A 72,089-nucleotide genomic window follows, 5' to 3' on the forward strand; every position below is an offset into this window, starting at 1 on the left:
GGAGTCAAGATAGTACAGTGTTTTGGAGACTTGCCTGGAAAATCCTAATAAAATCCCAATTGAGCATAATTTAGACTGAATTCCTGTTGTGCCATGCCTGGAAATTAGTCAAATAAAAATCAAAACTTAATTCATAATAGAGTCTTGTTCAAGAATGCCCTGACAGAGTAGTTGTGTAGTGATAAATCATAAATCTCTGTCTCTCAAGAGGAGGAAAGATGAACAAGTTATGATATACTCAAAAAAGAAAATACTACTCAAAAGGGAAATATATTGAATAATTAACACAGATAAGGTTGATGAATTTTAAAAAATATCCTGAATGATGTTGTTCACAAAAATAATACATTCTATATTATATTGTTGTGTAATTGAAACCCAAGCACAAAAATTTGTAAGTTTACAACTGTACCTCATGGTGTTTCACTAATAAAAATTTTTAAAAAAAGATTTATATAGGTAGAAGGAGCAAATAATGTATTCTGAACATAAAGTACAAATATGTGAAAAATGTTTTTTTACAAAAAAAACCCTTTTGAAATAGAAAAATGTATATAGAAGTTGCAAAAAGAGGCACAGAAAAAATTTTATAACCATTTTGTGTGGCAGTTAAGTTGAATGAAACACAAAAAAGCTCTACCTTTTATTTATTTTGTTTTTTTATTTTTATTAGTGAGACACTATGAGGTACAGTTGCAGACTTAAAAATTTTTGCTTGGATTTCAATTATACAATGATCAAATACCCATCCCTCCACCAGTGCCCATTTCCCACCACCACGGATCCTAGTATCCCTCCCAACCCCCATCCCCCCATCCCACCCTGACTCTGTGGTAGGGCATTCCCCTCTGTTCTCTCTCTTCTTTTGGGTGTTGTGGTTTGCAAAAGAGGCATTGAGTGGCAACCATGTTTGGTCTATAGTCTACTTTCAGCATGCTTCTCCCATCCTGGGAGGATCCTCCCAACACCCTTTATTTGGTGCTCCCTTCTCTATCTGAGCTCCCTTTTCCCCTAACATGCGTGGCTGGCCTCCAAGCCATGGAACAAAATTCCTGGTACTAATCTGGGTCACGCTTGGTTGTTAGTCTCCTATTTTGTTACTTTATGTTCCCCAGATGAATGCAATCTTTCTATGTCTATCCCTCTCTTTCTGACTCATTTCACTTAACAAGATACTTTCCATGTAGTACTACTTGTATGTAAATTTCATGACTTCATCTTTTCTAACAGCTACATAGTACTCCATTGTGTAGATGTACCAAAGTTTCTTTAACGAGTCATCTGTTCTCAGGCCCTCAGGTTTTTTCCAGATTCTGTCTATTGTAAAGAGTGCTGCAACGAACAAACCAGTGCAGATGTCACTTCGACTATATTTTTTTGCCTCTCTGCGATATATTCCTAGGAGTGGTATTGCTGGGTCACATAGGAGCTCAAATTCTAATTTTTTGAGAATCATCCATCCTGTTTTCCAAAAGGGTTGGACCAGTCGGCATTCCCACCAGCAGTGAAGGAGGGTTCCTTTCTCACTACATCTGGGCCAGCACTGGTTGCTTTTGTTCTTGTGGATATGGGCCAGTCTCTGTGGTGTGAAATGATATCTCATTGTGGTTTTGATCTGCAAAAGCTCTACCTTTTAAATGTACAAATGACTTTTCAATAAAAGTTTTGATTATAGAATCTGATGGAATATTTAAAAATAAAAGGATACATACAAAATAAATAATCAAATGTATATTTTAAGGAAAATACAATAACTTAAGCTTCAGTAAAAATAACAGCAATATCAGTTAATTAAATTTTATTTTCTTAAGGACAAAATAAGTAAAAGGTCATCATTTCTCATTTACATAACTGAGATCATAAATCGTAAAACTAGAAAACTTCAATACTCTTTAATATTCAATGGTTTCTTTCAGAGTTAGAAAATACCTATTTAACTTGCAATTAATAGTCCACATGATAAAAATATAATTATACATAAATATAAATTACAAAAATTAATTGTATAAAGGGCTGGAGCGATAGCACAGCAGGTAAGGCTATCTTGCATGCGGCCAACATGGCCGACCCGGTTTCTATTCCTCCACTCCTCTTGGAGAGCCCGGCAAGCTACCAAGAGTATCTTGCCCGCACGGCAAAACCTGGCAAGCTACCCATGACACATTCAATATGCCAAACACAGTAACAAGAGTCACAATGGAGACGTTACTGGGCCTGCTCGAGCAAATCGAGGAACAATGGCAGGACAGTGACAGTGACAATTGTATAAAAGTATTAAAATTAACAATAATGTTATTTGTATTTAGATACATTGGAATCCTATATAAGTACAGTGGAAATATATTTTTAGATATGTTTGACTCAGAATATACTCCATTCAGTGCTTTAATAAAACCCTCTGAAAATTTTGTTCAAGAAGAAAATAGGCCATCTTTGAAGCGTTCAACATAAGAGAAGGAACACATGGAGGGTGCGGGATCCCGGAGGAAAAAAAAAAAGAAAAAACAGGTTCCAAAAAGAGCCGAGATCACCGGCAAGTTCCAGATGGAGTAGGCGCCGCATCCCGCCTCCCCCAGATGGAACCCCGGTGACCAGAAGCCTCTACAAAAACAGCTCGAGTATGCGGGAACGAGGACTTTTTCTCAAAACCGCGCGGCCGCTTATGCAGCCGCTTACATCTCTCTATATACAAAGTGATCAATGAAAAGTAAACCACCCAATCTTTCTCCCTGAAAATCAGAGTTAAGTTTGGAGCACGGCCACAGCCCCAGAAACACAAGGACTTAATGCAGAACCCAGCAGCTTAGAGCAGAAAAGTGAACGGACGATGAGTTAACCCAGGCCATCATCTCTGCCCAGAGGGGAAAAGGTGTTGCCCCATTTGCCCTCTCTGATCTGGAAAGAAGGATGGCGGCCGCAGGGGAGCCTTGTGGACAGCAGGTATGAGCCGGGGGTGTGGGGGGCGACTAAAACCTCACGAGAAGGGGGGCGTTCCGGTCCGTCCTTCACGCCCTACCGAGGTCAACAGTTGCCCCCCACGAGCGGCTCTCCAGCACGGCCACAGTCCCAGAAGCACAAGGACTTAATGCAGAACCCGGCAGCTTGGAGAAGAAAAGTGAAAGGACTATGCGTTAATCCAGGCCATCAAGTCTGCCGGAGGGGAAAGGGTGTTGCCCCATTCGCCCTCTCTTCTCTGGAAAGAAGGATGGCGGCCGCATGGGGGCCTTGTGGACACAGGTATGAGCCGGGGGTGTGGGGGCGACTAAAACCTCATGGGAAGGGGGGCGTTCCGGTCCGTCCTTCACGCCCTACCGAGGTCACCAGTTGCCCCCCATGAGCGGCTCTCCAGCACGGCCACAGCCCCAGAAGCACAAGGACTTAATGCAGAACCCAGCAGCTTAGAGCAGAAAAGTGAACGGACGATGAGTTAACCCAGGCCATCATCTCTGCCCAGAGGGGAAAAGGTGTTGCCCCATTTGCCCTCTCTGATCTGGAAAGAAGGATGGCGGCCGCAGGGGAGCCTTGTGGACAGCAGGTATGAGCCGGGGGTGTGGGGGGCGACTAAAACCTCACGAGAAGGGGGGCGTTCCGGTCCGTCCTTCATGCCCTACCGAGGTCAACAGTTACCCCCCACGAGCGGCTCTCCAGCACGGCCACAGTCCCAGAAGCACAAGGACTTAATGCAGAACCCGGCAGCTTGGAGAAGAAAAGTGAAAGGACTATGCGTTAATCCAGGCCATCAAGTCTGCCGGAGGGGAAAGGGTGTTGCCCCATTCGCCCTCTCTTCTCTGGAAAGAAGGATGGCGGCCGCATGGGGGCCTTGTGGACACAGGTATGAGCCGGGGGTGTGGGGGCGACTAAAACCTCATGGGAAGGGGGGCGTTCCGGTCCGTCCTTCACGCCCTACGGAGGTCACCAGTTGCCCCCCATGAGCGGCTCTCCAGCACGGCCACAGCCCCAGAAGCACAAGGACTTAATGCAGAACCCAGCAGCTTGGAGCAGAAAAGTGAACGGACTATGCGTTGATCCAGGCCATCAAGTCTGCCGGAAGGGAAAGGGTGTTGCCCCATTTGCCCTCTCCTCTCTGGAAAGAAAGATGGCAGCCACATGGGAGCCTTGTGGACAACAGGTATGAGCCGGGAGTGTGGGGGCGACTAAAACCTCATGGGAAGGGGGGCGTTCCGGTCCGTCCTTCACGCCCTACCGAGGTCACCAGTTGCCCCCCACGAGCGGCTCTCCAACACAGCCACAGCCCCAGAAGCACAAGGGCTTAATGCAGAACCCAGCAGCTTGGAGCAGAAAAGTGAAAGGACTATGCCTTAATCCAGGCAATCATTTCTGCCCAGAGGGGAAAGGGTGTTGCTCCCTTCCGCCCTCCTCCCTCTGGAAAGAAAGATGGCGGCCACATGGGAGCCTTGTGGACAGCAGGTATGAGCCGGGGGTGTGGGGGCGACTAAAACCTCATGGGAAGGGGGGCGTTCCGGTCCGTCCTTCACGCCCTACCGAGGTCACCAGTTGCCCCCCACGAGCGGCTCTCCAGCACGGCCACAGCCCCAGAAGCACAAGGACTTAATGCAGAACCCAGCAGCTTGGAGCAGAAAAGTGAACGGACTATGCATTGACTCAGGCCATCAAGTCTGCCGGAGGGGAAAGGGTGTTGCCCCATTCGCCCTCTCCTCTCTGGAAAGAAAGATGGCGGCCACATGGGAGCCTTGTGGACAGCAGGTATGAGCCGGGAGTGTGGGGGCGACTAAAACCTCATGAGAAGGGGGGCGTTCCGGTCCACCCTTCATGCCCTACCGAGGCCTCCAGTTGCCCCCACGAGCGGCTCTCCAGCACGGCCACAGCCCCAGAAGCACAATGACCTAATGCAGAACCCAGCAGCTTGGAGCAGAAAAGTGAAAGGACTATGCGTTAATCCAGGCAATCATTTCTGCCCAGAGGGGAAAGGGTGTTGCTCCCTTCGCCCTCCTCCCTCTGGAAAGAAAGATGGCGGCCACATGGGAGCCTTGTGGACAGCAGGTATGAGCCGGGAGAGTGGGGGCGACTAAAACCTCATGGGAAGGGGGGCGTTTCGCTCCGCCCTTCACGCCCTACCGAGGGCACCGGTTGCCCCCCACGAGCGGCTCTCCAGCACGGCCACGACTCCAGAACACAGAAACCAATTTCTAAACTATCTGACTTTCAGTAGAAATACTTCCAGGGTCAATAGGTAAAATAGCAGAAATCCAAAACCAACATTTAATTCTTGAACCCAGCTGTAGAAAGCAAATCACTTCACAATGCTTTGTCAGCATGTCTGATTTGGGGGGGGGGGGTAAACTCTAAATAATAGTGGTGAATCTTTTAATGAAACAATGAATCTAATCAAAGCAGATAGAGTGTTAACTAGAATTCATCTGCCTCACAGGGACGGGGAGGGGTGGGGGATGGGGTTTTATTGGGGTTCTTCAGGGTAAAAAATAAGTATTGGTAAAGGGAAATGTGTTTGATATTTGCATGACTGAGACATAAAGCTGAAAGCTTTGTAACCTTTCCCACAGTGATTCAATAAATAAATAAATAAAAAATAAATAAATAAAGAAGAAAATAATAGCAGAAACTTATTGAAACTTATTTCCAAGTTGAATGACTGAAGATAACACTAAGCAGAAGTGGAAGTGAGGGATAAAAAAAGCAACAATTTTGGAAGTGGGTTAATTTGTTTATTGCAATTTTTTCCATTTTTTGGTTTATCTATGTTTCTTTAATTTTTTGGTCCATAGTCAGTGTGTTCAAGGCTTACCCCTGACTCTGAACTTGGGAATCACTCCTTGCAGTGTTCAGAGAATCATATGGAATGCTAGGGGTTGAATTTGGGTTGACCATGTACAACGCAAGCACCTTACCTACTGTTTTTTAATTATTTTTAAAATAAGTGAAATATCCAATTAATCATTATCCAACAGACAGAAAAAAATGTTCTTTTAAAAATAATTTTAATAATAATGGAGCTTCATGCAAATATTCCATAGCAAATATAAAAAATAATATACAAGATTATAATTGTTTAAAATCAATTGTTTCAGCAATATCTTGCTACTTAAATAGAAAATATTCAATAGATATGTGATGCATATAATTATTTACTTTTGTGTTGTTGGGGGGAACTATACCTATCAGTGTTTAGGGGCATCTCCTATCTCTGTGCTCAGAGATCACTTCTGGTGATGCCTGCAGGAAAATATGTGATGCAGGGATCAAACCCAGGTCAACTGAATGCCACGTAGCACCTTAAGCTCTGTACTGGCTTTCAAGTCTTACCCATAGTGCATTCTAAAAAAATCGGTGGTAATATTTTAATAATCTCAATAAGATAAAGTTTCCTAAAGAAAATAATAAATCAGCAAAAACAATTTAATAACGACTTGAAAGTAGCAAAAAAGGTTTCTAAAATCAAAACTATCGGGTAACAGTAACAATATAGAACTAACAGAAATCTCCAAGGATGGACATTGCTATAACCTGACTTACTCTTTTTTTATGTCACAAATAATTTATGTGCTAAAAAAGTTACTCAAGACATAGATTGAAAAAAAGTAAAGTTGCCAAATTCATTCTATAATACAAGAACTATTCTGATAATAAAAGTTGACAAAGATAACACTGAAAAGAAATCCGTATACTCAATTCTTTATGGCTGTAGACATGTAAAATCCTAAACAGACTGCAACAAAATGGTTGTTAGTTCGAGAACCAAACTATCCATCATTATAAAAACTATTAATAAACTTTATTACATAGACAAGATAAATGAGAAAATAATCTTTTTCAGTTGACTATCCGAAACAGCTACAACAAAATCCAAGAACCGTTAGCTAGTATAACTTTTTTAATGCATAGAAATAAAAATGCTTCCTCAGGATGATGAAGATTTTCAAACTTGGACCAGAAAACAATGTTGGTTTTAATCCAAAACTTAGGGGAGACACTGTAACTATTGAACATTGATCTAAGCTGAGCTAGGGAAATTTGGAAAGAAGCAAGAAAAACAATCATTTGACGTTAGATGATAGGATGTTAAATTTGGAAAATGCAAATGTAGAGAAGATGTAAAAAGTTACATTTAAACCTCACAATCAAATGCACATAGAAGTCAAGCAAACAAAAAATAATCTTTAGATACTACAATTAAATTACCTACCCTTCTTTCCCATCCTTTGGTGATTTCCAGATTTTCTTCATGCATATGTACTTTCTCAGCATATAAACAAAGTAATAATTATCTACAGACACTGTACACAAAAACATCGAATCAATTGGTAAAAGAGGGGAAATTCATTCCCATGATGCTGAAATAGCAAATAGACTTATAAACATATCACACACACACAAAAATATACAAGCATATTTCAAAATATGTCCATGCAAATTTATGCTTTACATAATATGTTTCAACTTGAAATGTTGACTTCATACACTATGGATAGCATTTTATATAAATGCAAATATTTATCTCAGTCATTTTACAACCTGATTTATACTTTTTGTAGGTTTGCTAAAAATTTTAGTGTCTTATTAATGAAACTTTAATTGCTCTGAAATTTTATTTTTACAGATAAAACTTCAATGAAAATATGTCTTTCAGTGTTTATGTGTATAATTGAAATGCATATTAATTATTTTTAATGACCACAGAAATTAACAGGCTCAAAGATATGATTTTATTATATCTCAAAATTTTGTGTACCAAGAATACATGATGTAATTTACCTTTTTCCAAGAGATAAACAAAGGCACTCATTTGCTTTGAGGGGTGAAATATACTGGTCTGGAACACAACGTTCCTTTCCGCTTGTGGCTGGTATCTTGACATGAATGGAAAGCTAGGCTCAACTGAGTCTGTTAGCAGACACTTATTAGAATTGGTAGCTCTATGCGGTTGGCAGTCTCGTCTAGAAGAGGCCAATAAAGTGCTCTAAGTACCACCTAGAGGCTGCAAGGACTTCTATGACCTAACTTTAGAAATTCTGTAACATTAACACTAGTAAAAAATTGAACACTTCAATATAATTGTACATTCCAAAGAAATGTAATATTTAGATAGTTTTCTAATGATCTTATTTTTATCTTTTTGAAGAGCTACCAGACATTGAATGAAAGCTCCATGATCTGTGTTCACTTTATGTATTTGTAAGCACTCCACACAAACAGGCATGGCAATAGTACCCAAGTATAACCATTTACCAGGTTGCCTAGATGTTAAGGATGAGTAAGTCAGACTAGGTCTTCTGGGTGTGATCACTGGGTCGCTGTAGATTGGTGGAAGCAGGCAGAAGATCTTTGTTTCTGGGTCCCATTGAGTGTGGAATCCAAGGTCACAAGGTTCTGCTTTATCTGGTACTGTGGGGCTTCACTCGTGTATGAGGCTCGGCACAAGTGGTCCATCAGGGATATCCTGATGGATCTTCAGGGATATCCTGATGGATCTATCACATCTTCCAGACAGGCAATGGAGAATATTATCCATGACTTCTACTCGGATCTTTTCGATAGCCACGTCCACCTGCCCACATGCCAAATTCCACAGGATAGATATGTCGTTCCCAACATTCTCCCTTCCAAAATCTGACATGCCATTTCATCAGAAAAGAAACGAACAGCACACGGCCCAGGTAAGGTCAGACCCGAACACCTGAAGAATCTACTGTCAGTACTCATCAATACACTGACTCTTCACACACTGTCTGAATGCAAGTTTCCCTCAGAATGGAAAACCAGCAGGACTGTTCTACTGTACAAGAATAGAGACATCCACAAGATTGGCAACTATCGCCTGATCTGCCTGTTGTCTGTCATCTACAACAGTTCACTCGAGTCATCCTGAATAGGATTTGCAGAATACTAGATGAAGGAAAACCATGTGAGCAAGCCGGTTTCGGTAAAGAATTTAGCACAATCGACCATATCCACATGGTAACCAAGTTCATTGAGATTTCTCGGAAATTCAAGATGCTGCTCTGTCTAACGTTCATTAATTTAAAGAAGGCCTTTGATTCTGTTGAGATTGAAGCGGTCATTGAAGCCCTAGCCAAACAGGGAGTTCAAAGTCAATACATCAGGATCATCCGTGAGATGAATTATGGATTCATTACCAGAATCTCACCATTCTATATGGAAGTGATCATCTACATCAAGAGAGGGGTTCAGCAGGGTGATAACATTTCACTGAAACTCTTCAGTGACACCCTTGAGAACATCATGCAAAGACTGGAATGGGAAGGAATGGGAGTGAAGATAGATGGTTGGCAACTACACCACCTCTGCTTTACTGATGACATCGTTCTAATAATGCCAAATATTAGCCAAGTGGCACAAATGTGGCTAATTTCAAAGTGAGTATGGAAAGGTCAGACTGCAGCTGAATCTCACGAGGACAATGTTCATGAGAAATGGACTCGTTCCTGATGTTCCATTTGCTCTCAATGGAACAAACATCTCCAAATGCAGCAGTTATGTATACCTAGGTCAAGAACTCAACAGGACGAACGACCTGGCATCTGAGTTGCACAGGAAGAAGAGAATGGCATGGAGTGCCTTCAAGATCATTGAAGAAATAGCTAAGAGGACTAAGAACCTCCGGGTCTGGACACATCTCTTACATTCCACCATTCTTCCTGCATTAACATATGCCTCAGAGACTTGGGCCCTACAGAAACAGGATGAGAACACTATTTGAATCTCCCAAAGAGGAATCAAAAGAGCTATGCTTGGAGTATCATGCTTCACTCAAGTGAGAGAAGGAATCCAGAGTTCCGAACTCCATTGATGATCAAGAATTAGGGACGCTGTCTCGCTTGCCAAGGTGTCAAAAATCAGATGGGCTGGACACGTAATGCTATTTGGAGACGATGGCTGGACTAGAGCCGTTACTGAATGGATTCAACAGGACATCAAAAGATCAAGTGGCCGCCCACCTATGAGATGGTCAGACTTCTGCATCAAGACCCTGAACGAATGGTTTGAGGTTCTTCATGTTCCTGGAGCGAGTAGATGCCATTGGGCTACACTATCACACAACAGGGATGAATTAAGACATTACTGGCGCCCGCTCGAGCAAATTGATGTGTAATGGAATGTCAAGTGATCAAGTGATCAAGTCAGATTGATCATTTTATAGTTTTCTAACTAATGAACTTCCCAGCAGAACTGCTCCGATAAGGTAGTTGCATAAATTTTTATATTCTCCCTATATGCTAACTTGTTTAAAAGGTGTCTCTAAGCGAGAGAATGAGAGGCAACAATTTCAACAGAACAAATACAGCAGGAAGTGTGTAGTAGCCTGAGACTGGGGAAAGTAGCAAATCCTTTGCCAAAGTCAACTCCTGCCAATACTACTTCTACACAAGATGGGTTGGCAGTCAGCCTTCAGCATGTGCTATTTGGGGCCAGATTCCCGTGAAGGGACAGTGTGTAACTGCTACTTACATGGTCAGAAAGTGAAAAAGGTAAGTCTGGTTGTGGTGTTTTTTCTCCTTTTACTTTTGTTCCTATTACTGGATAGGAAAATATTTTTATTTTCTGCACAAGAAGTGGAATACTGCTCCAGACATCTGTGTGGAGACATTTGCACCTGAACAAAACAGAAATCAATCCCAAAGAGGGACAGAGAGCCAAAGTGAATAAAAATCCACCCCCTGTTTAATGGCAATTTGTTGAAAAAAATCTGTTTTCTGCAATAGGCCCTTGTGAAGAGCTTATAAACCAGCTGTGCCTCAAAGTTTACACCAGAAGCCTAACAAGCAAAATAGGATGTGTAGCAATTTGTGAATAAAGGTTTTTCTTTCCTGTTTAAAGTTCAATTGGAAAATACATTTATTTTAAGTAGATATCTATTTTGGACAATATTTATGAACATAGAATTGTAAATTTAAAAGTCAATTAAACTGTTGTACAAAAAAGTAAATTTTTTTTACAGTTGGAGTGACACATCATTACCATGTTTGAATTAGAAGAGAGAAAGCAAGAATAGAATAAAAACAGTATTGCCTTTGGAATAACACAACTGTAAGTCTGCCAATGCTCACAATTTAGAGGTATATCTATAGAGTGGCTTTGTTTGTCAAAGGTTTAGCAGTAGCGGATGTTGGAGATTTTGACTCAAGTAGCAATAAGATAAGACTTGAAGGGTCAGGATAGGAAATGGAAAATGGGAGGAACATATCCAATAAGGATGGTAATGAATAATTTTCCTGAACGTTAACTGTTTTGTGTAAGCTTGCTTGGAATTCTCTTGTTGGAAAAGAAATTAGAAACAAAATGGAAAAGTTCACTTTCTCTATAGCCAACAACCATCATTACCTTCGATTACTCCAGCCAAAGCCTCTGGTTAGTAGGACAAAAGAACTAGGTGATAAAGAGAACTTGAGGTAGCACTGGGTCATTATAAGAATGATGCAATGTCGTTGACATACCTTGAAGTCATACTAATGGGCATTCATTTCCCTGAAATGGAAATACTAAAACCAGTATTATATAGATAATTTCCAGCGCTACTTAATTTTTTACAGCCTAAAAAGACATTTTTCTAGTACTTGTATTTTACAAATGTACTGGGAATCTCAGGAGACTTCATTTTCAAAAACTAAACCCATAAGTTTTAAAGCTTTATACCATTTTATAGGTTTTAATAGTCTTCTATCAACTATTAAAATGCATTATTAATTTGGTGGAAATGAACCTACGTCTCCCTTTTATTGGAATGTTTCTATCAGAGTAACTAAACCTGAGCCAGTCTTTGGTCTATATTCCACAGGGAATCACCTAAAAGAGTCCTTCAATGATTATCTGAGAATACATTCATTCATTCATTCATTCATCATCCTGTTATTCGTCTATTGCCTCGAGCAGGCCCCAGTAACGTCTCTTTCATCCTAGCCCTGAGATTATATTCAAGGCTCTTTAGGAGAATGAGACCCATCATTGTTACTGGTATTTGGCATATTTGGTGCGCCACGGGGAGTTTGCCAGACTCTGCCCTGTGGGCAGGCTATATTCGATAGCCTGCAATTTGTCCAGAGTAGGAATGAGATAATGAGAAATCATAAAAAGATGTTCTGATAAGATGTCGTCTTATCAGAACATCTGAGAATACAATCTAAGGCAAATCTGGAATCATGCAAATATTCTCTTTTTCAAGGTGAATCCTTATTCTGAGCTCTGTGGAGCCTTAATATAAGTTAACCATTTAATTTTCCTAAGTGGAAAAATAATTTTTCTATGTAGTGGCAATCATATATCCCATTCCTCTAGTAAACTAATTTTTCATTTCTGTTTAACTAAATGAAGTCAACATTTATATCTTAAGTGAAATCAATTGTTTCTTTTACTGGTTCGAAAGATTTTGTGCTCGCTATAGTACATCATGACCATGTTTTATATTTGTTAGTGTCTGTTATCCATATCATATTGCAGCTTTCCAGAGGCCAAAGAGCAGGGCTGGTATTCCCAGGATTTACTGCAGTCATTGAATATACAACAAGTGTTTGTCAACTGCAATAAGAATTCTTATGTAAAGTATACCCAAATGAGAGTCACTTAACTCTCCTACTTTACTAATTGGTCAAAGTTTTAAGTCTATCTTTCATCTAACACTGTATGAGTCTGGTCAGATAGTTGCTTGTATATTCAATGCATATATACAGTGAAATTTTCAAGAAAACATGTGTTCCAAATAATATATCATCAAAAACAATTTTGAATCAAAGAGCAGGTACTTTGAAAGAACAAATAAAATTGACAAAAACATAAGCTAAGAAAGAAAGCAAGAGAAAGGGGAGAGAAAAAAAGAGGGAAAAAAGAAAGAGGGAAAGGAACAATGAAAAAGACAGAGAGAAAGAGAAAGAAGAGAGTGAGAGAAAAAGAAAGAAAGAAAGAAAGAAAGAAAGAAAGAAAGGGAAACATAAAAGAAGAAACAATGACAACCTCTCAGTATCTGTATTGCAAAGATAATACCCGAAAGTGAAGAGACAGAGAAAGAGAAAGGGAGAAAGGGATGAACTGAATCAGAAGTGAAAGGAGAGATAAAATAACAGACACCACATAAATCCAAAAAAATCACTCGGGATTGCTTTAAAAATCTTCATGTCATGTAATAAGAGAACCTAAAATAAGTGAAACCACAGAGACTTGCACTCAACAACAACAACAACAACAACAACAACCGCCCACCAGCAACCCATTTTGGTGTGGATGTGGGGAGACAGGGACTCTCCTTCATTGTTGGTGGGAATGTCTATTGATCCAGTTTTTGTGGAAAACAATAAGGGCATTCCTCTAAAAGTTAAAAATTGAACTTTCAGACAACTCAGCAATACCATTTTGGGGAATATAATGTAGGGGCCCAAAAACACACAGCCAAAATGCCATCTGTACTTCTATGTTTATTGCAGTACTATTTACTATTTAAAGAGACTCTGGAAACAGCCCAAATGCCATAAAAGAGACAACTTGTTAAAAAAATCTATGGGTACATCTACACAATGAAATATTATGCAAGTATTAGAAAAAATAAAGTTATGAAATTTGCTTATAAATGGATGGACATGGAGAGTATCATACTGATTGAAATGCGTCAGAAGGAAAGGGACAGACATAGAATGATTGCACTCATTTGTGGGGTATAAACAACAACAGCAACGTAATATAAGACTGACATCCAAGGTCAGTAGAACTGATGCATGGTTGGATGCTTGCCACAAGTGCTGGTGGGGGAGGGCATGGGATAGAGAAGGGATCACTAAGACAAACAGTTGGAAATGATCACTATGGATAAGAACTGCGTACTGAAAATATGTAAAGAAAGAAACATGACAATCTCTCAGTATTTGTATTAAGTGCCTTTCATAGAGACAGACTGTGCTGTGGGGTCGAGTGGGGAGGATGGCGGGATGAAAACTGAGGACATTGGTGGTGGGAAGTGGTGGAGGGAGAGGTGCTAGAACACTGTATGACTGAAACGCAACCATCAATAGCTCTGTAACTGTGTATCTCATGGTGATTCACTTTCTTTAGAAAAGGAAAAATTTGTTTAGAAAAGGAAAAATTCCAGTAGGCGTGGGTCACACCCACCAACTGGCCCCATGGCGCTGTGTAATCCCATCAGCGGCCAAGACTCAGAGACCATAAAAACCAGCTCCAGGAGGGAGAACAATGCAGTCTCCTGCCCCCGCACCTGGCTATTCCTCGCCGGGGCCCCTTGGAGGGGAGCGAGTTGAGCTTTCCTCCCCACCCTGACCAGGGCTCCGGCAGCCGAAGACCTCCAGGACCAGCCACCACCATGCTGAGACCACTCTCCGCACACCTGAAGGTACCAGCAGAGGGACAAAGCCACGTGGGTTCCGGGGCCGAGATCTCCAAGCCTACTTGAATTGGAGTCGAGCATCCTCCACCCAGATCCTCCAAATTCCAGTAGGCGGGGGTCTTATTATGAAATCTCATTCCTACTTTGACAAACTGGCAGGCTATCAAATGTAGCCTGCCCACACGGCAGAGTCTGGCAAACTCCCCGTGGCATACCCAATATGCCAAGTACCAGTAACAATGATGGGTCTCATTCTCCTAAAGAGCCTTGAATATTATCTCAGGGCTAGGATGAAGGAGACGTTACTGGGGCCTGCTTGAGGCAATCGACGAATAACAGGATGACCTGTGATCTGTGATCTGTGATAACATGGATATGTGATAAGTTATAATTCTATTCAACTTATTTTTTGCTTCTTGTTGAGTTGCTCTCACTTTAAAAAATATTTCTCTGAATTATTGATATAAGTCTTGGCCATTAACTACTTCAAACATCAAAATATAGTTAGCAAAATTATTTCTCAGCAGAAGCTTTTAAATACAGCTTATATTTCACTATGATTATTTGTTTTGTGCTTCCGGAGGATGTTATGGAACAAAATGCAGAGATACAGATAAATAAAAGAAAAAACCTGTAAAAAGTTTTGGAATCCTACAACCATCCAAGGATAAAGAAAAAGGAAACTATGCACATGAATAGAGAAGTTATTACCAAAGAAATTAGAACAGTAATTGAAAGTCACCCCCCCCCCAAACTAAAACCCAGGTCCAGCTGTGTTCACTGGTGAGTTCTTCAAACACTTAAAGATCTACATCCAATCCTTTTTCAGAAAGTCAAAGAAACAGAACATTTTCAAACAATCTCTGAGGCAAATATTACACTGAAATAAAAATCAGAGACACCACTAAAAAAACTGTAGACCTATGAATATAGATACAACAATTCTTAACAAAATCTGAACAAATATTTAATATTAGCTAACTGAGCCCAACAATATATCAAAAAGATCATACTTAAAGACCATCAAGTGGAATTCATTCCATGTGTTCAAGGGTGGTCTACTATATGAAAGTCAATCAAGTTAATGTACTATATCAATACAAGGCAGAACATAAATCACAAAATCACATGGTCATACTAATAGATTCAGAGAAAGCATTGGTGGTGATAAAAACACTCAAGAAAATGGGGTTTATAGAACTTCTTCAACATAGTTAAAGCCACTTACCACAAATTTACAGCAACCATCATACTGGACAACAAACTGAAATCCTTCCCTCAGAGATTAGGGAAAAGATAAGGTTCTCCACTCTTCCCACTGCTGTTCAAAATAGTACTCGAAGTTCTTGCCAAAGCAGTTAGGCAAAAAATGAAATACCAAGGTCAATCAGATGGAAAAAGATGTTAAACTCTCAATATTTGTAGATGGCATGATACTGCATCTATAAAACCCTAAAGAGTACCTAAAAAGTCTAATAATAAACTTATACAGCAAAGTTGAAGGCTACAATATCATTGTACACAAATACATGGCTTTTCTATAAACAAAGAAATAGAAGAGAGAAATTTAATAAAACAATCCTATTTACAAGTTGCCTTAAAAAATCAAATACCTGGGAATCGACACTAGAGGAGAAAGACTTATACAAGGAAATTATAAATCATGATTAAAACGAATAAAAGTGGACATGAGGTGATGGAAACACGTCACTTGTTCATGGATTGGAAAGATTAATATTCTCAAAATGGCAATCTTGCCCAAAGCATTATACACTTAGTGCAGTTCCTATAAAAATACCCATGTCTTTCTTTTTAATTGAATCACCGTGTTACATCACACAGTTACAAAGTTGTTCATGATTGGATTTCAGTCATACAATGTTCCATCACTCATTCCTTCACCAGTGTTCCTACTTTCCTACCACCAATGTCCCCAGTTTCCCTCCTGCAGCCTGCCTCTATGACAGGCACACCTCTCTCTCTCTCTCTCTTTCTCTCTCTCTCTTATTTTTATGGTATAATAGACTCCCTTGTTTGCCAAAGCATTGCTCTGAAATAAAGAAGATGAAGGGTCTTTTCTCTCCCCAACTTCAAACTGTAACAGAATTCTATAGTAATCAACACAGTGTGGTATTTGACTAAGAACAGACGTAAACAATGGAATTGACAGATCCTCATTTACAATTATCCTTTTATAATAAATTAAAATGTATGAAATATAACAGAAATCCTCCTTAATAATGTTGGACAAACTGGTTGGCCACATGCAAAAGATTAACTCAGATCCATTCCGAATTTGATGCAAAAAGTTAAATTAAATGGCTTAAATATCTCAATATAAGACCTGAATTCATACATTATTGGCTTTTGGGTCACACCTATTTATGCTCAGGACTTACCCCTAGCTCTGTGCTCAAAGATCACTCCTGATGGATCTCAAGAGCCCAAATGGGATGCTGGGAATCAAACTCTGGTTGGTAGCATGAAGGTAAGTGTCCTGTCCTCTATACTGTATCTCCAGATACTGAGTCCATAAATTCGTGTAAGGAAAATATAGATAGAATAATTTATGACATTAAATCTAAATCTATTTTTTGTTTTGTTTTTTGGGTCACACCTGGTGATGCACAGGGGTTACTCCTGGCTGATGCACTCAGGAATTACTCCTGGCGGTGCTCAGAGGACCATATGGGATACTGGGAATTGAACCCTGGTCGTGTGCATGCAAGGCAAATGCCCTACCCGCTGTACTATAGCTCCAGCCCCTCTAGACTATTTTACTAATCAATAACATTAATAAAACAAACGGAAACAAAGATGAACTAATAAGCTTCTGCACTACAAAAGGGACAATAACCAGAATAAAAAACTACCCCACAGACTAGGAGAAAATATTTTTCCACTGCTCATCTGCAAGTGGTTAATATCCAAGTTTACAAAATGCTCTATACAAGTAAAAAGAAAAGAAGTTCACAAGTAAAAACAACCAACCCATCAAAAAATGGAGAGTAGTGATGGACAGAACTTTGCCAAAGAAGAAATACAAGTAGCCAAAAAGAATATTTAAAAAAATACTCTGCATTATGTGCATGGTGCTTGGAATATTTTATGTATAAAACCTTAGGCATTTTTTAAATCACAGAGCCAAAAGCAAAGTTTTAAAGTATATTCTTTTATTCTTCCCCACTTTTAAAGCATGCCACGGCATGCCCTGTCAAAGTCTATTGTGATCTTCTACACATACTCTTTAAAAGTTTTTACTCATGATTTACAATACTGTTCATGGCAGGGTTTCATGCATCTAATTTTCCAACACCACAACCTCATTAGTCAGTCAGCTGCCCTCCAAGGTCCCCTCCCATCTGCCTACTTGGCAAACTCAGTTCTGTAGAACAATTTCCAAAGTTCTTTGGCCATTGCCCATTTAGTGTACCTTTACTGTGTTTCCTCATATCCCATATATGAGAGAGATAATCCTGTATCTTTCCCTATTCTTCTGACTAACTATACTCAACAAATACTCTCCAGATCCATCTACAAAGTACTGCATTGCTGATATGTGTGTGTGTGTGTGTGTGTGTGTGTGTGTGTGTGTGTGTGTGTGTGTGCGCATGTGTACCAGTTACTGGTTTGTATTCTCATAAGTATCTCCTTCTTTACCTGAAAGAAAAATGTAACTTCAAAGAAGTTTTGAATAAATCATTTTAAGGCAAATTAAAAAAGGGTATGAGTTTAGTTCATAAAATTACTGAAACTGAAGTCACTCTGGTACTTGTCTGCTTCCCAGCTATGGATATGTCATGAGATTTGGGCTTCTTCACTGATAAGAGGTTAAATAATGGTCAAAATAAGTTATACATAATAAAGCTAAAATTTTTGGTTAATATCTACATCTATTTTGAAAGTCTTCCAAGTATATTTTGTTGTAAAAGCAGTTAAAACACTTTTACAGGTTGATATTTTGATACATTAGACACAGGACTTCTCCTTGCAATTAAAACTTTCCCATGAGCTGACACAGAAAGACTATCCAAGTATATTTCTTAGCAAAAGGATACTTTGTTATAACATACTACATAACTACACTTGGTCCATTCACTAACTCTCAAGTTCTAGATTATCTTTCATTTTTCACCAAACTTAAAACTAAAAGGTATCAAGAAAAATGTCTATTAATGCTACCATAGCTGCTATGAAATTTTGAAATATTTTAAAAATGTATAAAGTCAGAGAGATTTGATTCCCAAGCTGTCCAGAATTCTGCTCTGTGTCCAATAATCTCTTCATTTTTCTTATTTTTAATTTCCTCATTGATAAAAATTACCTTGCATGATTTTAGGGGAGAGTAAAAGATATAGCCATTATTAAAATTGTTTACATGCCTTGCACATCATTGTAATCGTGTTTAACCTCTCCTGAGATCTGATTATATGCCTGATGCTTTCCTAACCACATTACATGGATTATAACGTTTAATTTACATTATCCCTAGTATATCGGAATGCCTGAGGCAGCATAACTGAAGACTTAGAGCAAGAATTCACAAATCAAGCTGTGGACTTAGACAATTTAGTCAACCTCTCTGTTCCTCAGCATCCTCACGTAGAAGAGGTTAAAAAGATTCCTTGCATCAATATCATGAGGTTGATTTTTATAATGAATTATTTTTAAATGCTGATTTCATTGGTCTGATGTATGAAATAAATGAGTGAATGGGTGAATAAGGAGGGTGGTCAGCTTTAGTGACACTCTGCCTGATCAGCGTACTTCCTTAGTAAGTGCTTTCAGCTACTATCAATCCTCCACTTCAAAATAGGAAATGATCGTCAGTAATTACTTTCTTCTCTAGGATGAAGGAACACATCTGAGCTGAGGTGCCAGCATCAAAGTTCAAAGTCAGAATCTTTCCTAGTGTTTCCTAGTTTCCCAGTGTTAGGAAAAATACATAAAATACGTTTTACACTACAGAGTGAAATTTTATCAACTATTTTAAAGAAATTCAAAATGACTTATGAATAGGGGATTTGAAGTTTTTAGAAAGGCTTTTTTTCATTAAAGACTTTAAATTCCACTAAATTCTTCTACTTGTGACCATCCATCGGAGTTTTGAAAAGAAAGGCTTTTGCATACAAATGTTTAAAGCAGCTTTGTTCATCATTGCTAAAATCTGGAAGCAACCAAGATATTCCGCAGTATGTGATTTGTAAATAAGAGGCAGTACATCCTGACAATGCCATATTATTCACATGAAAAAAGAAATGAGGTACCAAGCCGTGAAAAGACATGGAGGAAACTTTGATGTACACTACTAAGTCAAAGAAAGCAATCTGAAAAGATTGCATACTTATGATGTGACTTATCAAACTCTTTGGAAAGGCAAAACTATGAGCATTGCAAAAAGATTAGTGGTCTCCAGGGGTTAGGATAAAAGGGGAGATGAATAGATAGAGCAGAGAGAAGTCTTAGAACCGTGAAGCTATTCTGTACACAACAATGTAGAACATATGTCATTCTACATTTGTGTATAGCCATAGAGTGTATGACACAAAGAGTGAACACTAAAATAAACTTTGGACCTTGGGTGATAATGACATGTAAGTAAAAGTCATCCTTTGTAGCAAATGCACCACTCTTTGGGAAGGCATTGTTAGTGGCTTCTCCATGTGTCTGCATGCTTTTGCCTCACTATTACTTGGAAATATTTCTCTAAACCACTGAACTGTGCTTTAACAAAACTGCTCTAAAATGTAAAATCTATTTGAGAGGATATATAAAAATGAAAATCTTTAATACAGCCAATACTTGTTCATCTTTTTCAGTTTTAATAATACTTGCTTTCATTTTATGATTTTGTGCTACATTTCAATAAGTCGAACACTAATGAGTTTTATACATTGTATTCTGGGTGCCTACGGTGATTTTAGGTTAATAAACTACAATCTAAACAAAACTATTTTTTAAAATTGGGTTTGAGTCTTGAATGTTAGGTTAGATCGTTATTGTCACCTAAAATCTCATACTAGGTTATCTAAATATTTTATATTTAGCAGCATTTTTTCAATTAAAAATTTTGTTTTGGTGCCACACCTAGTGGGTCTCAGGGGTTACTTCTAACTCTGCACTCAGGAATTACTCCTAGTGGAGCTTGAGGGACAATATGGAATGTTGGGAATCAACCTGAATTGTGTGCCTGCAAGGAAAGCACATTACCCACTATACTCTCTCTTCTACGGAGTAAAATTTAAATTTGTTATTAGACATCAACAAATAATATTGACAGTGTGCTGTGAAATCTATGTAAAATAAAATCTGGGTATATCCTTCCAATGAATTAATGTCTTGTAAATCTGGTGTTATTTTTATCAAAGAATTTTGAGAGATTTTCTGAAGTCCTTGCTCTGTGACTTTTAGTTTTTTAAAATTTACTAATCATCTTTATTTATCGGGCTGTAGCGATAGCACAGAGGGTAGGGTGTTTACCTTGCACACGGCTGACCCAGGTTTGATTCCTCTGTCCTTCTCGAAGAGCCTGGCAAGCTATTGAGAGTATCCTGCCCACACAGCAGAATGGAAACATTCCTGAGGCATATTTGATATGCCAAAAACAGTAACAACAAGTCTCATAATGGAGACATTACTAGTGCCCACTCGAGCAAATTGATGAACAAGGAGAGGACAGTGCTACAGTGCTACAGTTATTGTCACCAAATTCAACAATGCATTTTCCTTTGCATTCTCTTCTTTCAGCAGGGTTACACACCTCTAGAAAACGGTGATGGGGTGAGGGGGAGGTGACAGTCAATTCTATCTCTAGTACCACTTTTCTTTTCTTTTCTGATTTTTTGTTTTTTTTTAAGTCATCATGAAATTACAAAGTTATCCATGACTTGGTTTCATACATATATTTCAACACTGATTCCTTCACCAGTGTCCACTCCTCTCCAGCATCGTCCTCCTAGCCCGCTTTGCTTCCCACACTGCTTTTTTTTTATTGAATCACCATTACAAAGATTTCATGTTTGAGTTTCAGTCATACAGTGATTAAATACCTATCTCTCCAACAGTGTGCATTTCCTACCACCAATGGCCCCAGTGGAACCCCATCCCAACCCTCCCCCTGCCTCTATGGCAGACAATTTACCCCTTATTCTCTCTCTACTTTTGGGCTTTGCAATACAGATACTGAGAGGCTACCACGTTTGATCCTTTATCTACTTTCAACACACATCTCCCATCCTGAAGGATCCTTCAAACCATCATTGATTTAGTGAACCCTTCTCTATTCCAGCTGCCTTGTTCCCGAGCTCGTGAGGCAGGCTTCCAACTATAGAGCAATATTTATGCTCCTTGTCTCTATTGTCCTAAGGTGTTAGTCTCATATTATTTTATATTCCACAAAAAAGTGCAGTCATTCTATGTCTGTCTCTCTATTTCTGACTCATTTCATTTAACATGATACTCTCCATGATCATCCACTCATAAGCAAATTTCATGACATCATCTTTCCTAACAGCTTAATAATATTCTATTGTATAGATGTATCAAAGTTTCTTTAACCAGTTGTCTGTTCTCAGGCACGCAGGCTGTTTCTAGATTCTGGCTATTGTGAACAGTGCTGCAATGAATATACAGGTGCAGATCTCGTTTCTACTGGGCTTTTTTGCACCCTCAGGGTATATTCCCAGAAGTCCCAAACTGCTTTTACAGAGGCACTTTTACAGAAGCTCTTATATTTTTGTATATATACATAATAGAATATTACTTGGCAGTAAGAAAAGATGACGTCATGAAATTTGCTGCTACACAGAGGAAACTGGAGAGCATCCTGTTGAGTGCAGTTAGTCGGAGAAAGAGAAACCAACATGGGATGATCTCTCGTATATGCGGACATAAAGAAACAATGGTGAAAACATGATGGCCACTTAGTACCTCTATGGCAAACCGCAACACCCAGAGAGAGAGAGAGAGAGAGAGAGAGAGAGAGAGAGAGAGGAAATGATCTGCTGCAGAGGCGGATAGGGTGGAGGATAGGTATTCAATCATTGTATGACTGAAACACAAGCACGAAAGTTTGTAAGCCTGTAACTGTACCTCACAGTGATTTACTAAAAAAAAAAACCAAAAAAACCCCCCAAAAAGGGGTGAAATAATACCAAAAGATAATGGAACAAACGTGAGAACTGGTATTCAGTGGGTAACAGGACACTTGAGGATGATGAGGGACAGGACATGGAGGGGGCAACATCTATGGTGGAGGGAAGCCTTCAACTGGGAGGAGTTGGTGCTGAAAAACTGTAAAGCTTTGTGATGAAACTCTATCAGCAGTAGTACTGTAAGTCACATTGCAGAAATGAATTTAAAAATAAAAGCACCATTATTTCTTCTTACAAGTATTACATATTTGGATATGATTTGCAAAGGGCATTCCTCCATCTTCTTTTCCATGGTCTCACAGTGAAGTTGCATTCTTTAGGGGCATTCATTATAGAGAGGGAAATTATAAAGGGTCATTCACTATATATTCATTAAATTCATTATATTCCCCTTTTCATTCTTCTGCCATTTCAGAAACATCAAGCTAGTAGGTGATGAATATTATATCACTTCCCCGCTCATATTTGCCCATCATTCCCACTATATTAAGGAGTTGTATATTATTGTGTATTTTTATTCCATTGTTTTTACATTACAAAAATCTTTACTAGTAGAGCAAATGTCAAAAATGTGTTTAGTTGTTTTTCTGCACTGATTTCCACAAATATTTGTCTTCTTCCTTTCACTCTCTTTTATGTCTTTATATTTTATTCTCATAATGTCTACCTTAAGTTTCTCCATTTCAACTTCTTTACCTTAAATTCAGTACATACTAAATGAATTAAAATTCAAATATTTACTCACAAGTCTAATAGAAAACTCAACTCAATTCATCCTAGAAATAACATCCTTCTGCATTTTTATACTAGGTTTGCCCTCTATGCCCACTAAGTTTGATGCCCAATAACAGCATCATTGTTATATTCAGTTAGTATAAGTCTTGATACAGAACTTGGAGAGTTCACACTTGTATTCCTGTGTAAGGCTACTTCTCAAGATTTTACTTCTCCCCTTGTATTCAATAAATATAAACAAAAGAAAAGATTCATACAGTCAAATTTAAGTAAAAGGGAAATATTTCATTTTTATGAAACAAAGCAAGAAAATGTGCTTTTCTAAGAATCGAGCTACTTAAATCTGTGCTTGGCAATATTCTCAAAACTTACTGGACACTTAATAAAAAATTTGGAATATTAGGATGCTTTTGTATTAGTACCTAGTTTCACTTAGGAAAATTGATAGGTCATTACCATTTTTTACCCAGACAGGGTGTTACGCCTCTTGGTGATGCAGTCAGCAATAAGCAAAGAATCAAAGACTGCTGAACAAGATGTCTGCTGCAGTCCACATACTTGTGGCAACATGTCTGGAAGCATCACTTCTGACTTCAAAATAATCATTTAACCTGAAGCATCTAATGGAAATAGGAATCAAGTGGATAAATCATGTATTTGCTGAGACCACCCACAAATTTTCTTCTAATTGTTTTGTAGAGAGAGTCATAGTGACCAAATTTAACTATGACTGTTAAGAGGTAGTGCTAAGTGAGTTAATGTCATTTTATTAAATGATGTAAACTGGAAAAACAGGTGTTTTCTTGAAAGCCAATATAAATAATACCCAAATTATCTGATATTTTTCTCTATCAAAGTTTTTTTTTTATTCAAAGGGGTAAAAAAGTAAATGACAAAAGTCAATTTATGAACAGGAAAGAAATATTCAAGTTAACTAAACATAAATTATTAAGTTTTGTCTTCTATTGTAGTTTATAAGCCACTGCTGATCTCATAAGAAATATTTCTGAAAGCAGAGCTTTATGGTGATATAAGTACATTTAAAAGAGTGATGCTTAACAGTAATTTTAAATGGATGAACAATCATAATCTTGAGTAGACAGGAGTTTAAGAAGCAAACTATATTATAATTAAGCTGCTTATAATTTGAATTTCTACACAATCTGATTTCTGTGTGATAAAAATTGATAACCAGAATTACTACCTGGTTCAATAACATTTACAATTACATTACAAGTCTGTAAAAGGTATAAAAAATGGAATAAGAAAACTTGCAAAACATTCATTATCTTTTCCAAAAATAGAACTACAAAGAAAATATAAACTTAGTGCTTCTTTGGACTGCAAATGACTAATACTAAAAAAGAACAAAAAAGAGAGAAAAGGGAGACTGAGTAGGTGCAAAAGCTATTTTTCTTTTCCTCCCAAAGCAGATTAGCTAGTTGGGTATTTCTTTGAATAGCTTAAAAGGTTCAAGTTATATCTGGCAGAGTGAATAGGTAATGATATATGCTTCATTCACCAAAGAAACAACTGTTTTGTTTCCCAACTCTAATTCCGTATTTTGTAGTAAGCTAGAGTGATATAATATACACTAGTATTATTGTAAAACAAGAGTTTATTACTTGGCTAAGTAAGTTGATCTTTGGAAAAGTGTACAAGTGCTTTGAAATAAAATAAAAACTACTTAATCCAATCTTCTCTCATACAATTTCTTTCAAGGAGAACAGACACAGCCTGTTAAAATAACAAAGAATGTAGAGTTTCCATTCATGGACAAAGTGTCCTCATTCAAACTCCCACTCTAAAGCTACCTTGCCCTTCTTCTCAACTTTCTTTGCAGTAGAGAAATGTGATTCCACGAAACCTCTGGGATTTTGTTTTATGTTAACTGGCAGAGTTTTTCACGTCTCATAGACCTGGTGACACCTAAATGACACACACTTTGGATTGGATTGTTGTGTGGAAAAGGCAGATAAAGGAAGGAAGAGAAACTTAAAACAGGTGAGCAAGAGCGATGTGGCAGTTACAAAGGTTCCTGAGATGGGGACCAAGCTTCGGATCATAGGGGAGGTAACAATAATAGCTATATTGAAATGATTTCACAAGAAGTGTTAAATTACAAACCAGTCTAAAACCTCTCCAAAATCTGGCAGCCCTAGAATGAAACTTTGCAGATGAAAATTTTAAATCTTCATTTTCATTAACCAGGAATATGAGCAGAGACCAATATAATGCAATTAATAGATCATGACTGATTTACAAAGTGACTGTGGAATTGTGTCTGCATTTTACACAGGATGGGGACTTGTGTGAATGGCCAGTACTTCCAGCTGCACTGGCAAATAAAAGGATGTTTTGGAATGGAATTCTCTTTGGTCATACATCATGCCACCAATGGAACTCTGTGATTGATATTTACTTGGTGGAAAATATCAATCTAGATTTTCCTTAAGAATCAAAACTTGCCTGTTTTCTAGTTTCAGAGAGATCTAAAACAACAGATTTCATACTGATCTAATCAAAACATTCATATTCCTTTTGATTTTCTGACTATATAGCAAATATGCCTTTAATATATTCATTCCTGAATGACTTTTTAAAAATGTGTTCAAATAAAAAAAACACAAAAGGTTGAGATGTGATTTCCACACAATTGCATAATGTAAAACAAATGTCAAAGTGAATTTTTGCAATTGCTTTTGATTACAGCATTTTGCGATTCTGGAGCATTTTAGGAAATTCTTAAACCAGCTTTTTTTTTTAACTAAATATAACCTCCCTTGAACCTAACCACATTTCTTCCCGCTCCTGTCAGTCACTTCCTTGTACTTCTTTTGAATCACTGTTTGTAAGACTGGCCTCTAGGGCCGAAAGCATTTGTTGGGCAGAAGGGACATTTCTGAGGGCTGGGAGCCTCTGCTGTGTTAGCAAGGCCAGGCGGCTACTAGGATGTCTGTTTTACAGACTCCTTGTTCCCATTGTTATTGTGGGTATCTAAGGACTTCTGAAAAAAAGATTGAATTCAAGTGTGAACCAAGGGTACACCTCTGAGCTTTTAGAGTCAATGAGAATATTTATTTCCTTCTCAGAAAGTTTAGTAGTGGTTAGGGTTACTAATGGGACTGATCATTACCCAAACATAACTGTATCCTTGCACGTTTCCCGCCCAGCTCTGAACACAATTGTATTAAACTGCAATGACAAAATGTCTCCTTTCTGCAAAAGAGTCCCAAGCTGCATTTAATCTGGGTAGTCATATGAATAAAACAAGGAACACACTCCCACATTGGAGAGCATATTTTGTAGATCACAAAAGAAGGGCCAGGTGGGACTAAAATGCACCTATACTGATACCCTATTCAGTATTTTATCTACTGGAAAGCATTAGCTCTGCCGAGTTCCACTCATTTGGCTACTGATTTGACATCATGATTATATACATAAAGTTATAACTTTTTGTTTATCAAACACCATACATTTCATGAGGATTGTAATTTTGAACTTGGTCTATTTGTGCCAAATTGCCTGAAAATAATAATTAGAGACAATTTAACATAATGAGTACAGTAGTTTCAAATAAATTACCCCTACAGAACATTAATTGTATTCATTAAATAGAAAGGGATAAAATTCCAAGGTCATAACTATTATGACTTTATTTTTAGAAATCATCTTAAATTTATTTTTAATTCATAAGATAATGATTTAGATAAAATGAAGAAAGATTTAACTAGTTAAAATGATTTCATTAAAATTTTAGTTTTAATTTAAATTTTTACATTCACCAGTCACATTTAAATAACTTTCTTTATCTGTTCAACATTTTAAAGTCTCTTTTATATCTAAGCAATAAAAGTATATTTTGAGTTTGAACTTTTTCAAGTTTTCTAGTCTCAATTTCAATGAATGAGTATAAAAATAGACATATAGTTAAAAGGATATTGAATTTTGCATGGGTAGTCTATAGTTTCCCTTTAGAAATTTACAGTTAGGAAAATTTAGACTAGAAGTTATATTGAATCCACAAAATTATCTTGCCCTCTGTATTATTGCAATTGTTGAACCTAAAGATTTACCAGTTTAATCAAGAAGATATATATACATATATATCGCATTATCTAACCCAAAAGACATACATTGATTTGAAAATATACATGCAAACACACATAGTTAATGAGGGCACTAACTTTCACAGAGAAAACTGTGAATTGTGTCTCTTAACCTGAAGTCATTTTGTGTTGCCAAAGCACTTTTAAAATGCCTTACATTAAAAAAACTTAGAATATTTGAACTAAAGCATAACTGGTCACTGGTGAACCATTTTCAGAATTTCTTTTAGGTTTTTTTTTGTAATACTGATTTTTAAATAATTTAGGCAATATTATTGAATGGTGATAAAGTTTATAGTATTCATGTACAAATTACTATACCAGATCACCACCAAAGTGATGACGACTTGATTTTTCAATAGTTTAGGCAATGTTTTAGAATAGTGTTAAAGTTTATGGTATTAATGTACAAAGTTACTATACCCCACCACCACCAAAGTGCTGAAGGTCTACAACCATTGTCACTGTATCACCAATATCGAATCTCTTCTTTTTTCCCCATCCTTACCCGAACTGCTCGGTAATACGTTTTGAAATTCGAGGTTTGTCATCCAATAGGGTCTATTTACTTGTTTTGTCTCTCTATAGTTCACAGTTGAGTGAGATCATCTGGTTTTTGTCCTTTTCCCTCTGTCTTATTTCACTTAAAACAACGCAACCTAATTTTATCCAAGTTGCAGTGAAGAGAATGGTTTCTTTGCTGACAGTTGCATAACCTTTTTTTTTGTTTAATATACTACAGCTTCTTTATGCTTTTATCTGTTGCTGAATATTTGGGTTGTTTTCATATTCTGTCTCTAGTGAGCACAAGTTTGCATATATCTTTTCAAATCAATGTATGTGTTTTGGGTTAGATAACAAGAAATAAAACTGCTAGCTCAATCATATGAAAGTCGTATTCCTATTTTTGTGAAGAACCTCCATACTGTTTTCTGAATAATGCAAGCTTGATGAATCAATAATTAGTGAATCAATATCTTATGGAAGGTTCTCCAATTATTTTCTAGTAAAGTACTTATACTTTATGAATACTCAAATTAAATACAATTTTCATTGAATAAGTAGGAACTGTTAATATACAAACTGTTTCAAGTGCAAATGTTATCCTACCCTATTTTTTCAGAAGTATCCACTTACTATGATACAATCTATGTTATTACATAGAGATGTACAAATGATCTAATTTATTCATTAAATATATGATAAACATCAATAAATGAGATGCACACAAACTTATACATACAATTTAATTATTTTATTATATGTTTAATATAATAAATAGAATGGAAGTCCTGTCCTATTGAATCCACAAAATTAAATTGCCCTTTACATTATTGCAATTGTTGAACCTGAAGATTTAACTTAACTTTTATCAATATGACAATGTTTTCTAAGTGATAAATTACTTGAAAATAAATTGAGGATGTACTCATGGGGACTAAAAGAGATATCCCTAGCACCAAGCTGTGATAATCGCTAAGATTTTTGTCTTTCCACTCTGTATTTATTTATCCTCTTTAGAGACTTAAGGAGCAAAAGTGGCAACGCTTTTACTAAGAATCACTGTTAAAACGGTGTCCTGCCTAATAATCTTGAAAAAGAAATACTGGAGACTTTGGACCAAATTTAAGAATATCTGCAGCTCAACTTTGCACCTGAAGGTTGAGTGCTCTTATCATTAGGATCATACAAACCACATGGTATCATGGTGGAAAATTTGTACGCAAATTAAAAATAAAGAAATAAGTTTTATTTATAAAGTGTTATTCTGTGAAAGTAACAAAGAGGAGATAGCTAATAGAGTTTTTATTGGTTTAACAGTACACTCTTAGTTTTAAATAAAACTGCTACCCACTTCATTGCCTCATGTTTGCACCTTGCATAATTAAAAAAATCACAACATTTTATGGGCTGTGGCTGTCAGCATTTCAATAATTTTGACTCACCCTTGTTTGAATAATTTAAGAGGAGATAATTTGCATCTTATTTAGCAAAATTTTCTTTTACACCTGAGTTTTCAATGCAGCTGTAGATTATTTTTGTTTCCATGTTGGTATATTTCTAAAATTTTCTCTTACAAAAGAGAGAGGAAATTACATACTTCTGAAACTGCTAGACATTAACCTTCATCTCTTCTTTTCATCAAAATAAATTTTAAACTATCATTTCAGATATTTTTATCCTAAAATGATTTGAGTTGTATTAATAAATAAAAGGAACAAAGTAAATTATTATACATACTAATCCTTCATTTTTATTCCTAACTAATATATCCACATGGAAGATTATAAAAACATAAATTAGATACTTCTGCTTTATTCCGAGTTTTGACAATCTACTTCATATTAGATGTATTTAAATTACTAAAAGAGTTTTAGATGCTTGCTTAAAATTGCATGTATGGGCTAGGGAGATGGTACAGCAATAAAGGCACTTGTCTAGCCTATGGCTGACCTGGATTTGATTCTCAGCATCATGCATGGTCCTCTGAGCTCTACTAGGAGTGATTCATTCCTGAAAACAGAATCAATAGTTTGCCCTACACTTAGTTGGGTGTGGTCAGAAAAACAAATTATATATATACTAAAACATGAACACAAAGGAATTTTTAATAATAACAGTAAAACCACAACCAATACACATCTTTCTTATTTCCATATATATAAATACTCATTACTTTAGTCATCTTACTACATGATTATTTTAATATAGTTTAATATTGTATAGCTAATTCAGTATTATGTATCATAAATGTGTATTTTTTACTGGGTTGTTATTACACACATTCGCACATACCAGTATTCAGGTTAAAATATCTTTACAATCTCTCTCTATATATATATTTCTACTTATAATATACAATATAAATAATTCAATTTTAAGAATACACATATATGGGGCTGGAGCATTAGTATGGCAGACAGGTGCTTTCCTGGCATGTGGCTGACCCCGGTTTCATCTCTGGCATTCTAAATATAAAGCTCCAAGCACTGTCAGGAATAATTTCTGAGTCCAGAGACAGGGTAAATACTGAACACTGCCTGTGTGTTACCCAACAAAAAAAAGAAAGAAAAGAAAAAGAATATGCACGGAGCTATCTGCAACTAGTCTATGATTTCAAATTTTGATAATGTGCAACAAAAAGTACTGCTATCATTAAAATAGTGTTGCTTCCTAAAGTGTGAAGGAAAACATAAAAAGAAACCTATGTTATGGAAAGTATCATGTTAAGAGAAATGAGTCAGAAAGAGAGGGATAGACATAGAAATATTGCATTTATCTGGGGAACATAAAGTAACAAAATAGGAGAATAACACCCAAGAGTGGCCAAGATTAGTACCGGGAGATTTGTTCCATGGCTTGGAGGCCAGCCACACCTGCTAGGGTGAAAAAAGGCAGCTCAGATAGAGAAGGGAGCACCAAATAAAGGGTGTTGGGAGGATCATCCCAGGATGGGAGAAGGATGCTGAAAGTAGACTAAAGACCAAATATGACTGCCACTCAATGCCTCTTTTGCAAACCACAACATCCAAAAGGAGAGAGAGAACAAAAGAGAATACCCTGCCACAGAGGCAGGGTGAGATGGGGGCATGGGGGTGGGAGGGATACTGGGACCCATGGTAGTGGAAAATGGGCACTGGCGGAGGGATGGGTATTTGATCATTGTATGATTGAAACCCAAGCACAAAAATTTGTAAGTCTACAACTGTACCTCGTGGTGTTTCACTAATAAAAATTAAAAAATAAAACAAAAAATAAAACAAAACAAATAAAAAAAACTTTATTTTTTTTTAAAAAGAAAAAAAAAAGAAACCTATGTTATACTCTAGACAAATAAGAAAGTGACAATTGGAATTCACTAATTTCCATAAATTTTCTATAAAACATTTATGAAAAAGATTAATTATATAAAATGTTCCAGTTGAAGTTAAATCTATCATTTTTTTTACTCCTCCATGAGATGTTTACCAGAACAATCATGTTTTTTTTTGTATATTTAAGAGAAAAAACTATTAATTAATACTTTGCTTAAGCATTTACACTTGCCATAATAAATCCAATTCTTAACCCACTTAAACAACAAATTTCCTTGCCTAAATGTCATGGTCAGTAACTGCTTGGACAAGCAGATTTTCTCTCTGTCTTGATAGTGTCAAACACAGAGTGTACGCTGATTAAGATGATATACTCTCTAAAAGGGGAGCATGGATAGGAGTAAGCCATGCGAGCTTATTCACCAAGGAAACTTGCAGATTTAATCTTACTCCCAAAGCAAGTCTCTGTAAATAAAAATTTAATCCAGGAATTGTTAACAGGACATTCCCTATAAATTGTGTAAACATTATTAAGATTAAAAAACTAGGCACAATCTAGAAGTACCACTTTCATCTTTGGACAGACGTAACAAAGAACAAGTCAGGTTAAAAACAAAAATGGAAACATTAGGATGAAAATAGAAATAAAGCTAGTATTGTTTACGAAAATGCCCTTTATGCAGAGTATTGTATATTTTCTTTGTACTTCTTATCTAAAAGTAGGTTGTGAACTATTTGTGGAGGTATTGGAGATAAAAATATACAGCACCTTTTTGGGATGATTAGCTTGAAAATAAGTACTATTATTGCCCCATAATGATGCAAGGATCTTGGTCAGAGCAAAAACTATGAAATATATAAACAAGGATGGGGGGTGGGAGGGATACTGGGATCCATGGTGGTGGGAGATGGGCACTGGTGGAGGGATGGGTATTTGATCATTGTATAATTGAAACCCAAGCACAACATTTGTAAGTCTACAACTGTACCTCGTGGTGCTCACTAATAAAAATTTTTAAAAAAATAGATCTTGTGTAGTTCAGCTTTCAAAAAAAATCAAACAAGATAAGTTGATCACTTGATCACTTGACATCCCGTTACACATCAAATTGGTTGAGCAGGTGCCAGTAACATCTCTATTCATCCCTGTCACATACTAATGTAGTAGCTCAATTGCATCTGTTCGCTCCAGGAACAAAAGAGCCTCGAACTGATTGTTCAGGGTCTCAACAATGATCTTTTTAACGTGGAATCCAGTCAGTAACGTCTCTAGTCCAGTCGTCGTTTCCAAATCAAATTACATGTCCAGCCCATCTGATTTTTGAAGCCTTGGAGAACGATACAGCATCCCTTATTCTTGATCATTGATGGAGGTCGAAACTCCAGATTCTTCCTTTCACTTGAGTGAAGCGTGATACTCCAAGCATAGCTCTTTCGATTCCTCTTTGGGAGTTCTGAATAGTGTTCCCACCCTGTTTTCCTAGGGCCCAGGTCTCTGAGGCATATGTTAATGCATTAAGAACGGTGAAGTCGAAGAGAGGTGCCCAGAACCAGAGGATCTTCATCCTGTTAGCTATTTCTTTGACACTCTTGAAGGCATTTCATGCCACTCTCTTCCTCCTGTGCAGCGCAGGTGTCAGGTAATTTGTCATGTTGACTTCTCGAACTAGGTATACATAACTGTTGCATTCAGAGATGTTCGTCCCATTGAGAGCGAATGGAATGTCAGGAACGTAACCGTTTCTCATGAACATTGTCCTCGTGGGCTGGAGCGATAGCACAGCGGGTAGGGCATTCGCCTTACAAGCGGCCAACATGGCCGACCCGAGTTCGATTCCTCCACCCCTCTCGGAGAGCCCGGCAAGCTACCGAGAGTATTTGATATGCCAGACACAGTAACAACAAAGTTTCCAATGGAGACATTACTGGGCCCGCTCGAGCAAATCGACGATCAACGGGAGGGCCTTATTGTCCTTGTGAGATTCAGCTGCAGTCTGACCTTTCCACACTCATGTCGAAGTCAGCCAGCGTTTGTTCCACTTGGCTAATATTTGGTGTTATTAGAATGATGTCATCAGCGAAGTGGAGGTGGTGTAGTTGCTGATCATTTATCTTCAATCCCATTCCTTCCCATTCTAGTCATCACATGACGTTCTTGAAGGTGGCACTGAAGTATTTTGGTGAAATGTTATCAACCTGCCGAATTCCTCTCTTGACAATAATGATCACTTCCTTTTAGAATGGTGAGATCCTGGTGGTGAATCCACAATACAGCTCACAGAGGATCCTGATATATTGAGTTTGAATGCCCTGTTTGGGTAGGGCTTCGATGACCTCTTCCTTCTCAACAGAATTAAAGGTTTTCTATAAATCAATGAACATTAGACAGAGCGGCATCTTGAACTCCCGAGAAACCTCAGTGAGCTTGAATACTGTGTGGATATGGCCAATCATGCTGAATCCCTTTTGGAACCCAGCTTGCTTGCATGGTTGTCCTTCATCTAGTGTTCTGTCAATCATATTTAGGATGACTCAAGTTAACAGCTTGTAGACTACAGACAACAGGCAGATTGGATGATAGTTACAATGTGGTGGATGTCTCCCTTTTTTGTAACGTAGTACAGTCCTGCTGGTTTTCCATTGGGAAAGAACCTTGCATTCAGACAGGTAGCGTGTGAAGAGCCGAGCCAGTGTATTGATGAGTACTGGTGGTAGGTTTTTCAGGTGTTTGGGTCTGACCTTCTCTGGACCTGGTGCTGTTCCCTTTTTTACCTATGAAATGGCGTGTTGGATTTCGGAAGGGAGAACTTTGGGAACAACACATCCATTCTGTGGAATTTGGTATGTGGGCAGGTGGATATGGCTATCGAAGAGATCCCAGTAGAAATCATGGATAATCTTCTCCATTTCCCATCTGGAAGATGTGACAGATCCACCAGGGCATCGGAGGACAGTCATCTTGGTCATGTAGTTGGCGAAGAACAGGCGGGCATTGTGAATGCCTTTCTCAGATTCTGCCACATCTGCCAGCACTACTACACACTCTTCTCTCTTTGAAGTTTTCCTTTATCACTTATCTGCACTGCTTTGCGAGCTCAGATGTTCGCTTGTGGTTGCCTGAGGCTTGTGCCAAGCTTGAGCTCGAGAGTTTTGGAAGACAGGCATCTTTTTGTGGCTATCTCTCTCTCACCATTCTTCGCACAATCATGGATGTGCTGAACAAGTTGATCGCATTCCTCGGCAAAGTTGTCAAAGACGGCATGTTCCCATGTTGCCTCAATAGGGCTAAAGAGCTCCCAGTTGGTGGTTGTTCTGGGAGTTCTCTTCTTAAACTTGGCAGCCCTTTCTCCTGCTCTGTGAAGTAGAATTTTGTATGAAGGAGATGGTGGCCCAATCCTGTTTGAAGTGTTGGGACAACAACATCAGTCAGGCATGACCTTCAATTGAATATGATGTGGTCAATTTCTCTGTGGTACCATCTACCAGAAAACTCTCATGTCCAACATTTATATTCTGCCTTCTGGAACTGTGAGTTACCATGGATGGTCTTGTTCAACATGATGAACTCAGACAGTCTCTCACCCTTATCATTCCATTCTAGGCCATGGGTCCCAATGTCGAGTTCTTCAGCTGATCTTCTCGGTTCTATCTTGGCATTAAAATTGCTGGCAAGGGACTCTTTCTGGTCATGTGTAGCTAGCTTGATACCTAGAACAGCCAGTTTTCACGCTTGATCTGCGTGGGACGAGAACTGAGGTACACTGTGCAGAAACAAAGCTGAACTGCTCTGGGCATTCTCTCCTCATTCAAACAGGTACCGCCCGGTGTCTAGCGCCAGGGACCCTTTCCAGAGCTGTGGCCACTAATGCAGCAGTGAATTACTCTCCCACTACATATCCCATAGGAACCATAAGTTACCCTCTTAGATGGAACCTTCTCTAGGTTAGCTCAACCACTAGAAACACATTAGCCAATAATTCGTTAAGCCTATCTCAATTCATTCTGCATATCAAGCACAATAGTAACAGTGAACGTTACTGAAGGAATGTCTGAACCACACTGGTCACAATGGTAAAGCAACGCAAAAGTCCACCAAACTTTCTTATTGAAGAGGCTAGCCCAGAAGACACCAATAGTACTGTAGTGTTAGTCAACCTCTCTGACAAGGAATTCAGAAGGTTGCTACTTAGGATGCTTAGGGAGCTAAAAGAAACAATGGAAAGCAATGCCAATAAAAGTCAAGAGGATTTGAAGGCAGAAATGAGGAAAATACAAAAGGAAATGTCAAACCTGAAAAACCTGGTAGGCAAATTGAAAAACTCAGTGGAAGGCCTCAGCAGCAGAGTAAGAGCTGCTGAGAACAGAATCAGTGAACTCGAAGAAGAAGTTCAGAGACTCTCCAGAAAAGAGCAGAAAATGGAAAAGAGACTCACAATTCGGGAACAGATGGCAAGAGATGATCGTGATGAAGCCAAGAGGGGTAACATAAAAATTGGAGTCCAAGAGGGACAGGAAGAAAACCCTAATGAAGAAGAAACTGTCAAAGACATCATTGCTACAATGATTCCAGAGCTGAAGAAAACTTGGGACCACATTCAGGAGGCCCGAAGGGTACCAGCTAGAAGAAATTCAAATAAAAGTACCCCAAGACACACCCTGATCAAAATGACCAAAACCGTAGATAGAGACAAAATTCTGAAACCAGCAAGACTGTCAAAGAAAGAAATTTCCTACAAAGGAGCAGTCTTAAGATTCACAGCTGATTTGTCTGATGAAATATTCATGGTCCAAAAATAGTGGTTGAATATAGTTAAAAAACTCAATGAAATAAATACCTCACCAAAAATACTTTACCCAGCTAGATTCTCATTCATAACAGAAGGAACAACACATAGTTTCACAGACAGACAACAGCTCAGGAACTTCATAGACTCAAAACCATGGTTGCAAGAACAACTAAATGGGCTACTTTAAGACAAGACAGTCCCCTAAAATACACGAAATTTCAACAGAAAAATGGGACAAAATCCCATAACAATAATCTCTATCAATATCAATGGGCTAAACACACCAATTAAAAGACACAGAGTGGCAGGATGGATTAGAAAATTGAACCCAACATTCTGCTGCCTGCAAGAAACGCATCTCAATAGTCAAAGCAAACACAGACTCAGAGTCAAAGGCTGGAAAACAATCCTACAGGCAAACAGTTTCAATAAAAAAGCTGGGGTTGCCATCCAAATATCATACCATATCGAGTTCAGAGTGAAGAAGGTCACAAGAGACAGTGAAGGCCATTTCTTATTGATCAAAGGATCTGTACAACAGGAAGAACTTACAATATTAAATGTATATGCACCTAATGAGGGACCAGCAAAGTACTTAAAATAACTACTCATAGACTTGGAGAAAGACATCAATAGCAACATAATACTAGTGGGAGACTTCAACACTGCTTTATCACCTCTTGATAGATCAACCAGACTCAAGCTTAGCAAGGACATACTTAATCTGAGGGAAACAATGGAAGAAAGGGACTCAGTAGATATATACAGGACACTTCATCCTCAAAAAGCTGAATACACATTCTTCACAAAGCGTGCATAGAACATTCTCCAAGATAGACCACATGCTGAGCCACAAAACATACCACCATAAAATTAAGAAGATAGAGATTGTATCAACAATCTTCTCAAACCATAATGCGCTGAAATTAGAAGTAAATCACAAGCAAAAACAGAAAACTAAATCAAACACCTGGAAATTAAACAGTGCATTATTGAACAACGAGTGGCTTAGAAAGGAAATCAAAGAGGAAATCAAAAGATTCCTAGAAACAAATGAAAAAGAGGACACGAGTTACCAAAACTTATGGGACACAGCAAAAGCTGTGTTAAGAGGAAAGTTTATAACTCTAGAAGCATTCCTCAGGAAGGAGGGGTGAGCCCACATAAATAACCTGACCCCACAGCTTAGGAGCTTTGAGAAGGACCAACAAAAGGAACACAACCTGAACAGGAGGAAGGAACTCAGAGCAGAGATTAACGAGATGGAAACCCAAAAAACATTCCGAAAGATCAAGGAAACCAAGAGCTGGTTCTTTGAGAAAATTAACAAGATCGATAAGCCTCTAGCAACACTCACAAAGAAAGGGAGAAAGAAAACCCTAATAAACCGAACCAGAAATGAAAAGGGGGTCATTACAACAGAAACTACAGAAATTCAAAGGATCCTTAGGAAGTACTTTGAGAAGCTTTATGCCACAGAACATGAAAACCTTGAGGAAATGGATAAATTCCTAGATTCCTACAGACTCCCAAGGCTGAACCAAAAAGACCTGGAATACCTGAACCGACCTATCACCATCAAGGTAATTGAAATGGTAATAAAGAATTTCCCCAAGCACAAAAGTCCCAACCCAGATGGATTCACTAGTGAATTCTTCCAAATATTTTAAGAGGACTTACTCCCAATCCTCTTTAAGCTTTTCCAGGAAATTGAAATATCAAAAACTATTCTGAACAGTTTCTACGAAGCAAATATCACCCTGATACTAAAAGCAGACAGAGGTACCACAAAGAAAGAGAATTACAGGTTGATATCCCCGATGAACAAAGATGCAAAGACCCTCAACAAACTATTACAAATAGAACCCAACGACTCATCAAAAAAAATCATACACCATGACCAAATCAAATTCATCCCAGGGATGCAAGGATGGCTTAACACATGGAAATCCATCAACATAATCCATCATATCAACAAAAGAAAAGATAAAAAGCATATGATTATACCAATAGATGCAGAGAAAGCATTTGACAAGATCAAGCACCCTTTTATGATGAAAACCCTAGCCAAAATGGGTATAGAGGGGACTTTCCTCAATATAGTTAAAGACATCTACCACAAGCCTAACAGCAAGCATCATCCTCAATGCGGAAAAACTGAGAGCCTTTCCTCTAAGATCAGGGACAAGACAAGGATGCCCACTCTCTCCACTGCTGTTAAATATAGTACTGGAAGTACTCGCAATAGTGGTTAGGCAAGAAAAAGATATTAAGGGCATTCAGGTAGGAAATGAAGAAATCAAGTTCTCACTATTTGCAGATGATATGATACTATACTTAGAGAACCCTAAAACCTCTACCAAGAAAATCCTAGAAACAATAGACTTGTATAGTAAAGCTGCAGGCTATAAAATCAATACCCAAAAGTTCATGGCTTTCCTATACGCAAACAGTGAGAGAGAAGAAAGCAACATGAAAAAAAAAATCCCGTTCACAATTGTGCCCCAGAAAATCAAGTACTAGGAGCCAGCTTAACAAGGAAGTAAAGGACCTGTACAAAGAAAACTACAAAACGCTAATTCAGGGGGAAATAAGGACATGAGAAAATGGAAAGATATCCCCTGCTCATGGGTCGGGAGAAATAACATTGTCAAAATGGCAATACTCCCCAAAGCACTGTACAAATTCCATGCAATCCCTATAAGGCTACCCATGACATTTTTCAAAGAAATGGAGCAAACACTCCTAAAATTCATATGGGACAATAAGCCCCCATGAATAAATAAAGCAATTCTTGGGAAAAAGAAAATGGGAGGAATCAAACTCCCTAATTTCATACTCTACTACAAAGAGTATTAATTAAAACAGCATGGTACTGGAACAAATACAGAGCTGCAATCCGATGGGACAGGGTTGAATATACTAACATCTCCCCTCAAACTTATGATCATCTAATCTTCAATAAGGGGGCAAGAAAAGTGAAGTGGTGCAAGGAAAGTCTCTTTAACAAATTGTGCTGGCCAAACTGGACGGCTACATGCAAAAAAGTGGGCTGAGATCTCTGCCTAACACCATGTACAAAAGTAAGATCTAAATGGATTAAAGACCTCAACATCAGACCAGACACCATAAGGTACATTAAAGACAAAGTTGGCAAAACCGTCCATGACATTGAAGTTAATGGTATCTTCAAAGATGTCACAACACTGGCCAAGCAAGTGAAAACAGAGATAGACAAATGGGACTATCTTAAACTAAGAAGCTTCTGCACCTCAAAAGAAACAGTGACCAAAATACAAAGACAGTCTACAGAATGGGAAAGGATATTCGCCAAATACACATCTGACAAGGGGTTGATATCAAGGATATATAAAGTACTGGTTGAGCTCCACAAGAAGAAAACATCCAATCCCATCAAAAAATGGGGCAATGAAATGAACAGAAACTTTCTCAAAGAAGAAATCCAAATGGCAAAGAGGCACATGAGAAAATGCTCTACATCATTAATCATCAGGGAGATGCAGATCACAACCACAATGAGGTACCATTTCACACCTCAGAGACTGGCCCACATCCAAAAGAACAAAAGCAACCAGTGCTGGCATGGATGTGGTGAGAAAGGGACCCTTCTTCACTGCTGGTGGGAATGCCGACTGGTTCAGCCCTTTTGGAAAACAGTATGGACAATTCTTAAAAGATTAGAAATTGAGCTCTCATTTGACCCAGCTATACCACTCCTGGGAATATATCCCAGAGAGGTAAAAATGTATAGTCGAAGTGACATCTGCACTTGTTTGCTCATTGCAGCACTCTTTACAAGAACCAGAATCTGGAAAAATCTGAGTGCCCAAGAACAGATGACTGGTTAAAGAAACTTTGGTGCATGTACACAATGGACTACTATCTAGCTGTTAGAAAAGATGAAGTCATGAAATTTACATACAAGTGGTACTACATGGAAAGTATCATGCTAAGCGAAATGAGTCAGAAAGAGAGGGATATACATAGAAAGATTGCATTCATCTGGGGGACATAAAGTAGCAAAATAGGAGATTAATACCCAAGAATAGCCGAGATCAGTAGCAGGAGAATTACTCCATGGCTTAGAGGCCAGCCGGGTATTCTAGGGAAAAGGGCAGCTCAGATAGAGAAGGGAACACCAAATAAAGGGTGTTTGGAGGATCCTCCCAGGAGGGGAGATGCATGTTGAAAGTAGATTATGGACAGAACATGATTGCCACTCAATGCCTCTTTTGCAGACCACAACACCCAAAAGGAGAGAGAGAACAAAACGGAATGCCCTGCCACAGAGGCAGGGTTGGATGTGGAGGATGGGGGGTGGGAGGGATACTGGGACCCATGGTGGTGGGAAATGGGCACTGATGGAGGGACAGGTATTTGATCACTGTATAATTGAAACCCTAGCAGAAAAATTTGTAAGTCTACAACTGTACCTCATGGTGTTTCACTAATAAAAATTAATTTAAAAAATCGCTGGCAATGATCTTGTAGAAGGTGTGGTCTTCTTTATAGAACTCCTCCAGCTCCACGTAGAACTTCTCATTTTCTCCTTCATCATATTTGGATGTTGGTGCATAGACAATGAAGATAGAAACTGCCGGCAGTGAGCCACATCTACTCAAGTGTAATCATCCGATTCAGGTTGTTAGGCATTTGAATGAATCAATGTTTATGGCCAAGTTCATGTTGACAAGGACACTAACACCACTGATGCCTCTTTTTTCGCATGTTCCAAGGAACAGTTCTTTCCCAGTGTTAAAAATGGCATGAGATAAGATCCAGCACCCCTTTATGATGAAAACCCTAGCCAAAATGGGTATAGAGGGGACCTTCCTCAACATAATTAAAGCCATCTACCACAAGCCTACAGCAAGCATCATCCTCAATGGGGAAAAACTGAGAGCCTTCCCTCTAAGATCAGGGACGAGACAGGGATGCCCACTCTCTCCACTGCTGTTCAATATAGTACTGGAAGTACTTGCAATAGCGATTAGGCAGGAAAAAGATATTAAGGGCATTCAGGTAGGAAAGGAAGAAATCAAGCTCTCACTATTCGCAGATGATATGATACTCTACTTAGAGAACCCAATAACTTCCACCAAAAAACTCCTAGAAACAATAGACTCGTATAGTAAAGTTGCAGGTTATAAAATCAATACCCAAAAGTCCATGGCTTTCCTATACGCAAACAGTGAGAGAGAAGAAAGCAACATGAAAAAAACAATCCCATTCACAATTGTGCCCCAGAAAATCAAGTACCTAGGAATCAGCTTAACTAAGGAAGTAAAGGACCTGTACAAAGAAAACTACAAAACGCTACTTCAGGAAATAAAAGAGGACATGAGGAAATGGAAAGATATCCCCTGCTCATGGGTCGGGAGACTTAACATTGTCAAAATGGCAATACTACCGAAAGCATTGTATAAATTCAATGCAATCCCTATAAGGATACCCATGACATTCTTCAAAGAAATGGAGCAAACACTCTTGAAATTTATATGGAACAATAAGCCCCCACGAATAGCTAAAGCAATTCTTGGGAAAAAGAAAATGGGAGGAATCAACCTCCCGAACTTCAAACTGTACTACAAAGCAGTAATAATTAAAACAGCATGGTACTGGAACAAAGGCAGAACTGCAGACCAATGGAACAGGGTTGAATACACTGACATCTCTCCTCAATCATATGCTCATCTAATCTTTGATAAAGGTGCAAGTAATGTGAAGTGGAGTAAGGAAAGTCTCTTTAATAAATTGTGTTGGCATCACTGGAAGGCTACATGCAAAAAAATAGGCTCAGAACTCTGCCTAACACCATGTACAAAAGTAAGATCAAAATGGATTAAAGACCTCAACATCAGACCAGAAACCATAAGGTACATTGAAGATAAAGTTGGCAAAACCCTCCATGACATTGAAGCTAATGGTATCTTCAAAGATGCCATGCCACTGGCCGAGCAAGTGAAAACAGAGATAGATAAATGGGACTATCTTAAACTAAGAAGCTTCTGCACCTCCAAAGAAACAGTGACCAAAATACAAAGACAGTCTACAGAATGGGAAAGGATATTCACCGAATACACATCTGACAAGGGGTTGATATCCAGGATATACAAAATACTGGTTAAACTCCACAAGAAGAAAACATCCAACCCCATCCAAAAATGGGGCAATGAAATGAACAGAAACTTTCTCAAAGAAGAAATCCGAATGGCAAAAAAGCACATGAGAAAATGCTCTACATCATTAATCATCAGGGAGATGCAGATCAAAACCACAATGAGAAACCATCTCACACCTCAGAGACTGGCCCACATTCAAAAGAACAAAAGCAACCGATGCTGGCGTGGATGTGGCGAGAAAGGGACACTCCTTCACTGTTGGTGGGAATGTCCACTGGTTCAGCCCTTCTGGAAAACAGTATGGACGATTCTCAAAAAATTAGAAATTGAGCTCCCATTTGACCCAGCAATACCACTCCTGGGAATATATCCCAGAGAGGCAAGAATGTATAGTCAAAGTGACATCTGCACTTGTTTGTTCATTGCAGCACTCTTTACAATAGCCAGAAACTGGAAGAAACCTGAATGCCCAAGAACAGATGACTGGTTAAAGAAACTTTGGTACATTTACACAATGGAGTACTATGTAGCTGTTAGAAACGCAAGTGGTACAATATGGAAAGTATCATGCTAAGCGAAATGAGTCAGAAAGAGAAGGATAGACATAGAAAGATTGCATTCATCTGGGGGATATAAAGTAACAAAGTATGAGATTAATACCCAAGAATAGCTGAGATCAGCACCAGGAGGATTACTCAATAACTTAGAGGCCAGCCGGGTATCCTAGAGGAAAGGGCAGTTCAGATAGAGAAGGGAGCACCAAATAAAGGATGTTTGGAGGATCCTCCCAGAAGGGGAGATGCATGTCGAAAGTAGACTATGGACTGAACATGTTTGCCACTCAATGCCTCTTTTGCAGACCACAACACCCAAAAGGAGAGAGAGAACACAGGGGATTGCCCTGCCACAGAGACAGGGGGGATGGGGGGATGGGGGTGGGAGGGATATTATCCATGGTGGTGGAAAATGGGCACTGGTGGAGGGATGGGTATCTGATCATTGTATAATTGAAACCAAAGCACAAAAAATTGTAAATCTACAACTTTAAAAAAAAATAAAATAAAATAAAGGGAAAAAAATGGCATGATGTGATTGATACCTTCTCATCTCAGTCAGACCAATGATGTCATACTTGATCTTTCACGCTTGCACCATCAGGTCCTCGATGGATGCATCCGATGCCAGAGTACATGCATTGAAAGTACAGATGATCATTTTTTTCCTACTTCGTTTTGGGATCCTAAGTTAGGCCTGAGATTTTATCAGCCTGTCCTTCCCCATCCTTCTTTACGCTGCCATATTGGTGGCTCTTTAGGGGTCAGGGGAATGAGACCCATTGTATTTACAGGTTTTGGCAAATTGAATACACCATGGATAGCTTACTAGGCTCTGCCGTGTGGGCGAAACACTCTCGGTAGCTTGCCAGGCTCTCTAGAGGGATAGAGGCTTTTAGGGCAGCCTCTAATCGTCCTTGCTGGTGTTTTCCCTTGGTTCATACCATATTTCAATGCAATCAAATATGGTGTGGTAATTGCTATTGTTTTATGATGTGTCGTACAGCCACAAACGATTTGGCCGCACAGTCCATACTTTTTTCCAAAATGGCTGAACCAGTTTGCATTCCCACCAGCAGTGAAGGAGGGTCCCTTTCTCCCCACATCCACATCAACACAGGATGCTTTTGTTCTTTTGGATGTGGGCCAGTCTCTGTGATGTGAGATGATATCTCATTGTTGTTTTGATCTGCATCTCCCTGATTATTAGTGATGTAGAGCATTTTCTCATGTGCTTTTATGCCATTCGGATTTCTTCTTTGAGAAAGTTTCTGTTCATTTTGTCGCCCCATTTTTTATGAGGTTGGATGTTTTCTTCTTGTCGAGTTCAACCAGTGCTTTGTATATCCTTGATATCAACCCCTTATTGGATGGGTAGTGGGTGAATATCCCTTCCCAGTAGATTGTCTTTGTATTTTGGTCACTGTATCTTTTGCATTGCAGAAGCTTCTTAGTTTAATATAATCCCATTTGTTTATCTCTGTTTCCACTTAGTTGGTCAGTGTCATGTCATCTCTGAAGACACCGTTAGCTTCAATATCATGGAGGGTCTGATGTTGAGGTCTTTAATCCATTTTGATCTTACTTTTGTGCATGGTTTTAGTTCGAGGTCTAAGCCCATTTTTTTTGCATGTGGTTGTCCAATTATACCAGCACCAGTTTTTAAAAAAGCTTTCCTTGCTCCACTTCACATTTCTTGCTCCCTTATCAAAGATTAGATGTTCATACATTTGGGGTTGTGTGTAGGGGTATTCCACCATGTTCCATTGGTCTGTGGCTCTGCCTTTTTTCCAGTACCATGCTGTTTTAATTGTTACCGATTTGTAGTAGAGTTTGAGGTTGAGGAGGGTGATACCTCCCATCGTCTTTTTCCCAAGAATTGCTTTAGCTATTCGTGGGCATTTGTTGTTCCAAATTAATTTTAGGAATCCATTTCTTTGAAGAATTTGATGGGTATCCTTATAGGGATTGCATTGAATCTGTATAGAGCCTTGGGGAGTATTGCCATTTTGACAATGTTAATTCTCCCGATCCATGAGCAGGGTATATGTTTCCATTTCCTCGTGTTCTCTTTTATTTCATGAAGTAGCATTTTGTAGTTTTCTTTGTATAGGTCCTTCACCTCCTTAGTTAGGCTGATTCCGAGGTACTTGATTTTCTGGGGCACAATTGTGAACAGGATTTCTTTTTTCCATGTCTCTTTCCTCTATCTCATTATTTGTGTATAGGAAGGCCATAGCTTTTTGGGTATTGATTTTATAGCCTGCTACTTTACTGTACAAGTCTATTGTTTCTAAGAGTTTCTCTGTAGAGGCTTTAGGATTCTCTAAATATAGTATCATATCGTCTGCGAATAGTGAGAGCTTGATTTCTTCTTTTCCTATCTGGATGCCCTTAATATCTTTTCCTTGCCTAACTACTATTGCCAGTACTTTCAGCACTATATGAACAGAAGTGGTGATAGTGGGCATCCTTATCTTGTCCCTGATCTTAGAGGGAAGGCCCTTAGTTTTTTCCCATTGAGGATAATGCTTGCCATAGGTTTGCCATAGATGGCTTTGAATATCTTGAGGAAAGTTCCTTCTAAGCCCATTTTGGTGAGAGTTTTCATCATAAATAGGTGTTGGATCTTGGCAAATGCTTTCTCTACATCCATTGATATGATCATATGGTATTTGTGTTATCTTTTGTAGATATGATGGATTATGTTGATTGATTTCCGAATCTTAAACTATTCTTGCATCCCCAGGATGAATTCCACTTGGTCGTAGTGTATGATCTTTTTGATTAGTTGCTGGATTCTATTTGCTAATATTTTGTTGAACATCTTTGGATCCGTGTTCATCAGGGATATCAGCCTGTAGTTTTCTTTTCTTGTGGTGTCTTTGTTTCCTTTTTGTATTAGAGACATATGGGCTTCATAGAAACTGTTTGGGAGAGTTACTGTTTCTTCAATTTCCTGGAAAAGCTTGAGAAGATCTAGCAATAGGTCCTCTTTCAATGTTTGGAAAAATTGCTAGTGAATCTATCTTGCTCTGGGCTTTTGGTTTTGAGAAAATATTTGATTACAATTTCAATTTACTTGATGTTAATAGAACTATTCAGGTACTCTAGATATTCTTGATTCAGCCTTGGGAGATAATAGGAATCCAGAAATTTGTCCATTTCTTCTAGGTTCTCTTGTTTCATGGTATACAGACTTTCAAAGTAGTCTCTGATGATCTATTTAATTTCTTTGGTTTCTGTTGTGATATCCCCCTTCTCATTTCTGATTAGGTTTATTAGGGTTCTCTCTCTGTTCCTTTGTGAGTGTTGGCTAGTGGTTTATCTATCTTGTTTATTTCCTCAAAGAACCAGCTCTTGGTTTCATTGATCTTTTGGATTTTTTTTTGTTTCCATGTCATTGATTTCTGCTCTAAGTTTTATGATCTCATTTCTCCTTTCTGGTTTGGGATAGTTTTATTGGTCCTTTTCTAAGATCTTGAGCTGTGAAGTAAAATTGTTTAGGTGCCCCTTTCTTCCTTCCTGAGGTATGCATGCAGAGCTATAAATTTCCCCCTTAATACGGCTTTACCTTCATCCCCTAGGTTCTGGTAGCTCGTGTCTTCATTCTCATTTGTTTTCAGGTATCTTCCGATTTCATCCTTGACTTCCTTTCTGACCCTATCGTTGTTCAACATTCAGTTGTTTAATTTCCAGGTGTTTGATTTGGTTCACCGTGTCTGTGTGATTCACTTCTATCTTCAGTCATTGTGGTCTGAAAAGATTAAGATTATTGATACTATTTCTATCTTCCTGATACTATTGAGGTATGTTTTGTGTCCTAGCACATGGTCTATTCTGGAAAATGTTCCATGTGCACTAGAGAAGAATGTGTATTCCTTCTTTTGGGGTTGTAAAGCTCTGTATAGGTCTATAAGCTCCCTCTCTTTTATTTCTTCCTTCAAAACCAATGTTTCCTTGCTGAGTTTATTCTTATTGATCTATCCAGAGGTGACAAGGCGATGTTGAAGTCTCAGGCTACTATTGTGCTGCTAGCAACGTCTTCGTTAAACTCTGTTAGCAATTGTTTTAAATATTTAGCTGTTCCCTCATTAGGTGTGTACACATTTAAGAGTGTGATTTCTTCCTGTTGTACGTATCCTTTGATGAATAGAAAATGGCCTTCGCTGTCTCTTCTAATCTTTTTCAACCTGATATTTATGTTTTCGGATACTGGTATGGCCACCCCAGCTTTTTTACAGGAGCTGTTTGCTTGCAGGATTGTTTTCCATCCTTTAACTTTGAGTCTGTGTTTGTTCTCACTGTTCAGATGAGTTTCTTGTAGGCAGCAGATGTTTGGGTTCTATTTCTAAATCCATTTTGCCACTCTGACGTCTCTTAATTGGTGAATTTAGACCACTGACGTTGAGAGAGATTATTGTTATGGGGTTTTGTTTCATCATTCTATAAGGGTCTGATGTGTTTGTAGGGCTTGTCTTGTCTTAAAGTAGCCCCTATAGCTCTTCTTTTAGCTTTGGTTTTGAATCTATGAAGTTCCTGAGCTGCTGTTTATCCACAAAATAGTGTAGTGTTCCTTTGATTTTGAGTGAGAGTTTAGCCGGATAGAGTATTCTTGTTGAAGAGTTTATTTCCGTGAATTTTTTCACTATATTCCACCATTAATTTCGGGCTTGGACGATTTCCTCTGGTAGGTCTGCTGTAAATCTAAGGGGTGCTCCTTTGCATGTGATTTCCTATTTTGACCTTGCTGTTTGCAGTGTTGTGTGGTATCCATCATTCTTACTATGATATATCTTGGAGTGTTTTTGTTAGGGTCAACTTCAGTTGGCACCCTTTGGGCTCCTTGCATCTGGATGCCTGCATTCTCCAATTCTGGGAAATTTCCAGCAATGATTTGTTTAACCATGGCTTTTTCACTGGGATTGTTTCCCTGACCTTCTGGTATTCCAATGATTCTAATGTTGTTCCTTTTGGAATCATCTCCTAGGACCCTAATTTGGTCTAGAGCTTTTTTGAAGTCTCTTTCCATTGTTTGTTGTTACCTGTACACTTTGTGCAGCTGATCTTCCAGCTCAATGATTCCTCTTCAGCTGTGGCTATTCTACTGTTGAGGGCACAGACTTGTAGGATAACTGTTTTGTCTTTCCTCAGGTACCCGACATTTATCGGGTCACACCCATCCCAGGGCACTGAACTTGTATCATAAGTTAATATTGCCTCTCTCCTGTTTTTATGTCTTTTGAATAGTTTACCTTAAAGCAATGTCCTTTCTGTATGGGGACAGGAAGACAGTTAATATTATGCTTTGCAACTAGGGAGTTGACTCCAAATAATATTTACTCCTGGGCATCTGCTTTCTTGACTCAGTTGCCCTTAGTTCCTAGCACCCCAAAAGCAGGGTCCCGACGAGGGACTGAATGGACCCAGGGCAAGCTGTGAGCTACCCTGGCATTGAAATGGGCCAGGCCAAAGCGCCACAATACTCAACTATAAGTTGAGGACATGTCACTGTCACAGTCACTGTCCTCCCGTTGTTAATTGATTTGCTCGAGCGGGCCCAGTAACATCTCCATTGGAGACTTTGTTGTTACTGTGTTTGGCATATGGAATACATCATGGGTAGCTTGCCACGCTCTGCCGTGCGGGCGAGATACTCTCGGTAGCTGCCGGGCTCTCTGAGAGGGGCCGAGGAATCAAACTCAGGTCAGCCATGTTGGCTGCGTGCAAGGCAAATGCCCTACCGCTGTGCTATCGGACATGATCATGGACAAATGCTGTCATGATCCAAAAGTAATGATGAGACTAGGACCCTGCTGAGGCTAGGAAGATTAACCTGGCCTGAGGACTGCGGCATATGGCATACTTGGCATACTATGCCAAATACCAGTAACAATGATGGGTCTCATTCTTCTAATCCTGAAAGAGCATTGAAATTGCTCTTTTAAAATCTCAGGGCTAGGATGAAGGAGACGTTACTGGTGCCTGCTCGAGGGAATCGACGAACAACAGGATACTTGTGCTTGCTTGTGCTTGAGGACTGCGGAATGTATAGTGAGATGTTCTCAGGAAGAACCAAACTAAGTTTATATCTTTTACTGTGCTCAAACAGAATGACCTTGCTAGAAATATTAGAGGTAGATTTATTACAACTATTTTAGTAGATTACTAACTGAGGGAAGAACACACCCTTGCTGGGATCCCAGCCTTGACCAGATCTCCTAGTTATCTGGAGTAATCTCTTTAGATGAGATTTTATCCTTGAATTAATCTCCTGGAGGGGTAGTCTTACCTCTCTCTGTTAATTTGTTAATCTTCAACCCACCTTTGTGTCAACGACTTATGTGACTGCTATATAAACTAAGACTGTAGGCCCAGGCGGGGGAGATCCAGAGTCAGAGCAAGAGGAGCTCAAGCTTGATAGAGAGAATAGCTGTCCTGATCCAGGCCATACATAGGGCTCAAGAGCACTGAACGCAGGGCGGTGAGAAAGAGCCGTCGAGAGAGCCTGCGAACACACAACTTTCAGCGTGCTAAGATTTTATACAGACTGAGGTTTTTTTTAAATTTCATCTACGGAATCCTTAATTCATCACATTTCTGTGCATAGCTTTCCAATTTCTGCTCTCATTTCTTCCGTAATATCTCGATTGTTTCTTTCATGTTCTCCTTTAATTTACTGGCTATCTGTCTCACTCTTTCATTGAGTTCATTGAACATCTTCATTGCTTCATATCTGAATTCTTTCTCAGAGAGATCCTGTAGGCGAGTAGCACCTACTGAGGCTTCTGAACTCTTTAAAACGTCCTCTCCTTGTGGTGGGGATTTGCGTTGTTTCTTCATGTTGGTGTGGAGTTATGGAGACTGAGATGGTACACGAGATTGTTGGGTATGGGTAAAGAACCTTTGGCCCAAAATTAGGCCATGTCCACTTCTACAGAGACCACACCCACTTCTGAAGAGGCCACACCCCATACATGTGCCTTATTTGTGGGGGGTTGTAAAACCTTGGGGAGGAAGAAGACCGGGCACAGCACTGGGGAGGAACAGGAATAGGTCAGGGATGGTGAGCATCCCAGGGTTCCAGAGGATGCCTGGGCACATAGCAGAGAAAGCCAAGTCCCGAGTTCGAGCACTGATTGACCTGGGGGGGGGGGGAGAAGTAAATACTTTTTTCTTAACATTGCTGATTTCTTCTCTATGTCAACTATTCTTCAGTTAATTTAAAACATTTTTGCTTATTCAATGGCGATCCACCTCTGTAAAATTTTAATTGCTTTACTTATTGATTATTCTCTCCAGCATACTTTGTATTCAGTGTTCAGAAAAACGAATGACTTATTATCAAAATTGCATATCTATAATATATTTTAAAAGTTACTATTTGATGAAGTGTAGAATTATGGTAAATTTTAATTAGCAAACTTCAAAAATATTTTTATAGGATTCTTACGTGCTGTTAACCTTTGGATATTTTTTCTTTTTCTAAATTTATATCCATCTCAAAAAACTCATTCTATTTTATAACTTTTATATTAGCTCTCATTTAAGAAGTCTCACTCTGCCTTCTTTGAACATAATCTACTATTACTGATTAGTCTTTATGCAACAAAAAAGTCTATTTTGTTGTTCCTGTAAATGTTTAAAGATATCATGTTCCCCAACCAATCCCCAGACCCATAGTACTTTACTTTTTCAGACTAAACATTCCAGTTTTCTTTAAACATTCTTTATGTGACGCCACATACAGCCCTTTTATTACCTTAGTTGCCCTCTGTATTAGACCCAATTTGTCAATGTCTCCCTTACAGAATGGGTTAAAAAATAACGAAATTGAATCCAGCACTCCACCATGTCTCCACTCAGGGTACACTAAAGTGTCAACTTTCACCTAGTATTCCAATCACTCAAACTGGCTAATGTATTCAAAGAGTTAGTTTATTACTGACTGTCTAATAACTTACTATTGAACATTTCCACTGACATATTGACAGCTAGAGTAATATTCTTTCATATTTGGTAAATAAAGTTTTAGATTTTAAGGAAAAATAACTCATTTAAACACATTTTTGTTGGGCATAAATACTTGGCAATGCACAGGGCTTACGTCTAGCTCCATACTCAGGGATCACTCCTGACGGTGCTCAGACCTTATGGGAGGCCAGGGATCAAACTTTTATAGGCTGTGTGCAAAACAAGTGACCTATCCTGCTGTATGATCTCTCCAACTTTATGCAATTTCTTATGGCACAAATATGCTAAGAACAAATTGTTCTAATATTCTATTATTTAAAAGTGGGCCAAATTTAGTCTCATTCTTAAAGCCAATTTTGTAGCAGAAAATTTAAGTTTACTATACTGCTTATATTTTTAGCTATATATACATACACTATATGGGCTGGAGCGATAGCACAGTGGTAGGGGCATTTGCCTTACAAGCAGTCAACATAGCCGACCCGAGTTCGATTCCTCCGCCCCTCTCGGAGAGCCCAGCAAGCTACCAAGAGTATCTCGCCTGCACGGCAGAGCCTAGCAAGCTACCCGTGATGTATTCGATATGCCAAACACAGAAAAAACAAGTCTCACGATGGAGATGTTACTGGGCCCGCTCAAGCAAATCAATGAACAACGGGAAGACCGATATACACTATATAATGTATACATATATACAAAATATGTATATATACACATATTTAAGGTACCACGACTAAAATGTTTGCTTATAACAGAGTTTCAAGTATGCAATGTTCCAACACTAATTTTACCACCAACATAGACCTTCTTTCCACTTTTCCCCAGGTTGTTTCCCACCTTCAAGCCTGCCTTCTAGGCAGGCAAATTTTTAGTTGAGTGAAGTGTAGATGACCTCCTTGCAGTGTTATTGATGCTGATTTAGACATAAAAAATACACCACACACATCTACACCACTGGCTCCTGGTGCTGTTTCCTCTTATCCTCCACATCATACTCCCCCCGCCCCCTCAATTTCTTTCCTTCCCTGTGCTTGTTTTGATAATCTAGAGTCCAGAGTAATCTAGGTATCTTCTCTTCAATATCTTTTTATTTCCTTTTCCCACTATTCTGTATACCCCAAATAAGTGACACCACACAGTATTGGTCTTTGTTATTATAAGTTATTTCCTTTTAAAATCTTTTCCCATTTATTTTTTAATTGAATCACAGCAATACACACAAATATATAAAGTTGTTCATCATTGGATCTTAGTAATATAATGCCAATAACCATCCCTTCACCAGTGTACTTTTTCTACCACCAATGGTCCCAGTTTCCCCCACTCCATCCTACTACCTATGTCTATAGCTCTCTCTTTCTCTCTCTCTCTCCCTCTCTCTTTTTCTCTTTCCCACCCCCACTCTCTCTTTCCTTTTGGACCTTATGGTTTGCAATACAGATAATGAATGAAAAGTTATCAGTTATATCCCTTTACCTGTGCCCTTCACCACACACACACTCTTGTGCAAGCTCTCAACAATTGACCTGTCCTCCTGGTCCCTGTTTACCCTCATCTTGGATATTAGTCTCATACTGTATATATAAATTTATTTCACTTAACATGATATCATCCAGTTCCATCCAAGCAGCAATGAATTGTATGATTTGTTCCTTCCTAACAGCTGCATAGTTTTCCAATTGATTATATCCTTCATACCTTCATTATCTTCTTATCTGCTGCTAGAGATGTGAATTGATCCCATATCCTAGCTAGTGTGCTATTTCACAATAAATAATGGTGTGCATATGTCCTTTCATATAAACATTTTTGTTTATTGGCGGTAGATACCAAAAAGTGAAATTGTTGGTTTATATTACACCTAAACTTGCACTTTTTTTGAGAAATTTCCATTCTCTTTTCCATGGAAGTTAAACTAGACAACATTCTCATAAGCAGTAAATGAGAGTTACTTTTCACCACATTCCCTTCAACTCAGATTGTTTTGTTGTTTTTATTATGTGCCATTCTTATTGTTATAGAATAATATTTTATTGTCATCTAGATTTGTATTTGCCTTATAATCAGTGATGATGAGCACTCTTTAAGTGCCTTTTGGCCATTGATTTGTCTTCTTCAGAGAAATGTTTGTTCCTTTCCTATCTCCATTTTAAATAGGGATTTTTGATGTTTTTTGATTGTAGATCTTTGTGACTATTTTACATATCTTGACTATTACCCCTTTATCTGATTGTTGAGTGCAAACGTCATCCCCCATTTTGTTGGGTGTCTTTTCGTTTTAGCTCATGTTTCTTTTGCCATGCAGAGGCAATTTTTTCAAATATAGACTCATCTGTTTATTTTTGCCAATGGAATCATTTAACTGCAAACACCTTTGAGGTCCAAATACTGAAGAATTCTTCCTATATTCTCTTCAGTGTACTATATGGATTCTGTTTCAGATCACAGGTCTTTGATCTACTTTGAATTAACTTTCACGTAAGGTATAAGTTAAGGATTTATCTTTACTTTTTACATGTGTTCTTCCATTTTTCCAACACCATTTTTTGAAGAGATCATCTTTATTCCATTTCGTGCACCAAGTTCCATTTTTGAAAATTAGTTGGCCATAGACCTGGGAAATTGCCTTTGAGTAGCCCCAAGCATTGTTGAGTGTTGTCCCAAAACCAAACCAATCAATCAATAAACAACCCATATAAGTGAATAATGCAATCAAGGTGAAGGGAGACACTTTTCCTTTACTTCCTCCCAAACCCCATCTCTACCACCACCACCACTTTCAGCTGTGGTGTACTTCAGAAATCAGCACATCAGGATGTGGGACAAGAATGCCTGGCCAAGGTACCCACTGAGGATCACATTACTTGGTTATGATGAACACATACATTCTCGTGATAATGTTTACCAGGGGTTCTATGGTGTTCAGACATCTGCTTATCAATGGTCCCATTCTGAGCTGTGGTTCTTCTGAAGTAACACACAACCTTTCATTTGTGGTTCTGATACATATCTGGCAGTAGCACTATGACTGGAAATCATTTGTGACATCACAAGTCACAGACAGCCGTACTGCCAAGATCATGCTTAACACATGTGACCACAGCAAGGATTGGGCTGGAACTTGCAATGCAGAAGCACTAAGACTCTGAGATATCCTGCAGGCCACAAGGGCTATTTTACAATAGGATGTAATACCATCTGAAAATACCAGTGATTCTTCTCATATTTTCTAAAGGAAAAATCATGAATGAGATTACTGAACCTACAGAACAGAGGCATAATCATGAATAGACTTTTCTCTCTTTTCCCTGCTGCTCAAGGGGTTAAACCTCATATGTGCAAGATAAACCTCATATGTGCAAGGTAAAACCTCATACATGCAAGATAAATACTCTATCACCAAACTACATACTCAGACCTAAGGCAATATTTACTTAGGAAAATGAAAGCACACCATCTGGTAATGACAGATTGGAATTAAGATAATGAACATTAACAGTCACACAAAAAGGTAAAAGGGATGAACAGGTTGAGCAAAAGAAGATTCATCCCCATAACATGAAGTTTTATGGTAGCAAAGTTCTCCAGTAAATTAGACTTGATAAGAGTTGTCATTAGTGCAGTGACAGTAGAAGTGTTTATAGCAGGATAAGGGGGAGTGACAGTGGAAGTGTTAGGGATGGATAAATGGATAATATTTGATGTTAGTTATCCTGAGATATTTTTAAGCCTAGGGTTCTGATCAGTGTTTTGGGGATCCTTCTGTCATTGTAAAAAGTATAAAGTGGTTAAAAAAAGGAAAAAGTGATGATTAGAAACTGAAAATTATTCTTTGGCAACATCTTATGTTGTCAAATTTTTAATAATTAAGTTCTTTTCTTTAATACAATATAAACATACTATAATATATGCATCTATATGCATATATTTATGTATATATATTCCACTTACACTTCAAATAGAAAGAAAGGATATGAATAAAAAGTTGTCTAATGTTTTTCTCAACTTTAGTTTCCTAGCAGGATTGAAAGGCAAAACACCATTATCTGGTAATCAAATCATTCCACATACTCCAGATTTCTCAGGTAACCATTCAGAATTCTCATGGCTTCAGAATAAAATTTCATGGGTTTAGTAAACTGTTATAATTAACAAGGTTTTAATTTTTCTATTTATGAAAATCTTTCCTCATAATGTTCAAGAATTTTGGTTGAGTGAAGCAAAAAGATTTTCATTGAATAACATACAAATATGTTTTAGAATTTTTGTCATAGTTGGCTTATAAACTATTATGTCGCACAACAGTTGAAAAACATTCTTGTCACTGTTCAAACACTGTCCTTCCGTTGTTCATCGATTTGCTTGAGCTGGCCAGTAATGTCTTCATTTTGAGACTTGTTGTTACTATGTTTGGCATATTGAATACTTCACGGGTAGCTTGCCAGGTTTTGCCGTGCAGGCGAGATACTCTCATTAGCTTGCCAGGCTCTATGAAAGGGGCGGAGGAATCCAACCAGGCTCAGCCGGGCTGGCTGCACACAAGGCAAACGCCTTACCGCTGTGCTATCACTCCAGCCAGGAAGCAGTGTCTATGTGAAAAACATTAATCAGAATCAATTCTTCTTTAAAATTAATAAATTATTTTCTAATAACTATTGAAGCTTCTCAAAGTTGGCTTCAAGTCCATGATAACGTTAGTAGAATCCCATGATTCACTCATTACACCATTCTTGTGGCCTCATGGCTAAGAAAGCACACCAGTTGATGTTGTTTACAAAATTGTGCTCACCCAGTAGTAGTTACTGGATGCTTCCTGGCCTAAACTAAACTTGCACGTGTTTTTTTTCCAATAAAAACATGCATATAATTGACTAGGATATTTTCATTTTGATTTCACAATTATTAATAGAAGGGGTAATGTAATATTATAGCATGTGGTCCTAGCATTAGAAACTGCCTGGAGCAACAAAGACCCAGCTAGTGAGTATAAATGTTGGGAAATAGCTTTTCTCCAAATAGGAAATTTCCTTTTAACCACAATCTCTCAGACTGTATTAAAATGAGCTAGAATGTATGGCTACTGTTTAGACCACCTTATAAAATCTAATCTGTAGGCTTTAGATTGTGTGCAATAGTAGCTATACAATAGAACAGCTGGAAATTTTAATCTTTCTTATATTTGTCTTTTTGTCCATCACTCAAAATATCTCACTTGATTTCCTTTTCAAGGTCACTGAAGGATCTCCTCAAGTCTAGCTGGCTCATAGAAAGCGAAGGTGTTTAATTTAAAAGCCAGGAAGCAGTGGTGTATGTGACAAGAATGTCCTCTTCAAAAGACTTGGAAAAACAACAGTTAGATTCATGATTGTTCACTGTCAGACAGATGTCTGAAACCTTTTTAAACTTGATTAAATTTGATTCACTACAGCAATTTAAATTTAGAAGACATTCTGAGAAACTTGGTCACTTTGCAGAAGTGAGTCATCAAGTATTATAATCAGTCAACAAGTATTTTTGGTACAGCAATGAATTGAAATGCCATTGTGCAATAAAATAAGAAGCCTACCAAATGTTGTAAATGAAGCTATGTCAAAGTGTCAATATTTGGCCTCTCGTAAAAGTAAAGATAAATTCTCATTTTCCCAAATTAATTGTTAATGACTTTCATGAACTTTAAGTGAAATATGGTCGAGAATCTTTATATAAGTTCAGGAAAAATTTAGATAAGGGTCTGATCTTACTGGAATTCTATCCAAACCTACAAATCTTAAAATGTTCATATATTACCACACTTTAAAGGAAATTAGAACTTGTAGCCAGAAACAACAGAGGAAAGGGGCCAAGTGAATTACAATACCTAATAGGTATTACACAGAGAAGAAGGGGTTGAAATGGCCTGGAGCCAGATGCTTTTATACAGTATCACTATAGACACAAATCATGCTCTATATTTTCAAAAAAGATAATGGGTATATAAGATGGAATTCCTATACAGATAAAACTCCTTAACAGCTAAATATGTTTCACATCTTTATTTAAAATTTGACCAAAACTTTATTTAATCATTATCATACTGTATTAGGAAAGTGAATATTGATGGTGTTATATCTAAAAAATGCTCATGATACCAAATTTTTCATCAAAACTATTTTCAAGCAATAAGTCATTTATATTGGGAACTTCTAGCTTTTAGCAAAAATGCCTTTACGGCAAGAGATATTAATTAAGTATCATGCAGTTAAACTTGAAAACATTAGGCAAATTATAAAGAATGTACCTGCATAAAAGTTATTCATAAAGATTCAATGATATTACCACAAATATTACAATACCACCTCTGAATTAGTTCACCGTATCTTAAGCATGCTGGACAAGATATATGAGACCTTTTTCAGGTTTATATTACTTTTTGTGGGGGTTATATTTCTTATTCACTAATCATACAATCACAAGAATCCAGAATTCTCCCCAAAAGTAGCTACACAAAAGATACAAATATTGCCCTTTTGTGAGAACACAACACAGAGTAGCACAGCGGGTATGGTGTTTTCCTTGCACGCAGCTTACCAGGGCCAACCCCCGGTTCAATTCCTCCGCCCCTCTCAGAAAGCCTGGCAAGCTACCAAGAGTATTGTGCCCACAGGGCAAAGCCTGGCAAGCTACCCGTGATGTATTCGATATGCCAAAAACAGTAACAAGTCTCACAATAGAGACATTACTGGTGCCCACTCGAGCAAATCAATGAACAGTGGGAAGACAGTGCTACAGTGCTACAATGAGAAAACACACATAATGTTATTAATTATTAAGTAAATTGAAATGTTTCAATCATTTAAGAAAACAAATAGTCAAAGAATATTGACATTTAAAATTAGTTTAACAAAAATTTTAGGCTACTCTCAGTTTATATTTCATTTTGTTCTCAATGCTGAAAAAATTCAGTGTCTCATTTGGTAATGTTGAGACTGTGATAAGGTAAGCTCACAAGGACTTAAATAAAAGTATGTAATGTCTAATTTCTTAAAATATCCTTGGATAAAAAAGCTTTTCCAAGAAGACACAACAAAAATAATTTGAAATTAGCAACTATCTAAAAATTCTATATAATTTCACAAAGCAAACAAAGTACAAGTCAAATAATTGCTAGGAAATATTTTTCAACTCATCAGACACAAGTTAAAATATTTAGTATGAAAACATAATTTAATAGCAAGAAGATACTCATACAGTAGTAACATGGCAAAAAGCAAACATGAGAACACAATATGAATGCCTATTATAATTTAAATATGCTGATCATTTCTTGTGGTTAAAGAGATGCATTTCAAAATGCAATAATTATTTTTAATGTCAAACCTCAATTGAAGTTTCATGGAAAAATAGCAGAAAACAGGTGCTAGTATAAACTTGATGACAGATATTTTGTCAGTATGGAAATTTAGTTTGTTTCTCTTTTGTGAGGGGAGCATACCTGGCAGTGTTCAGGGCTTGCTCCCTGGCTCTGTGCTCAGAGATCAATTCTGGAAGGTTTGGAGGTCCTTGTGTGGTACTGGGGATAAACCAGAGTCAGTTTTGTGGAAGGCTAACATTCTACTTACCGTATTATCTTTCTTGCCCCAATATAGAAATATGAAGTGCTCAAATACAAAAATAATTGTTTGACCAAGATTTCTACAGTTAGAATTTATTCTTTTTATTTGTTTCCCACTGTTATACAAGTAAGGGTGAGCTATACCTATTTAAATTTTAAACTACCAAATTTAAAGACAAACTAAAATTTAATGAAATTAATGAATAAGTCACAATTTATTCACTTAAAAGCAACATTTCCTATGTTACACTCATATACATGCAATCATTAGAATGTGTTAAATAAAATATCATATATCTACCCAAGGGTTTTAAATAATAGCTGGAAATAATAAATTGTATGTGATAATGTGAATAAACCCCAGAGTCTATTTTATGCCAAAAAGCAAACTGAACATAATGTATGTTGGTATTAATATTTTAAGAGTTTTGTGTGAATAAATGAAAGAACAAAATCTATTAATATTAGTGTTGGAGAATGTAGACATGGCAGAGTTATTTTTCTCATTTATCACATGCTTTCTTGTAAAAAATGGAATTTCCCCAGCATAATTTTTAAGCTACACAAACACATCAACAAGAAAAACATACAGATGTCTAATAGGTGCATGAAAAAAATTCTCATTATAGTTATTATAAGGTAAATTCATAATGACATAATAATATATTACAACACACCAGGGCAAATGGTTGATATTAAAAGGCTAGAATCAACAGTACTAACAGAAATATGAAGAAAAAGGAAATTCATAAACTGTTGGATAAAACGTACATTGACCCAGCATCTATGGAGTATAGTAGGATTTCTCAAAATATTAGAAATAGAGCTACCATATGATCCAGCAATTCTGTTCCTTGATAGCTGTCCCAAGAACACAAAAATGTTAAGTCAGAAAGACAATCGAACATACTGCAGCACTGTCTGCAGTCTAGAGCCAACCCAAGTAATCAACAATGAATGAGTGAATAAAGTTGCTATATACACATATGCTATACAGATACATATACATAATATATGTATAATATACATATAATATATAGTCAAATACTAAAATATATTTGAATAACTAGGACAATAAAACCCACGTTACCATTCAGCTTCGGCCAAAGTTCTGAGGGGTGAAGAGAAAGACTAGAGGTGGTAGACAAATAATGGTGAAGGCTCTTGGGAACCGATGAGCCTTCACCATGAACGCTTCACTGTGCTTCACTATGAAGGTTCACTATGAATGCTTCACTGTGAAGGCTCTTGGGGACCTATGGTGGGGTTCAATAATGTATAAATAAATACCATAAATTCTAGCACTTGTCTTAATGTCACCTAAATTATGAATTTTTAATTCACTTATCTTGTGAACCAGTTACTCTAATAAGTTCTTTTTTGGAATGTGTAAACATAAAAGGTTAATTATAGATTACAATCATATGATAAATAACTGAAAACATGATGAGAATTACAGTATTTAAATAAGCTGTCTAATTTCTGGGTCTTCAATCCCTGAGAAGCATGTAACAACAAAGATGTCATTCTTTGTGTATAATTGGACTTATCCCAATTAATTTGTAATACTATCAATTATGTATAAATTATAAGACCTATAGTCACAAGAGACCTGTTATATCTGTAATAATTTATTACAAAGTACTTCTAGAAGGAAATTTTATTTCATTTGAAAAATCATTTCTCTTTTAGATGAAGAGAATAAATGTTATGAAATGGATTTAGAAACCTTAATCAATACCTGTTCGTATTTCACTTGCTACAGAAATTACTACAAATAAGGAGACAAATTCTCTTGAATGATATAATAGCGTTTTAGATTTTTCTCAGTATTCACATTACAAGCCGATTTGTGGGACTTAGCTCTACACAAAACAGCTTGATACCTAAAGTGGCTTATTATAACCTTCTTATTTCTATTTTCCAAATCTTAATGCAAGACATTTAGGGCCAAATTATTATTAGACACTTCAAGAGTTTTAAACCCAATATTCTAGTGCCCACAGCCATAAGCAGTAGAAGAAACTATGTGAAATACAAATACAAATGTCTCATGAAAAATGCCTCTTAATTGTAATTTTGGAGCACAATTTTTCTATACATCTTTTCTCTTTTTAATACACTATAACTAAGTGCAGTTCAGTTAGAAAATGGATCTACTCTTCAACAATTTTTGAGCTTCCTTGGTCATAATGTTAATTTACAAATATGTATGAATCAATCAAAATTTGACATCATCAAGTCATCTAAAGCAAGTTCAACTGACAATATTCTGGGACAGAAAGCATAGAAGATTGAGAGCTTGCCCCATTGGATCCAGACATCTTGGAGTAGAATCTCACTATCGTCACCTTGTACACATTTTCCTGAACCAATTTTATTCTCTATGCAAACCTGTTCATTAAAACCTATTGCATACCAGGCATCTATCTCATTATTATACTTGCAACTCAAGATATTGGGAAAAGAGGTAAGCATCACATAGATATGGATAAAGCACTTTACACATGTTGAATTTCCAGTCACAAGTCCATTCTTATAAATTGATTTTTTGAAAGAGATTTCTTTTGTCTTTCTTGAAAAAAAATAATTTTATACAGGTCTGAAAAGTATCTTTATTTTTTTCATTAATCTACTGTGGATACATTGGACATATATATGTATATATATATGTTTTAAAGTTATTTTGAAAAATGGCTCTTAAAGTTTTGCACTCAATATGGAGTCTTCTTTGCCAGTGAATGTTTTAGTAACCAAGACTTTCCATAATAACATTGTATGTTTAGAATAATTGGATTCAAGGTCAATAGGCACTTCTAGGGCTGGAGCAATAGCACAGCGGTAGGGCGTTTGCCTTGCACGCAGCCAACATGGCCGACCCGAGTTCGATTCCTCCGCCCCTCTCGGAGAGCCCAGCAAGCTACCGAGAGTATCTCACCCGCACGGCAGAGCCTGGCAAGCTCCCCGTGACGTATTTGATATGCCAAACACAGTAACAACAAAGTCTCCAATGGAGACGTTACTGGGCCCGCTCGAGCATTGACAAATAATTATCAATTATATTATGTTTATCTTACTGCTTATACTTGGGGGGCATGGGGGCTGGGCCACTCAGGCAGTGCTCAGGCTCAGGGTTACTCCTGGTTCTGTTCTCAGGAGACCATATGGGATGCAAGGGATCAAACCTAGGTCAGTGACATGCAAAGCAAGTGCCCTACCCACTAAATATTTGCCCTGAGCCCATGACGACTTATGTTTTTAATAAAGCATACTTTTTATAGACTTGGGATGACCTTTGAGTCAATGTGGCAAAATCTGAGACAAAAGGAAGTGCTAAGTCAATAAAATGACATGATTTAACACTTTTGATAACTCCACTACTGTATATAGTTCAAGTATACTCTGCTACACTTCAAAAGTAAACATGAACTTGAACTATAATTGTAAACATAACATTTTTACTGTTGGGTTAAAATAAGTCAAAGGGCTTGGAACACATACCTTGCAAGGAGCCAAGTTAGAATCCTAATACCACAGGTCTCCTGCCTGTGCCACTGGGTGTAGCCAAAATGGTTCTCAATACTACGAGACTGGAGCAGCACTACAATACTATACCCATGCACAATTTTTTTTACTCTTACACAGTCAGGATGAATTTTACTGGGAATGCACATCAGGATTCATGAGCACTGCTGGGAATATCTTCTCCCCAAATGATAGCATTAAAAAATGAAAAGTATTTGTTACTAAGAATAAATAAATTGGAAAGAAAAATTAGGGACCTAAGTAGATAGCAAGATCATCATGCAGAAACAAAAATGAAGTTTTTTTATTAACTATTTTGGACATCAAGAAGTTCGATTCTTGATACTCTGGGTTGACCAATGAACAGAACAGACTGTTCCCTTTCAACATGTTCTTTTCGTTCTTGAAAAGAGGTTTGCTTAACTGAATTTTAAGATCTCATTCATACAAAAAAAAGTTGATTCTTATAGTGAACAGATCTGTTCTCTTTAAAAATTCTGTTCGAGAATCTCTGAACAGAAAAACCAGGTCCGAAGATGTGAAGATAAAAATGGAATTCCCACCACAGTCATGACAAATAACTCTTCAAATACTCAAGGATAAATCCTCAATGAGCTAATTACTTTCAAATTGCATCTTCTAGGAGTCCTTCTCTCACAACTCCTAGCTTTCTAGTTCTTGAAGTCCTTTCTCAGAACAACAGTAAAAGAGAGTGAACACAATGGAGGTGTACCCAGGTTTTTGTCCAGTAGTTCAGCATGAATTCAACTCACTAGCTAGCCTCTCCTTTTTACAGGAATGGTGATGTTTCAGCTTCTATTACTAATTTTACAACACAGATTACAGCACATTACTTCACCTATATCAAACTGCCTACTGGAAAGAAAATCACTACTGAGAATGCTTTTAGCTTACTTTTGGTATAGTTCATGCTAGGTATTCTTAAGTACAAGATGCCAAACCACCTCTTTTAAAATAGCTGGCTGGTACTCAATGCAAGCATCATTTACTGGGCATGGTATTCTTATTAAAGTACTCCTTTTCCATTTCTTATCCCCGTTCTGTAAAGAGTCATAAAAATTTAACCAATGAAAAGAATCAAAGCAGGAAGGAACCTAGGATCTTTTTTGATGTTCTTGTGAAGCCAGGGGATTACTTCTCAGGAAAAGTTGGCCACAGAAGGCTCATCACTTCTGTGACAACATTCCTTCAGTCTGGGTGCTCAAGTACCAAAGAGCCTGTTGGATATTGATCTTCCCACTCTACCCCACAGCCTAAAGTCAACACCCTGGAACTCTGCCCAATATTGAAGTTCCCTTTGGTGAGCACCTAGGTGGGAGGAGAGACTGATGGTTCTATTCTTAATTACAAAGTTCTAAAGCTACCTTTTCACTACCCATGTATAGCTTTAGTCTCTTAAGTTGACTTGTGTTATTTTACACACTTGACGTGGAGAAAAATGATTTTTGATTGGAATGTGTTTGCCTTCAACAACTATCTCATTCATGTCCACTGTCCACTGTCCTCCCGCTATTCATCAATTTGCTCCAGTGGGCCCAGTAACATCTCCATAGTGAGACTTGTTGTTACTGTGTTTGGCATATCTAATACATCACAGGTAGCTTGCCAGGCTTTGCTGTGCAGGCAAGATACTCTCGGTAGCTTGCCGGGCTCTCCGAGAGGGGCAGAAGAATCGAAACCAGGTTGGCCGCATACAAGGCAAATGCCCTACCCGCTGTGCTATCGCTCCAGCCCATTGAATATAGATTTTTAAATTAATTTAGAAACATGAACTAAATCAAAGTCCAAAAATAAAAATAGTTGGAAGCACTGGTTTTCAAAACCCAAAGTTCACATTTAACTTTAGCTTTTGAAAAAATATTATATTTGTAAACTCAGTTTTAATTTAATATGGTGTATTTGTTTATATAGTACATATTATTTGTATATTTGGTGTGGTATATTTATCATTTGGTAACACACTGTAAATGTTTTAAATATATGCACAGTTTATTTTAAATTTGTCTTTGCTATAGGCTTTATTTTATAGATATACATAAATTTTATTTTTACATAAATATTCTTATAGGGGAGCTGGAGCGATAGCACAGTGGATAGGGCATTTGCCTTGCACGCGACTGACCCGGGTTCAATTCCCAGCATCCCATATGGTTCCCCAAGCACTGCCAGGAATAATTCCTGAGTGCAGAGCCAGGAGTAACACCTGAGCATCTCCAGATGAGACCCAAAAAGAAAAAAATATTCTTATAGATGATATATCAATGATAAAAATATTTGTAATATAAATAAAATATTTTAATTAGTACATTTTTCTAATAAAATAATTTCAGAAACCCTAATGAATTTGCCAATTGTCATTGTTCTTAATTTGAATTCATCCTAAAATATAAGTAGATGGCATATAATCCTGTTTCTACCTAACATTTCCTCATAGTGCACTATTAAACTTGGACTAGATAGCAGGAGAAATGCATGGTCAATTTTACATTATAATTGCCATCTTATGTATTTTAGAGATGGGAATTAAAGAGACTACTCTCCAAATTGACTCAACTTGGGAGGAGTAGTTTAAGACCCTTTAAGTATGATGACTGTAACCTTTTAGATATTAAGAACCCTCACCGCAAAAGACCAAAGAGGAACCTCCACTTTAAAGTTTTTAACAGGGGGGAGGGCTATGGGGAACATTGGTTGTGGAAAATGTGCACTGGTGAAGGCGTGGGGGCTCAATCATTGTATGACTGAAACTTAATCATGAAAGTTTGTAACTGTGTTTCATGGTGATTCAATAAAAAATAAATAAGTAAAGTTTTTAACTTAATCACTCAATCACTTCCCGTTAGTCGTCGATTTGCTGGAGCGGGCGCCAGTAACATCTCCATTTGTCCCTGTCGCGTGCTAGTGTAGCCCAATGGCATCTGTTCCTTCTGGGAACATGAAGAGCCTCAAACCGATCATTCATGATCTTCACGAAGAAGTCTGACCATCTGGTAGGTGGGCGGCCACGCAGTCTTTTGACATCCCATGGAATCCAGTCGGTAACAGCTCTAGTCCAGCGGTCGTCTTTAAATCTCATTACGTGACCAGCCCATCTGATTTTTGACACTTTGGCTAACGAGACAGGGTCCCTGATTCTTGATCGTCGACGGATGTCGGAACTCAGGATTCTTTCTCTCATTTGAGTGAAACGTGATATTCCAAGCATAGCTCTTTCAATTCCTCTTTGGGAGACCCGAATAGCATTCTCATCCTGTTTGCGTAGGGCCCAGGTCTCTGAGGCATATGTTAATGCAGGAAGAACAGTGGAATCAAAGAGATGTGCCCGGAGCCGGAGGTTCTTCGTCCTCTTAGCTATTTCTTCAACACTCTTGAAGGCGTTCCAAGCTGCTCTCTTCCTCCTGCGCAGGTCATTTGTCATGTTGACTTCTCGACCTAGGTACACATAGCTGTTGCATTCAGAGATGGTCGTTCCGTTGAGAGCGAATGGGGCATCAGGAACGAGGCTGTTTCTCATAAACATTGTCTTCGTAAGATTCAGCTGTAGTCCTACCTTTCCACACTCACGGTCAAAGTCGGCCAGCATTTGTGCCGCTTGGCTGATGTTTGGTGTTATTAAAACAATGTCATCAGCAAAGCGGAGGTGGTGTAGTTGCCGACCATCTATCTTCACTCCCATTCCTTCCCATTCCAGTCGTCGCATGATGTTCTCGAGGGTGGCACTGAAGAGTTTTGGTGAAATGGTATCACCCTGCCGCACCCGTCTCTTGACATCAATGATTACTTCTTTGTAGTTTTTAACAGGGAATCAAATATCACACTTTCATGTATTAGAGAGTTATAATGCATACTTGGGTAAATTTGATTTACTACCTCATGGTTCATGTCTGTAAGCTTTTAAAGGAGACTCGTGTAATTTTTTTTAAATAAAAAATGTTAAAAGCAAGGACAACTAATTTGTAGTCTCTTGAACACAAAACCAAATCACACAATTAGAAATATTTGACTCTATAACCACAGAATTTCCAAGACTCAAAAGAAACTATTCAATCTACTTGTATTCTTCCTATGTAAAAAAAAAAACTATTATGATTTTGAGATCTGACACTATCCATTCTTTTGTGTATGATGCTATAATACATTTTATATTTTCAGTGTATATCATATAAATTATTTTTCAATGTGCCCTTCAAGTGGGCTGGAGCAATAGCACAGCAGTAGGGCGTTTGCCTTGCATGCAGCCAACATGGCCGACCCGAGTTCGATTCCTCCGCCCCTCTCGGAGAGCCCGGCAAGCTACCGAGAGTATTTCGCCTGCATGGCAAAGCCTGGCAAGCTACCCATGACATATTCGATATGCCAAACACAGTAACAACAAGTCTCATGATGGAGATGTTACTGGGCCCGCTGGAGCAAATCAATGAATAATGGGAGGACTGTGACTGCCCTTCAAGTAAGGAAAAAATTTTTCTAGAATCAAGAATTTTAGGAAAAATTACGAATAATACCAAGGAATTTTATGATAGATACACATGACTATAACAGTTTTAAAAGTTTTAGCTATCCTAATAAATATGAAAATATAACTAATATATATTTAAAGTATATGTTGTCCCCATTGAATGTTTATGCACCCTTTTTATCCATCCTTTTGCTTCACCTTTGAATTTTGAGTTGTTTTACAATAGTTATGAATTAATTATATTTTAAGTTGCAGATTCATCAACAACTTTGAATAGCAAAATTTAAGTATAGATTTTTTCCATCTTAGTGAACAGACCAGAAAGACACTATTGACATCGTAATTCATTCAAGTAAAACACATTGAATTAGTAATTGTGCTGGTATACATCTTCTGTGAAGCTTCTTATTCAAGATAAGTTTGTTTGCTCTTATCTATAGGCATAATGCCTATAGGCATTAGTCAAATTAGCACAACAGTATTGTTCATTTTTACACTATAAATATCAGATGTTTAAGTATAAAGCAATTGTATTACTCTTTTACTTCTTTAAGTCTTCATCAATATATTTAGTTTCTAATAAGCAAACAATGTGTTTGTAACTATTACCTTATTAACTTATAGATGTAAATTTGATTCATTTTTACCACCTTGAAATATTTTATCAGAATGCACAAAGTCCTTTATATAATGCATATTGCTAACATAATTCAGGTTTCCTAAGATTAAAAGGGTGTGCCCTATTATAGGTAAAGGTAAAGGCCCTCCCGTTGATCGTCGATTTGCTCGAGCGGGCCCAGTAACGTCTCCATTGGAGACTTTGTTGTTACTGTGTCTGGCATATCGAATACTCTCGGTAGCTTGCCGGGCTCTCCGAGAGGGGCGGAGGAATCGAACTCGGGTCGGCCATGGTGCCCTATTATATATATGAATAATTACCACCATTTTTCTTAAATTATAATTTGTCCTCAGTCTATTAAAGAAACAAACAATTGTTCCAATAATATCACCCATTCTCAAGTCATCACTTTGACTTAAACAAATAAACATAACCTTTATAAATACATTGCCAGCATATTAATAAATATATTCTGAAATAAGACTGAGAACCTAGAAGAAACAGTCAAGTCACAATAAAAAGCTAGAGACCATAAACCATAATAATAGGAAGGACTTATCTGCGTTGTTCCTGCTGGCATCAGAGTAATGGAACTCATTCCTCTAGGTCCTAGCTTAATTGAAAAGTAAGTTATCTTAAGTACTAAGCAATGAGGCTGAGGTACAAAACATCAAAAGAAACCAATTTTAAGAAAATTTTAATTATTTCATGTTTCTCTTGGATGTGTTTCCATAGAAATAGAAAGGAGAAAAGAGGAACTTCAGGTAACCTGTTAATTCAACTGGTCATTTTATTTATTTTATATTTTTATTTGGGGTACTTTGGGTCACACCTGAAGTAGTGATCTCTGAAGCAGAATCGGGGCTTACTGCTTATGGTGGAACTCAGGGTATCAGATGTGATGCCTGGGATTGACTCCAGGTCAGCCACATGCAGACAAGCACCTTACCTTTATACTATCTCTCAGTCTGCAACTGAAGGTTTTCTATAGTGCATGAATGAGGTGTCGCCAGTCAGACAGGAAATGGAAATGAATAAGGGTTGGGGATAAAGAACACTTAAAATAAGTATAGATTAGGTCACTTCATCTTTGACTTGCACGCTGCCAAACTGATACTGCCTCTTTTACTCCTCACCTGTTTCTGGCATAAGGAAGAGAAGCAGCAGTTTCACCCATGTGCACATAGTCAGTGAACAAAGTAAAGCCGGTCGGACAAAGGGCAACCAGCATCAGTAATGATAGACCACAGAGTACCCCAGTGACAGACTAAAGGACCCTGAAAGACAGTTCTGGTGGAATAGAATGAACATGAACTTCAAGGAACTGGACCAGCCTGAGTATCCAGGAGTTTCATGTGTTTATTTTACATACAGCACTCAAGAACCCAAACATTCAGGAACTAGTCAGTTCACTGAATCAGATGAATGAAGATTTCATTTTAGGGAAGCTCTCTACAATGATAGTACACTTTATAAATACATTGTTTGGTATTTTGACTTAAATTCCTAAAATAATGCCAGTAGATATAGTAGGTATCTTGTGTTGTGCACCACTCATAGGAGATTAAAAAGATACAATATGCAATTCATTCTCAAAGAAACCCCACTATCCATATGCAGATGTATCTTATGTATTGTTACACAAAATAAGTAACAAGCAATAACTTCTTTGTTGTCCTATTGATGCTGAATGTATAAAAGCAAAGACTACGAGCTCCTTAAGAAGCAAAACTATTTGGTACATAAGAACTATACTTTTATGGACATAACCAAAATATTTTCTTTCCCCTGGGTAAGAAAATTCTAGTTTGTCGTTTTTCATCTCAAAATCAATTGTCAAGTTTTATTTATCTTAGTCTATGGAAATTTCCTGTGTTTATATTCTTTTTTTTTTCTTTGCTTCCTACCAGCACATTGTCTTAAGTCAAGCTTGTTTCTTTTGTCAATAACCAGTAAAATGTTTGTTTCTTCCTTCATTGATTAAACACAGTTCATGGTTCACCTGCTGAGTCATAAGGTGGATGATAAGTCATAAGGTGGATGCTGATACCCCAGTTTTGCAGCTTAGAATCTTCACTGGTTAATCCCACACAGAACAGAAGCATATTGCAACTGGATAGCAATTTAAAATAAATTTAAATATTCCTCCACACACTGAAAACCATTAAATATCTCTGATATCTGATACCTGAAGTACTAGTGTCCAACTCCAACAAACAGATGTGAGGGTCTCTCCGTTCTGACTGATTCCTTTATTGCTCCACACCTTGAACTCTCTAAGCCAATTGATTTACCTCCTACCTGACACTCAGAAATTCAAACTCCTGTAAATGCCATAGAAATTTCTACCTTTGCTTAGAGTCTTTCCACTAAAGGAATACAGTAACCTAACTATTTTTCAGTGATCTGAATTGAACCTCCAAAATGTTGGGGTTTTGTTTGTCTTATTCTGTTCTGTTTCCATAGCCTGGAAGATCCATCTATAGTCACCTAAACATACTCAATGATTATTCCTTTCTTTTAATTCACATTAGTATTTTAAACTTGTTTATTTTTGTTTCATTTGAGTATAATAAAACTCTTAGATACAAGGCATATTTGTTATCATTTATATCCTCTAGAACTCAGAAAATAATCATTATTATCTGAGTCTGTTATAAAAAAACCTCATATGCTTTTCTCAAGTTGATTGCATAGATTTTGCCAATTTGAGTTAGTTGATCAAGATGATTGCTTAAATCTTATTAATATGATCATAAAGTAAGAATGCAAGAGTAAAAGAAACAGGGGCTGGAGCGATAGCAAAGCAGGTAGGGTGTTTGCCTTGCACGCAGCCAACATGGCCGACCCAGGTTCGATTCCCAGCACCCCATATGGTCCCCCGAGCACCGCCAGGAGTAATTCCTGAGTGCATGAGCCAGGAGTAACCCCTGAGCATCGCCGGGTGTGGCCCAAAAAGAAAGAAAAAAAAAGAGTAAAAGGAACACATTGCGTTTAATTCTAATGTTTAAGGCAGCCAACATAAATGTCTTGACTTATCCTATCCTTTGACTCAAATAGCTATACGTTTATCTTTCTGGTTTGAAAGTGGAGAACATCTGGAAGAGTTGTTTAATGCTTTGATAAACTTTTAGGGGGAACATAACAATCGTAATGAAGAGTGCAATGCTAGAGGATCCACCTTGATTTTTAGAATGTAGACATTAGTACAGACTCTTGATGATCTAGTCTCAGCTCTCTAAAGTGAGAATCTTGTTTCCACTCACAATATACTCAATGCTCCTGAACATGTCACACTCACTCCACTAGGACCTGATTTTTTCCTTTGTCTGCAGTGTCTGCCATTCTCATTCAACTTCCCTTGATGACCTTCAAGTTATCTTCCAAGCACAGTTCAATTTTTCACTCCCCTCTCAAAACCATGGTCCACAAAGTAACATAACCTTATTTAACATAACATTTATGTACTATGCAGAACTTATTCATACTATTTCACAATTCTATTATATCTTTATTATTTATTTCATTGTAGGTCTTTCAAATTGGGTAAGAACCTCTTCATAATGCATCAGACTGGTCCACATCCCAGATCAAAGCTCTTTCTCAAAATGTATGTTGAATCCAGAAATGAACAAATATATTGGCTTTTTTAGGATATCAGTACTAAATTTTTACATTAAAATATTTTTATTTATTCCAAGTAAAAGAGATACCTAATGTGTCATATATTATATAATAAAATATCCTCACAATGTGTTAGTGTTATTTTTATTGAAATTAATTCAGTAGTACTAAAGTCTTAGTTTTATTATCCAGAATATTCACATTAATTATATGACTGTTTATGTCTTCACTTGATATGATGTGATGTGAAAGGTGAAAGTCTTTTTTATCATATACTTAATATACAATTAATGACAATGGTCTATAACTCATAGATTCTGTTGCATTTTTCTGCATGCAATAGGTTATTTCTTCACACTATAAGTTATGTATTTTAAATGAGTCTATTTGTAAGTTCTTGAGTATTGAAAAATAACTATAAGTAGGAAATAACAGAGACATTTGGCTTCACTATAACTATGATTTTCAAAATTTTAGTTGCAGATTCTTTATCTTTTTATTATTGTACTAATTCTTAATCTAATTATTATGGAGAAAAGGAAGAATTTATTTTATATACTTATTTACTCTGAAGTTTGAAAGGAAGAAACAAATTTATGTTAAATTAAAAACTTCATTTAAGTAACAAAACTAACATGTTCAATAAAAAGTAGAAAAGGCTGAAAATGCAAAATAAAAATTCTAAATTTTAACATGAATAAATGCAGGTTTAAAATTGGTCCACATCAAAAGTGAAAGGAGAAATTTTACTTCTTTTGAATAAAAAATTTAAATGTACAATATTTTTAAATGGCTAATGTTTGTGGACAAAAATGTATATAGTGATCACTAGAAGATTATTTCTCAAAACAAAATCGTTTACTATCTAGACAGGGGTTCGGGGATCAGCATGAGATCTATCAAAGAAATTAATCAATTTTCTAAAAAACATTGATCAGATCCTAAATGTCTGAGCTATTTCTTTGTCTTATATTTGTAGGACTATATTCTTGCCCTATGTATTTATATATCTCTCAATGAATTGGAGAGAAAGATTGAGGTTTATCTATCTCTATATAGGTTGTCTGACATTCACCATGGGCATCATTTAATAAAAGCGTAGTTGTCCTTTTCTGAGTCTCATTTAGCCTGGCTCCTCAGAGTCCACAAAAACAGTCTTTTCTGGTCATAACAAACTAACTTTAAAATTAAATCTATTTCATCTGAGATTCTTTCAGTGAAGGTATTCCCAAACAAAAAGTTTGAATTTTAAAATTCTCATATTTACAATAATGGTTTAAAAACATAAAATGCATATCATTTTTATCTTTATGCTTATTTCTCAATCTCTTTTATGAAAGTTGTAACAAATCCTACATTTCCAGAGTTGTGGGTGATTTAAGTATTGATGAGACTCTGAAGAGAGCCAAAGCTAAATAAAACGTAGGTAGTTGCTTACCTGTTTTCCAGAACACTTCAAAAGATTTTAGAATTCCATTTCCTAACTCACATGATTATGTCAGCAATATATAGAGGTAGAAGCTTTGGATCAAACTCAAATAGCAAATAAAAAATATGAATATAAAATAAAAGCATAAAATTTGAGCTTTTCATAGCTAAGAAATTATTTGTTTCAGTGTACTATAGGATTTAAGGG

The sequence above is a fragment of the Sorex fumeus genome, unplaced genomic scaffold, assembly GCF_029834395.1.
Source record: "Sorex fumeus unplaced genomic scaffold, SorFum_2.1 ptg000015l, whole genome shotgun sequence".
NCBI lineage: Eukaryota > Metazoa > Chordata > Mammalia > Eulipotyphla > Soricidae > Sorex > Sorex fumeus.